At 41.9% G+C, this 72,089-nt stretch overlaps 2 long non-coding RNA genes across 2 annotated transcripts; both read right to left on the reverse strand.

The window, feature by feature from the left end:
- Positions 1-6,045: 6,045 nt before the first annotated feature.
- LOC143841774 (uncharacterized) lies at positions 6,046-54,338 on the reverse strand. Its single transcript, XR_013232817.1, has 4 exons — positions 54,219-54,338; positions 11,166-11,309; positions 8,667-8,934; positions 6,046-6,202 (listed from the first exon to the last, which is right to left on the reverse strand). It is a non-coding gene; the product is annotated as an uncharacterized LOC143841774 (long non-coding RNA).
- A 12,228-nt stretch (positions 54,339-66,566) lies between these two features.
- On the reverse strand, positions 66,567-68,482 carry LOC143841775 (uncharacterized). Its single transcript, XR_013232818.1, has 3 exons — positions 68,351-68,482; positions 67,283-67,715; positions 66,567-66,926 (listed from the first exon to the last, which is right to left on the reverse strand). It is a non-coding gene; the product is annotated as an uncharacterized LOC143841775 (long non-coding RNA).
- Positions 68,483-72,089: the final 3,607 nt, after the last annotated feature.

A 72,089-nucleotide genomic window follows, 5' to 3' on the forward strand; every position in this document is an offset into this window, starting at 1 on the left:
TTAAAACATGGAGAAAGGCAATTGGCTGCCTGGATAGATTGACAGGTGGAAGAGAGTTGCATGGCAAGCTCGTTGCTCCTGCTATTTCCAGCAGCCGATGTGGAGGGTGAGAAGCGCAAAAAGGCAGCAGACTAGAGCAAGACAGAAAAAAGCTGAGGCATGGTCAGGAGGTGTGATAATATTTAGCACTATGTCTTTCAGCTGCCGTAATGCTATTTTTACCGATGTGCAGAAATGCCCTGGTTATTCCCAATAAGTGACGAGGTTACATATAGGGATGGGCATAAACTGGGAAAATATGTTCTGATTTGTGGTTCTTTGCTGAACTACGAACCAAACCTGAAGGCTTGTACATGAACTGTACCAGTTTGTGGCCTTGCAAACTCTGCTGAAAGGGACCACAGTCCCTTTAAATGGGGTTTGCAGGGAGGGGGAAGCAGAAAGCCACTTAGCTAATTCAGGCTGTCTCGTGCAGTCCCTGTAAAGTTTAAAGGGACTTCAAAACAGTGCAAAAACAGCTGCACAGCAGGGAGGTGCTCCTGGTCATGCAGTTCTTTTGGACTGTCTCCTGCTGATTTCTTCAGACTGGACTGTTTATAAATCATAAGGGAAGCCAAGCTGTTTTTATTCTGGTCTGATGGCAATCAGAAGGTTGAAATAGAATCTTTATTCTACAGAATCAATCCACTGCCTTTGTTGGTTATTGTCTTGTACTTTATCCCCAGCTAGTGCATACTACTAAGAGCTAGCTGTGTTATGTTGTATGTCCAGTGTTAACTCTGGACAAATACAGTTGTTTACTCTGGCCTTCAAGCATTTGATGTAGCCAGACAAAACTCTAACAATGTCTTAATAAAACAGAATCCGTAAGTGAAAAGGTCATCGAACAGATATAACAATATTTCCTAATGTCCCTTGAGTGATCAAATGAGGAACATCAATGCAACTGCACCATGTCTGCTTTCCTGCCCTCCTTTTGATCTAATGAGGGATTTTTTTCCCTATCCCATCTGGATGCTCAGCTAAAATCAATGGAACTAATGATGGGCAGAAGGCTTGCGGGTTCCAAATAAGTAATTAGGAGGAATTTTTTTTGTCATTGTCATGAGATGAGAAGGGAGCTTAAAGCAACCAATGACCACACAAATTTAGACAGTAAACATGTGAGCAATGATCCACCACAGTGATAGATCAGAACCCCCTTCACATGCCCTATGTAGAGAACAGAAGGGCATAGTTAGTATTTATTGGCATATACAATGCTAGAAGACAAGCGAGTGAATGAGCCTGAGTTGATGTTGTTCAGTCTAGGTTCATGTGGCATCTGGGTTTACTACAAGCTCTGGTACTAGTGTCCCTGTTCAAATTAGATGCTGTATTACTGTGGGTGAGGAGTTGTTTGAGATTGGGGGGGGGATGTTTGTAGGGGGAAAAATCCCCCCCCCATTATTTGTGAAACAGAACTATCATTATTCAGTAGACCTTGTAAACCATTGATGAGGCATTGAACTGTTTTGAGTTGAGAGCCAGAGGTGACCACTAATGCTGTCATTGTCTCTTTGAGGCCTTGTCCTGCAACAGGTTTTCTCTGGGGACCATTCTGGCTTTGTTAGTCTGTTTCTTGACTTCATCAGGTGGGTACTTTAATTCCCAAAAGGGTTGTTGGAGATCCCTCAGGTGAGAATCTCTATACATAGGATTGGAGCAAATATGGTTGTAGCATAGAGCCCAGCTCTATACAACAGATTTTTTTTTTGTATGCTTAGGATAGTAGCTGGAGGCATGCAGGTATGCCTGTCGGTCAGTTGGTTTCTAGCATAAAGTGGTATCTAGGTGTCCATTGTGTATTTTTACAGAAATACTCACTTGGTGTAGCTCCCAACATGTCTTTCTGCCAATAAATAAATAACCTGAAGCATGGCTAAAATATCATCATCATGTGAGAAGAAATATGTGGTGGTAGCATCCAGATGAAAGGCTTTCAATCGGACGCATTTCTCCTTGAGGGTTTGTTTTGCAGAAAAAGTATGGTTCCCTTTGCTAGAAGGTATAGTTCAAAACACTGCATTTCTGTTCCTTAATGGCTTCTAGCCACCACTATTACCTTAGTTTCTCAACCTATGATTCTGCAAAATGATTTTAAAAACCCAAACATTGTATTTCTCCGTTACTAGGTCTATTTGATGGCCATTCCACACCCAATTTAAAAAGTGAAATACTCACCTTATGCAAATGCCATATTTTTGGCATTTTGCACAACATCGCCTGCATCCAGCATCCCAGCAGCAAACCGGCAGCTACATCCTCCATTTTAAAGTGATAGTTGGGGAATCCACAAAATTGGATTCCCCCAACTATGTAACACAAGTGGGAGGAGAGCAACCAGCAAGCCACATGCCAAGGAAATGTGCGTAACCAAAGTGGGCAAAGTTCTCTGTCTCCATTGCCCACCTCCCCCCCCTTCTACCCATAACGGGGCCTTTTGTTTTTGTTTCTGTTTTGTAGCAAACTGCCTAGGGCAATTAATATGCATTGCTTCATCCAGGCAGAAAAAAAAAAAGAATTCCCCCACCATTTGATGCACAAAGCATGCCTCCCAGCCCCTCCCCAAAAAATTGTGAAAAATTTTCTTGAGCTTCAAGGCTGTGGGTGGCATTAAAATAAGCATTATGCATCTATGATTAGGTGCATAGGCATCCCAATAGAGAAGGTTCACTTTAAAAAAATGCATGCATTGCTGTCCCTTTAAAACAGGAGAAAAGGTGATTGACTGCCTGCCTGCCTGCCTGCCATGAGTGACAGGCAGGGGGAGAGCCGTGTGTCTATTGCGTTCTCCTCCTCCGCCATTTCAGGCAGCTGTGCAGAGTGCCAGGAAGCACCAGAAAGCAGCAGAAGAAAGCAGGAGAGCAAGCAGGTTAGAAATGGCGGGGGGCGCGATTTTATATAGCATCACGCAATTTCACTGGCATGATGCTACTTTTTTTAGATGTGCAGAAAAGCCCTGAGTATTTTTGAACTTTTCTATTCATTTAGATTTTGTAGTTTCATAACTGACTGATGTCAAGATTGTAGTTTAAAAGCCACTATTTAACTTTAAAAAAAAATAAACAATAAATCAGCAATAAAACCATCTATAAATATTTATTTTTTCAAAGGTCAAGTAATAAAAATAGGCATATGCCTATTAATTATTTGCTTGGAAAGAAATGGTGTGTTTCTGTCATCATTTACGGCAACCTGATATATGCTGTTCACTTTCTACAAATAGGCTGCCGGATCTGAAAAAACGTTAGGTGCTAGAGTAGCTTGGGATAGGATTGGACCATAAAAGACATTCTGGAAGTATTGACCAGTCTCCATTACTGCTCACAACATTTGCTGCTCACAGATGTTGCTTGAAAGTTCTGTGCACATTGATGGTACTCTGTAAATGTTAAATAACAGCAGTCTGTCACATTTGTCCATGGTGTCTGTTTGCAGCATGCATCATATGAAACACACACACTAATAGTAAAGCCCGCTGTATGCTGTAATGCAACGGGCACTAGCTCATGGTTTGGTGTTGGTTTTGTGCCTCACTTAGAACCTGGCAACCATAAGAGAATGTCTCTGTTCAAGCACACCTAGGAAGTGTTGAATTCCAGAAAATGAACCCACACTTATCTGGCAACCTTACCTCCTCTCTGCAATGTTTTCTTGACCTGAAATACACTGGGAGCACTATGTGTTGGTTAGGTGGCTGCGGAGGCATTATACCCTTTTGAGGCCCCACTTCCAAACCTCAAGGAATATTTGCAACCCAGGGGTAGCCAACCTCCAGGTGCAGCCTGGAGATCTCCTGGAATTACTGCTCATCTCCAGACTATAAAGATCAGCTCCCCAGGCAGAAAGGGCTGCTTTGGAAGGTGGACTCTGAGGCACTGTACCCTTTTGAAGCCCCACTTTCAAACCTCACTTCCAATGGGCTTGGCCAGCACACTCTCTTGCTTGGCTGGTGATGTCTGCCCTTCTGAAGCATGAGGCCTGCTGCTGGCAACTGCAGTTCCTGTTGTTGTCAGCAAAGCAAAACTGTTGCCTAATAAAACTAGAAAACCTATTTCCTCCCAAAGTCTCACTGTCTACTTCCCTGTAAACCCTTTGTATGGAAACTCCCAAGCTAACTCCACTTGAAATTCAGGGACACATAGCTTTTATTTCATAGGACCTTCATGGCAAATACTGGTTTTTATTTTTCTGGCCAGACTTGAGCAAAGTCTCTTCAGGCCCTATGTCTCCCCAGCCAGTTGCTTGTTCACCATTTACAGTTACAGGGTCTAAATATTCCTTATTTAGATCTTCCTGCACTTTCCAGACTAACAGGAATCTTGCTGGTCTGTCTCTCTGTACCAACAAATGCAAACTGTTGCTGGTAAGGGCTTGTCAGAGTCTACAGCCCAGGTGGGACACACCTGTGCCCTCCACCCCAACCTCAGCCCGAAAGCCTCTACCATCACCTCTGCTATCCAGTTGGTCTGTCTGTCTGTTTGAGTCAAAAATACAAACTATGGCTGGTAAGTGACACCTCTACCATTGTCTCTACAACTGCTGCTCATCTCTAGATTATAAAGACCAACTCTGCAGGCAAAAATTGCTACTTTGGAGGATGGACTCTGAGGCATTGTACTGTTTTGAGGCCCGACCCCCAAGAACTGTGATGTAAGTCCTTTATGGATCACAGCTGGGAAGGTACGCTTTTGCAGGTTTAAGTGCATTTAAGTTGCTTTGAGTGGTTTGTGAAACATCCAGGAAGACAGAAAATAATGGTCAACAAAACTAGATTATGAAATGCCTTGATTCTGAAATTCATCATTACTTCTCTTAGGAAGCAAAAAGCCTCTGTCCATAGAAGTGTTAAGGAGTCAATTTGTACCCAGTATTGATGTACTTGACTAGATAATGAAAATCATTACAAATAAAATCATTCCTCTGCCTTGAACAATGCTTTCTGTGCCTCCTACTTGTCATCATTATAATTCATTTATTGAGTGAACCAACTAGCACTTAAAAGGCGTTTTCTAACAGGAAATCTCAGCCTTCTTTCTTTAAATACTTATTTTAGAAGGCGCTATTTTAAGGCACCTTGGTTTTCAATTAAAGGTATAATTCTTAGGTTGGATCTCAGGAGATCCTTCCACTAAGTAAATAGACTCTCTTCAGTCAAGAGCTTCCTCCAACCTCTTTTTTTGTAGGGAGGGAGGATGACTGCTTACTTAGTGGAAGGGAATTCTTGGATCCAGCCCAGATTCCTTCCTCTGGAGAAAATGGCTGTTTTGGAATATGGACTCTATGACATTGTACCCTACTGAGGTCCCTTCCATCCCCAAACCTTGCCTTCCCCACATTCCTCCCCTAAAATCTCCAGGTCTTTCCCAAACCAGCTGGGGCAAACCTAGTTCCCAAGATTCCCTTCCCCCTGCCATTTATCCACTTGGCTTTTATCTGTGCATTTTTGGCATGCATTTTTCACATTCAGAAGCAACTAGTTGCCCATAAATACTGTTCTGCTGCATAAGTATGATTAGATCATTCTTCCATTGTTCATGCTTCACTGGGCTAGTCAAGTATATTTGAAGATTGAGTGTGATGGTATCATGCTCTTAAAAGTACTCAAAGTTAATCCGTGCTTGCTCAGATACAGCATCAAGTTGCTCTGAAAACTGGACCAGGCTGAGCATCATAGAATATTAATTAGGGACACCGAAGGAATCACGTTACAGTATACTAGATATTATGTATGCAGTCTAGAAACGAAGTGTCTGTCATAAACTGATAAGGATTGCTGCACTCTTTTGTGCCTCAAGGGAAGGAAACCTCTGCAAGAAGCTCCTAGTTCTGCTGATTGGGCTTGTTATGAATGCTGTGGATATTAAGACAACATCAAAATGCCCTTAAGGAGAAATGTCGAGAAATCAAAATGAAATTATTTATACTTGGGATTGGGATTCATGTGAAAATCTACATGAGTTCATAAAAGACTACATCAACTTGGATCCCAAAAAAGACGATAGAAGCTTTTAATAAGCATTGATTGAGTTGAGTGCAGCTGGAGATCACAGTGGATGAAGGATTACAAAACAAGGCTATTTAAACTCTTCGAAGAAATCGTTCTGTGCTGCCCAGTGCTCCATTTGTTCTTCAAAGTTTGTTCGAATTCACGGTATTCCTTTTAAAGAATAAAAATGCCAGTGTTAAAGACAAGTAATATAGACCTTTGTATCTTTCCTTTGTATATTTGTGAGGCCATCCAGGAAGGGGGGGATTAGTTTCAAACAGCAAAAATAGTATGGAAAGAAAGAATTGAACTTCCACTCTGAATCAGCTGCTATTTACAGTTTTTAATCATGTCTAGTTTCGTCCTGAGGCAACACTGTTTAATGCACTAACTCCACTCAATGAAAGAAATTGCTTAAGAATCATGGACTCAGAGGCAAAGGAAAATGTCCTCTGTTGCCATCAATTAGTATTAATACAATTTAAAAAGTTGCTACTCCAGTTTCAAACCATGTAAACAGAGGAACTGGAACCAGTGTGACATTGTTCTGTCACTTTGGCTGGTATACAGTGGACTTCGACATCCCACAGGTGATTTGTAAAAGGCTTTAAGGTAATAAATTATCACAGAACAATTCATAGATAGGTGAAGGATAAACAAATGTGAGGAAAGTTCTGAAGATATAAGCATTTTCTCTCTTTTTTAAAGCAAATAGTCCATTTCTGAAATTATGGGGGGGGGGGGGTTGGGGGGAGGAAGGTAATGGTAGCATTTATTGATTGAACAAGACATATTTAGTTTCCTTTCATCACATTCACACCATGAAATTGATAGTGGGTTGGTGAGTTTAAGGAGAACTCATGCCATTGGTGAGGTAGCATGCATGTTTTTTTTCAGGGTTCCATGCCAGAAAATTGGCAAAATATTTGAGAACATGGTTACCCTGCTTTTCAGTGATCCAGCCCAGCTTTTTAAAATACACCCACACCATCTTCTGTTATATTGCCAGTCTTCTCACTGGCATTTCCTAGATCAACAAGAGTAAGGGCAGCTTGTGTCATGCGTAAATGCGAGCTTGCAAGTCAAACAAGATTAATCTGACCTGGGCCTCTTCTGCATGATGGAAAGGCTGATGAAAACTCACTAAATACAATGTGGTTTTTCTGATCTCTGCACTGGAGAGTAAATTTACTCCATAAAACTGATTTTGCTCTGCATGGTGAGCTGACTCTTTGGTGCTTTAAGCATCTTTTAAGTGTTGTTTCTGAAAGAGGCTTTTCACCAATTCATTTCTCTCCTGCCTGCCTCAGATGCTCTATTAGTCAAACAGAGAAGCTCCTTGGTTATGCAGATTAATGAAAGATCTATACTGTGCATCATTTAGTAGCATAAGAATACCCTACAAGGGGCATTGGATGAAAGGTATAGGTAGCATATGTAGATTAGGAACATCCTGACATTTTTTCCAGATAATCTCTTCCCATGTCCTGATTGGCTCAGCTGGAGACTTCCTGCTCCTTTGAGTACATTTCTTGCTGCTTTCCCTCCAGAACATTAGTCAGTTAGACTGTTAGGACTATCCACTCTTACTCACAAAGATTGTTTCTCTTCTCCATACAACTATTTAATTATTTTAATCAATCTGGTGCTTTACCCTGTTGCATATTTAAACTTTGCCAACATGAGCAAACCCCTTCCCTCCTGGTAACTGGAGAAGGGAAAGCTGGAGCATTATATGCCTGGATTCTGTCCCCATAGCAAAGGAATCTTACAGTCAATATAATTGGTTTCAAGTTGAAGTAGCAAAGGATGTCATAGAAAATACAGGTCTTGGCCTTGGTGAGAGCTGGTCTAAATATGGTGTTCATACATGTTGGGATATATTTTCCACTATACTAAGATTGCACTGAATCAAAGTCAGCTGAGTAATTTCCGTCATTCTGACAACAATAATATGTTTTACTTCTAGAATAGGAAAACAGAGAGCGAAGGGGAAGGGAAGGAAGATAACTGAGGAATCTCTCTGGCAGCTGTATAAGACTGTTATATGGACAAGAACTAAAGGGGAGGAAGAACTAAAGGCAAGAAAGGGAAGGAATCAAAAGGGGCCCTTTGCTCTTGGCGCTTGTGGCCCCAAATAAGCTGGCCTAGTGGATCCATCATCAGCCCACGGTGTCATTTGCAGTGTTTTTATCTTTGACTAAACAGTGTTTTTGTAAGCAGCTTTGAATCCTCCCTGGGGACAAAAGTGGGGCGCAAAAGCCTCAATAAATAAACTGACATTGGAGTGAATCTTCCAACAGTTTTCTGTTTCTTTCAAAAGCATTGTTAGGGTCTGTGGGAACAGGCCTGCATGATAACAATGATCCGAATTAATCCCTCATTCCCTTAGCAATTCCCTTCTTCTGTTGCTTGAAGAAAAACATTCAAGGAAACAGCGTAAATTCAACTCCCCTTCATCCTCACAAGACCAGAGGATAAGAAACTAAAGGGAACCTCAGATATTGGGTCTACAGGGATTGGGGGGGGGGGTATTTAGGTGAAGACAGTGTTCTCAGATCTAGCAAATCTGGAAGAACTGGTATAAGTGGACAGAAGATACGATACAATTTGGGGGAGGGGTAGACCATTTTACCTTCCTAATCTCTAGAGGAGATTCCTTGGTTGTCATCAGGCTCCTTATTAGCACAGTCGTGCTAGTGGATGTGCAGCAAACTAATATATCCAGAATCCCCTGAAGAATGATCAGCTGGCACATCGCTTAGCAACATTCCAGTTGTTCTTTTCTGTTTTGAATGGCAGGGCATCCAAAGGACAGCGTCAGCTTTAAGGAGCCCTCAGAAGGTTGCTTCCAGTTTCGGTTCACAGCACAAACTATGTGGTAGTCCCCGGTCCCAAAGGCCCTGAGCAACAGAGCAGGGAAATGAATCAAACAAATGCCATCTAGTGCCAGTCATAAGTGCCAGAAAGACAGATCTCTATTCTAAATGAAGTAAGGATGAAAAGGAAATGCGTCCCCATAAAACTTTTGCCAAGACAAACAGCAGGACTCTAAGAGTGCCATGCCAAGCTGAGCTACATCTTCTATGCCCATTGATGTTCTGCCTTGGACAGCACTGTGAGATGCTTGGGATAACCTTCCATTAGTTACATTAAATTGAACCAGGTGTGTATGATAAGCATATCTACATTATTTTGTCCTTTAAAAATGTCTGTGGCCCGTAGTTGGTTCCAGGTAGATTTTTATTCATGACTGATTTTAGGGTGAAAATTTCTTGTGTGACACCACAGATCCATCTATCCAATCATTCATCCAACTATTGTAGGGGTGCAAGGCCTATGCCTGGAAATCATGGGAGCATTTGAAGGTCAGGTATAGGGAAGGGGAACATCTTTGGTAAAGACCATAGAGATTGAGAGAATGACTAGAGCACTAGAGAAATGACATCACCATGTGTGCAGCATCAACCCCCCCCCCCCACACACACACACATTTTCTCTCACTGCAAGAATAGGCAGTGGGGGGGGGGAGAAACCATGGAGGCAGGAAGTTGCTCATCAAGGCAGGCAAACTGGAAAGCCTTATCTACTAGCCTGGGACCCTCATATCTTCAGGACCACCTCTCCCACTATGACCTTGCAAAAGCACTACAGCCTAGTAATGAGAATCTGCTTAGGGTCCTCGGCCATGAAGTAATAAAACTCGCCTCAACCAGGGCCAGGTCCTTTTTGGGTCTGGCCCCAGGCTAGTGGAACACTCTGTCAAATGAGAGCAGAATCCTGCAAGACCTCAAGCTGTTTCTCAAGACGTGCAAGACAGAGATGTTATACCAGGCCTATAGTTGAAGTGGGCAAGGCCCATCAAGAATTGCTGGCCTCCCTAGCCCTAACCTAAAACCTACCCAATTAGAACACCACTGAAATAATACACAGGATCCCTGGAATGAGGTATGCCCCTAATGGCTATGTTAGCGCTTAATTATTTTAATGTTTTTAAAAATTTTATGAATAATGATGTAGTTGTAAGGTTTTAATTTGTAAACGGCCCTGAGCCTTCAGGGATGAGTGGCATCATCATAATGTTATGCCACCTCTCCAGAAAGCCTGCTAGGGGCAGCTTACAAAGTAAAACATAATAAAACATGACACACCATAAAAGTTAACAATTTTGAGCTGGAGTTTTAAAACAACTAAAAATGTTGAACAGCTTAAAATGAGTATCATAACACAGTTCTGCTTCTATAGAAATGTTGAGATCAAAAGTATATCTTCTGAATATGCTCCAGAGATATTTTAATCTTACATCCTCATCAAATGTTCCTCCTTATGTGCCTTCAGCTTCTGTAAATGCCAGAAGCAGATTTTTGAAAATTAATTTTAAAAGTTAAGCATCATATCTATTTATTATTATTACTGTTGTTATTATTATTATTATTTGGATTTATTACCAGCTACTCTCGGCAAAGCCGGTTTGTGGCAGGTTACAAAGTAAAACAATACAATCCCCTAAAACCCCTATAACCCCCTAAAACCAACAATTACGATACAAACTACCAGAAAATCAATGTATGGGGGAAAACTCTACAGGGCAGAAAATATATGACCAACAGGCAAGTAGATCATACAGAGACAAGGAGAACATTCCTTAAGCTATTACACTTAGAACAATTAATATGAGTTGGGGCCTACACACATAACTATGTATGTAAATAGTTCATGTGACTATTTCAAATGTTACATTATTAATAAAACATTGGAAATCATTATGAATTCTACATATAAGCATGTAGTTTGTGTGTATGCACTGGACTAAAACAAAGAGATGAAGGAATCCAAAATCTATTTTGAGAACCATGAGCTAGTGGTATTTATTTAATAAAATCAAGTTTAGGTAATCTTATATCCAAGGCTAGGATCATAATAGAATATTTGTCATAGAAAGAGAGAGGCTGATGCTCACACTCCATATATGCCATTATGGGTCTTGAATTATGAATTTATTGTAGAATATAACAAAACATGATAGAAGGCAGAGACAATAAGGTTACAGACTACTTGATCACAGAAACCCAACTACATATCACTATGGCCATGCTCACACGAATAATAGCTTTCACAAAAAGAAAATACATACCTTATTGAACATGTCACATGGTTTGCATTTAGGCAACTCAAACCAGGATTTATTCATTATGCGAAGTAGCTCAGATCTTCAAGCACTCCTAGTCTTTCCTTCCTGTGTTTGCCTCCTGCCTTCCATCATTCGCCAGAAGTGTATCTATAGAAAATAATGCTTATGGCAAATATTGAAATGTTCACACCCTGATGACCCCAACTTGCCAACCTCACTTCTGGGTGACATCAGCATGTCGTTACTTCCCAGATTCCTTCCAACTTTGGGGAAAGCTAAGGTCAAGCTTGTTAATCTTTTAATTAACAAATTATGGCACTGCATGAAAATTATCACTGCATCTTCCTTGCTTTCACTGATGCAAGCTGGTCTATGATACGATCAAAGAAAAGAGTTTTTTTCTCTTTCTAGGTTGATAATCAAAGACAAATCATACATATAAAGAAAATAATTTTTTTCAGTATCCAAGGATGATTTTCCTGACTGTAATAGAAATCTCTCAGTGGTATCCTCCAACAAATGGTGCCCAGGGCAAATATCATATCTGCCATACTCTAGCCTAGATACACCATTGTCATTCACAGACCTATGGCAGAAGACTCCCTAGTTTACAGAATCTTCTAATTCCAGTTTATTAAGAAATCTGTATCCAGACACCTTAACAGTGGATTGGGTTTGTTTTTCTTTCCCAATAACCAGGAGTCTAAATTATGGCATAATCTTGGTTTAGAACCTCTAATTTAAATGTCACAACAAATTGGAGCTTAATCATTTTTTTTAATTGAGGAAGTTTTATGTTGTGGCAGCCTTACACTGGGGCTGCATGTGCAAGGAGAAAAGAGAAGTATTGAGTATATTTTTGAATAAACCAGGTTTGAGTTCATTACAAGCCAATTTATGTTTCCTTGTGATGTCTGAACACAACTTGATGGTCATTTATTATATTTTATATACCAAAAGTCTTCTGTGATGGAACTTTTCATTGCAATTTTTAATGGTGCAGTGGTCTTGTAAATTAGTACTCTCAACCCAACTTGATAGAGTTACTTTTGATCATACCGAGGAAAGTGAGTGTTTTGTGTTAAAAGGGCAGTATTTTAAATATTACCTGAAGGATAGATAGACCTGATGATTAGAGACTTGCAAAATGCCTTCCTAATATCAGTCACCACCACTGAATTAAATTCGGAGGAAGGTGAAGTTTCTGAAAGGCTTATTGCATTAACCTTCTTGAATTCTGACCAGTGTATTCCAGATTATCCTTTGCTATACCCACAATAATTGCAAGGAGTTTATCATTCACTGCTAGCATGTATAACTTGACAAAACATGCCTGACAAATGACATGTTTCAGTTCTGTTGAAAGCATCTTGCTCTCTCCAAGCAGTGAGATGCTAATGAAAGGACCAGCACGGGCAATTTTTAAAAACTCCTATCTCCGTCTCGCTGTCATTTGCTTGGGAAGCAAACCTGCTGAGTATAACAGCATTTTAAAGAGAATGTTTAGAATGAAGTTCAGTTTGAGGTCAACATAAGTAGTGGTGTTCTTTACTGAAGATAGTCTTAAAGGAAAAGACTTAATAGGGAGGCTACTGTACCATTTCTTTTTAAAACAGTCAATTTCTAACAATAGATTATAAAAAGAGTGGAAACTATTGATAAAATACGTGCTAAAATATGTTTCAGTTTAGGAACCGGAGATATTTCCTGGAATATGACCTTGACGCCACATGATTTTTAAAGAATGAACTGTTTCATCCTCTGAATTTATTTCAGTCTATTAATATTTAGGATATTGTTCACTGGTTCTCTGAGATGGTAACATCGTTGCATGGTTAGTACTCATAATGAGTGTTGAAATGCATTTGAGTGACTGACTATTCCAGATAGATAACTGGTTGGTTTGTCCTTTTCACTTAGCTTCTGAGCATGAGAGTGTATGCTGCAGGAGGTGCTTACATAAAGAATAAAAGACAAAAAAGGAAGAGACATCAACATTTGGCCTGTTGTTGATTAACCTCAAAGCACTGACTATATGAAAAAGAAGAGTTGGTTTTCTATACCCTGCTTTTCACTATCCAAAGCAGTCTCAAAGTGGCTTCCCTTCCTCTCCTCACAACAGACACACTGTGAGGTAGGTGAGGCTGAGAGAACTTCTGACAGGACTGCTTGGTCAGGACTGGCACTATCAGGGCCATGGTGAGCCCAAGGTCATGGAGCTGGCTGCATGTGGAGGAGCAGGGAATCAAACCCAGCTCACCAGATTAGAAGCTGCCACTCCTAACCACTACACTTCGCTGGCTCTCATGTATTGCACAATCATCAAATTGCACAATCACTCAGCATTAGATGTATAAAACACTAAAAAAAAAGATTTCTAGCATTTAATAATCCTATCAATAGAAAGATACATTTTTGAAGAATAGAAAATATGTGAACAATCAAGCAATCTGAATTTTATTCCCAGCACAGATACTAAGAATTTTATTACAAATGTTTTCACAGCAGTGTTTTAAATAAGGAGAAAAGAAGCAGAGGCAATCCATCCAGGAATACAGTCAGAAACCATGTATAACCTGCTACCTCAGTTTCCCATTTATACTAGCAAATTCCCTCAGCCTGCTTGACTCTACTGTATATTTGATGCATCTTTTTCCCGCCCCCTCCCCCGTGCATCTGTCCGATTTATGTATCAAGTGGAGAATCTTTCTTTCACAGCAAATGGGAGATATAACCTGAAACCTCCTCTTGTATATTGTTCCAAGCATTTTTCTTCATTCCTAGTATTGGAGCCAGGATGAGAGAACAGTATTTGGGATATAAAAGACTGAGGAGAGGTACGTCAAGCAGCATTCTCTGATGTACAGTTGTTATTGTTTACCTTTCACCGAGCTTACCCATTATAGGTAAAAGGTGCTAATACATGAATGACACTGCTATCACATCTAGTTAGGGCCTTATAAGGGTCAGTTCACAAATGGGTGTTTGTTGGTCATGCTACATCACTTGAGGAGCTGGTCATACTGAAAAATGCCATGCCTGAGGTGTTTGGTCAGTTATGCAACTTTACTTAAAAATAAACCGGACTACACACAGTGGGGCTTACTCCAAAGCAGAAGTGTTGCTTTTGAGCTAAGCTGAGCACATGGGCAATTATATCACTGAACTTACTGAAACTGGAAAACTTCCTATAAACTCTTTTATAGAAAGAAAAATTGAGGTGGCTTCTGCTGAAATAAGTCCTCACTGCTCCCATGAATCAAAATATTCCAAACTGCTGTGTATATATATTTCCTTTACAAACAGGAGAGTCCAGGGGGGTTCAGTCCCTAACATCTCCACCTAAAGGAGCTTTGACTTGCAGGCGTGGAGTACCAGGCAAAGGATGACGTTCACACCAACTTTCAGTTGGCAAACAGGCCACAACTTTTATTTTAACTATTTTAACAACAACAACGGGGTGTTGGCTAACATGGGGAGAAGGGGTCTAATTATTCTTGGGGTCATCTGACCCTTAATCCCCATATAGCACCCTGCCAAGCCACGGGATCCCTTGCTGCAGGGTATGCCATACTAGGTAAGGCTGAAATGCTTCAGGAGGCATGGACCTCCTTCCGCCCACTCCAGCTTACCTGTTTCTACTTCTTTGGGACTACCCAGCCGGGTTGGCCCCTTTTTAAGTTGATGCCTCTAACTGAAGCATCCCCTTTAAGGAAGTCAACTCCTTCCCTTTTTGTTTTCCATCCTTATTTAGCCTCCATCCCCTTGTCCCTGCCAGCTGCGACAATTACTTATATAAACATTCTCAGAAACTATCAACGTCATGTGCTGTCTGTCTCACGGAAGCGGAACCCTGTTTCCCTTGAGGTGGGAGGGTGGGAGCTGTGTGCTGTGCTGGCCGGGAGAGAAGAGGCTGAGAGCAAGCTCCCCCTCCCTTCACTGACCCAGTACGCCTGTGCCACACATGCCCAGCCTGCACTCGGCTCAGAGCGCCACCCTGCCTAGCCCAGCCATGCCACCTCTTCAATGGCGGCTGTGTTCCTTCCCGGGCCACTGTTTGGTGCCAGGTGTTGAGCAAGACCTCACCTTTCCTTTCAATCAATCACCTTTCCTGAACTCTAGAGCTATTATCAGAGATGACAAACAACATGAACCCAGGTGTGACTCAGTATCAAGGAGTGTCATCTGCTCTATGTTTTTAATCCACAAATCCCTCTCTGGCCCCAGAGCACCTAGTTTCAGTGATCCATGCAATGGTCATCTCCAGGATTGATTTCTGTAACTCGCTTTATACAGGCCTGCCCTTGTCATTGACCCAGAAATTATAGCTGGTACAGAATGCAGCTGTTGGTCCTCACTGTACACCTTGGAAGACCCATATACAGCCGGTGCTGAGATAGCTCATTGGTTGCCAGTTGCATTCCAGATCAGGTTCAAGGTTTTGGTGTTAACCTTTAAGGCCATTCATGGTCTGGTCCCCACATATCTGAGGGACTGCCTGTTGCCTTAAGCCCCCTGCAGGGCCTTGCGCTTTGCATGTGCTAATCTGTTGGTAGTCCCTAGCACATGAGAGGTGCACTTGGCCTTGACCAGAGCTAGGGCCTTCTTGGTTCTTGCCCTGACCTGGCAGAATGAGGTACTGGAAGAGCTGAGGGCCCTGATGGAGCTTTTACAGTTCTGCAGGGCCTGCAAGACAAAGCTTTTCCTGGCATTTGGTTGAGACCAGGGTAAAAGAGATCAGAGGCCCTGCCCCAGCTTGGCAGTGTCATCTGGCTCCCATAGACAGATGACAGCTCCCATAGACACTGCTCCCATAGACACTGCTCCCATAGACACTGCTCCCTGAGGTACTTGGGGAGGTTGTTGAGAAGGGGGGATGAGGACTGCATTTTCATGTTTGAATGGGTATGTTTTTATATTTTATTGTGGGATTTACTACTGTAACTCGCCACAAACCAGCTTGTTGGGAGCAGTGAGTAATAAATCAAATTATTAAAATAACAAATACTTTTAAAAGACTCCTGAAGGTTATTTAACTGGGTTTTGTCTTTCTTTTCAGAAGCAGTGCTAATAAACAGAAAACAGATTATAGCATTTGAAAGCACTTTCAATGCATTCAACAATAGTACTGTATGTGCCAGTGGACTGATCCAGGGAGAAGTTGCAGCTTGTCTGTGTAACATGGATTCCTACTTCCTGTGGAAATATTTAGATTGGCAGTGTACCCAAAATGGAAGGTCAAAGTTTAATTTAAACTGTAAACAGTTCTTCAGTACCAACTGTGGAAACCGATCTGCAGAAACAATAATAATATTAGTTCTGGAAGCAAATTTAATGTTCATGGTTTGAGAAGCTGGGCAGTGGTATCTGAAGACCTGTACTATCTGTTTATCTAAGGATGAGATCCTGTTCTAGTAAAATCAATGAGAATTTTAAAATAGACTCTGCAGGATGTGGACTTATCCACAGAACCACTTCCCATAATATGACTGATTCAAGGAGTGGTTCTGTACCGGGAATCTTGGCTATCATATCATTAGAACAATTGCATTCTTCAGCTGAGCCATGTGAACATTTGTTCAGGTTTTTAAATCTAAAAGTTTAAACTGTTCCATATAGAAGTTCACATTAAACCAGTTTCAACCAACTGCTATGAGCAACTATGGCACAGTATTTGGGACTCTTATTCCTGGATGATCACTGGTTGCTCACCAATGGGACATGTGATTTAGGGATGTAAATCCAGTTTTGACAATTCCTTAAATTGCGAGTTAAAAAAGGCCAAAACTTGACCCTGCTATTGGACAACCTCGGGATGCAGAAGACATCATGTGGAGGGGGCTCTAAAAGCTGCCAACATTCACTAGGCTGCCCAGGAACATATTCCTCATGAGGAAATTGTCACACACTAGATCTTAGCCAAAAGGCCAAGAAGTGATAATGGAATCTATTATCTAAACTACCTTTAACCACAAGAGAGGGGTGTATAAAAACGTAATAAATAAGTAAAATAAATCTAAAAGTGAGAAATCAGGCTATGACCACATAGCTATGAAAATCCTTTAGGAATTGATCAGAAAAAAATAATGACTTAGGGGGGAAATCTAGGAGTAATTTTATTTTTAAAATTAAAAAGTTTGAACTTTCTTCCCGGTTTTCACCAGTACATTTAATGGAATAAAATCAAACATCAGCAAATAGATTTTGCCAGCTTTAAGTGCAAAGACATTATTTGTTTCTTCAATGAATTCTTTTCTCGTTTATGTTCAATGCAGTGATCCTTTCAAACTTAGCTTGGAATAAGATCCATAGAATGCTGTGCTGCTGACTTCCAAATATACAGATTCTTAAACTATCAGAGTTCATTCAAAGGTGCATATGGATTGGGAATTGATAACTATGTAAGTAAAAGTTTGCCAAATTAAAATCAGTTCCTAATGTAATTTCTCAAATACAAATGGGCCCTTGATATTATATAAAAGTATTTTATTTATACCCTGATATACTACTTAAGCTATTAGAGATTCTAATGAATATGTAGCATTGGCAAAAATATGTCATGTGGAATAAGTAGTAGTGATTAAACTAGTGTTGTAGTAAAAAAAAGATTAATTATGAAGTTTGAAATATAAAACTTAAATGATGAATACAATTGTACCCCAAGATAAATAACTATTGTATTTCATAGATAATACCTTAAAATTTGAGAAGGAAGGACTCCCTGGAGAAGAGCCTAATGCTGGGAGAGATCGAGGGCAAAAGAAGAAGGGGACGACAGAGAATGAGATGGATGGATGGAGTCACTGAAGCAGTAGGTGCAAACTTAAATGGACTCCGGGGAATGGTAGAGGACAGGAAGGCCTGGAGGATCATTGTCCATGGGGTCGCGATGGGTCGGACACGACTTCGCACATAACAACAACAACAACCTTAAAATTATAATATTGTATATATTTTGTATTACATTATTGTCATCCACAAAAGCAATAATGTTGTGTAACCCTTTCCTCCCTTTTTTTGTACCCCCACTGTTTTCCAACTACTTCAGAATATCAGAATATCTTAGTTCATATCTGATGTATTTACTGATGAGGATGGGCACTCTTCATGTTCCATCTTGACTATCAAATGTATTTAATACAGCACTACAGCTAGATAAAACAGATAGCAAAAAACACTGGGGGCCATCTTGACTAGTAGATTTCTGACTTCCTTATTACCTGTGAGGCCCTTTGCCATCTTCTCAGGCCTCTTCTAAATCCTTTCCGCAGTGACTGAATTCATTCAATAGAAATTCTGAGTTATCATTGCATTACAGCAGTTATTTGCAAAGTGGATTGCCTTTTCCACACAGGAAAATCCATGCATGAGCATTGCTCTAGAGCAAAGCATGCTTTCTCAGAGAAAAGGCATAGACTATATATTCAATTATCCAATGAAGTGTGGGTACAGGCTTAGACTAACAATTTCTGTCAATGATATGAATGTGTACATTTTGAATGTTTAACTTTTATTTTTTGACAAGCTCTAGCAATGGTAAAATGCACCAGAGCAGCTATCTAGTCTGTGGAGTATGCTGGAGAATTAAAAAGACAAGTACAGGATTTTGATCTTTTACAGTCAATAACCTTTAGTCTGCCATTTTCAGTGACTGTATTCATTGGGATGGATGAGGAACCCCATACTGGTTCTTTGTAATTTTATCCCAGGGCAGCAGTATTATGCCATTTGTAGACTTTCATTTATAATTCCTGGTTCCCCATAAAAAGGCACCACCGAGAAAAAAACAACGACTTCAAAGTGTACAGCTGAGCAGGTCCATTAGGTCCCTAGACTGATTTTCATTCTAGCACAGGTGTTAAAATTGGCTTCTGTAAGCAGTGACTCTTGGGTAAAATCAAAGGCAACACGTGCTTGTTCTTAATCCCCAAACTGACATCTTCTCTTTGGGAAGCTTTGATGTTCTGTAGGGTGTGAAACCTTGGTTAGGATACATATAGATTAGTCTCACTGGGAAGGGTCATTCTTCATTTGTTTTCGAGGGATGACCTGCTCACTCTTTTGACAGGGCCTGCACTGAAGCATACAGACTACTGTGCTGATTTATAGCTCCTAGATTTGCCCAAGTCAACAAGGAAATACAGAATATGCCATAAAAGAAAATGTTCTCTGCCCTGCACAAACATAAAGAACTGACAAAAGTGAGGCTTAGCAGTTTGCTGGAATTGTCCAGGACATTAAACAAGAAGGGGGGGGGGACTTGCAAAAACAAGAAGAAGAAGCTGAAGAATGACAGATCCCATTTAAATAGGTTTTATGCAGTATCCACTATGAAGTGCATGGCTAGAGATTTTTGATTAAAAATGTGAGAACTCTTTGTTTGGCCAAGGTATTTCTTCTTAATACAACATAAATCTGTGGCTCACAATTTTCGAGAGAGGGTATCATTAGTGGTGTCATAGTGCATATACCCCTTTTTAATTTTTGTGCATGTTAATGATGATATATTGATATCATGGCTAGATTATTTTTTTAAAGACACTAAAATATCGGTATATCAATATACCATTGTAATGATATGTTAACCAGTTTCTCCGAATTCCCAATACGGACTAAGTCAGTTTTGCCTCATATCTCTGCAAAGAAAGGGGGAAAGTTTTTTTTTCAAATTTAAAATATATCACTATTTTAGGGTTAGGGTGGGGAGAGGGACTGATTTTACTGATGACAACCCAATCCCAAGTAAATTGTCACCCACAGAGCATAAGGCCATTTTGTACCAGTCGGAGTCCCCAGATCAAGGACAAGAGCAGGCCCGCATAGAGCAAGTCACAGAAATCTATTCTGGAGGTCACATGGATCACTGTGGCCAGGTGTTCAGGAGACAGGTAGGGTGCTTGGTGAAGAAGGAAAAATGCCTTCTTGACCTGAGACTCCATAGAGAGAGGCATCAATGGTCACACCCAGATTCCTGGCCTGCGATGTGGTTGTGCGTTGCGTCCCTGCCATGAGTAATCATGCTTCCTGGCCCATCCCCCTACCTCCTAGCCATAGGACTTCAGTCTTGGAGGGGTTGATTTTCAGATGACTTTTCTCAGATCATTCAATCGCCGCTTCCAAACATCTGGCAAATGGTTCGGGGGGGGGGGGGGGTCCGGGAGGCTGTTCATGAGGAGATAAAGCTGGGTCTCATCTGCATATTGATGACAACTCAGCCCAAAACTCTGTACCAGCAGGGCCAGAGGGTAAATAAAGATGTTAAATAGCATGGGGGAGAGAATCACGTTCTGAAGGAACCCCACAAGAGTGTCTTTAGGGGTCTGTATATTGGCTCTTTCTAGTATTTATTTGTTTTATTTTTAATTTTTTTAACCAGTTATAAACCTCTTTGAAAGATTGTTCTGAGTAGAATGACAAAATTATCCAAATGCAGTAATGAAGTGTTTTATGATCAATTTTGTTGTCCCAAATAACAAATAGCCCAATACGCACAGCAACTAATTCAGCTGTTTAAAAAAAGTAGAAAGGAGGCTACCGAACATTGGTTTGCCAAAAAATTCAAGGAGGGGGGTTTGGCAGCTTACTTGGTGAATGCAGCCACTGAGAACTAAATCAGTCATAAATCAATGCAGTTTTTAAAACATGCTACCCTTCAGTTTTGTTTTAGTGCTTAGACTAAGTCGTTCTGACTTAATGGCTCCTAATCTGCTTGGATCAGCACTTTGTACATGTTCAGTTTTTGGGGGGATGCAAACTTGTTTGGCAAACATTCAAATCATACACTGTCATTTGATCAGACAGGTGATGGGCTGTCATCTGATCATCTAATTGGAACATGGCATGGGCCAAACTAGATGTGATGGCACTTTTGAGGCTGCCACAAGGACACCACCACCACCACCATTTTTAAATGCTGTGAAGGCCCAGTCCTGATTGGATCCACAGCATGGTGCTTTTGTCCCCCTGTCTCATCTTTTTTCGAGCACCAAAACAGTTGTGGAGGGATGCAGATGTTTCAGCACTTAATAAGGACAGGAGAGGATAAGAGCATCTCAGCCTGTCACACTGATACATATTGGGCACACCTTCACAGCATCTACAATGACTTTAACAGCAGCTCTGTAGATGGGCATTCAGATCCCCTTCTGCAAACACATATTCTTTGGTCCATAGGGAAGCAACCATATTTCTCAGATGCCTCCAAAGCTCCGTCAGCAGAGGGAACCTCCCACAAGGCCCAGTGAGAAAGGCAGGCTACAAATAAATGAGATATGGATAAGCCCTCCTGCTTTACCCTCAGCATGGGGTGAGTCTGCTTGCCCAGCCCCCAGCCTCCCTTCCTTGCTGGCAAACAGACACTGCCAGTGTTCCTGATTACCATTTCCTCCCTGCCACCTTTGTCTGCTTCCTCTGCACTCCACTACAGCTCAAGGGAGGAGGGTATGTATACTTCCCTCCTGCACTGAGCAAGGGATGCCCTGGCAGCAATGACAACCACCCCACACTGCCTGGAGTTTTGCCATTCCTCCCCCCCCCTCCCCCGGTGACTGACAGGTAAGTGTGGGGATGTGGATGCTGCCCCCACCCCAGACAACCATCACGGAACTTAGCTGCCATCCAAAACACATTGCAGACTAGCTTTAAGATTGGGGTATGAAAGATCTGTTTTCCATCAGACTCTATATAGATTTGTATTATCAACAAATGCTTACATTCTCAGCTTCCTAGCAGGAATTCTTTTTTTTTTTCATATTTGCTTGTAAGCCAACAGAGGCCATGTCACATTTAACGGGGTTGGTTCCCAAAACAAGACTTTTCTGATTCAACCATGTCAGCAAATTAAGTGCTGATTTCCTTACAAGCATGTAAAACTTTAATGGGTGATGAAAGATCCTCACCTTGTGCTCCAGATGCCCAGACAATCTTTTTAAAAATATCATAACAGCAATTAATTGGAACCCTTCACACTTCTTTGGCAATCAATTCTATGAGACATGTTTGAAAAGGCCATGTGTTCCAAGAGAACAGAAGTCAGTACGAAGATGTGGGAAGTATATTCCAGAGTAAATAGTGGAAAACCTAGTCCGGAGAACACATCTCGTGAAGCCAGTGCTGAGGAAAAACATATACAGTGTTTTCCCCATGAAAAATTATTCAAAGATCAAATATTATATATTAAATCAATGAAGGTTCCAATCTGGAAGAATATACATTAAAGGGCCCACGTGCTTGCAGAAAAGCTTTCTGCTCATTGGATAGTTAACACTAACAGTTTGGTCATTTGCCTGGAATAGATGGGAGACTTGAATCAAACCCTTTCTGGAGTAGCTCATTCTGCATTTTGGACTCTTTTTGGACTCTTTTTACCAACTCCTTGCTGATTTTGTTATGTTCTAGTTGTAAAAATAATAATAAATTATGTGGCAGCAAAACAGATATCTCTCTTATATCAGCCATTTCAAAGGTTTGAGACCCAGAGTACCTATGTTTACAGTTATAGCCATGACTCAGCTGGGCTGCTGGTTGATGCCAAGGAGGGTTGGCTGCAGAGGGACACTACAGTCTCAGGGGCCATCTTGTGTGGTGCACACTGCATGCCAGCAGCATGCGCATGTCAAGGCATGATGCAAGCCCACGGTGCCTATAAAAAGGACCATGTGTGTGGGCTCTGCCTCTTGGGCAACAGACACCGAAGGAACAGCTTCCCTCCCACCCACTCAGGAATTTGATTGTGTAATGGGGTTCTTCTTGTTGAGCCTGATGTTTCAGACATTGTAAACAATTTGTCACAGTTGCTGGTTTGCATGGGATTTAGCCTGCTAGCAGGGAGTCTGGTTGCTATTGGACTCCCTGGGGTTCAGGGGCTCCCTAAGAGGTGTTACATAAATAAGTGCTGTTGACCGGCAGGGAGGCCAGGGGCTCATTTGCCAGGTAGCTTAGAAGGCAGCCAAATGAGGTTCACATCCATTGGCCCCTCCCAATAGGTCCCTTAGTGGCAGAATCCAATAGGCACGGGGAACTGCTCTCCTGGCTGGGAATGGTGCAGGCCCCCAGGGCGCCTCTGGACTCAAGTGATTTCAGTGCAGTCCGCTGACTGTTAGGTCAGGCTCCCTCTCTCATGTGGTGCTAACCCTCCAGTGGGGAGATAATAAAGCTGTGGCCATGTTTAATGCCAACTAGTGGTGTCACATCTTATTCTAGCCAAAATGCCCTCCTGCCAGTCAATATTAAATGTACCCTCATATGCGCTTTATTCTGTTAAGCCACAAACTTCCTAAAACAAGCACACTTATCATCAACCAGGGCCAGGTCCTTTTCAGCCCTGGCCCCAACCTGGGTGCATTCTGCACAGGGCTTTTTACCCACTCCCAGCTCGAATGAATCCCTCCCATCTACACGGAATCGTTTTCCATTTTGATTTTGGGCACTTTAAATTTTCCCTCTGCAACATGCATGATCGATCCTGAGTGACCCTACCTTTCCCCTGCAATATCCAGAAGTGGATATAATCCTCAATATTTGAAAACCCAACATCAGTAAGTGTGCAGATTTTTCCTTTTTTCGAATTAACTCCCTTCTCTATGCCTGGCAGCAAAGCTGTCTTCCCTGATTGGCCAGGGCATCAGTCCAAAGACTTCCTGGTTCCCAGTTGCAAGGCTTGTCTTAAAGTGACTGCGCTCCAGAAGCCCTAACTTCTCTCAGCAGAGATTTGCCTCTTGGATTTATTCCCCCTTCCTCTGCTGTCTCCAATCCTCTTCCCCCCCTCCCCATTGTTCAAGAAAAGAAAGGAAGAGGCTCCTCCTACACTTGGCTCCCTGCCCCATTCTGAGCTTCCCTAATCAAGTACATAACACTTTCTGTTTCAATTGTGGAGGGGATAAAGGAAGACCCGAGTTCAAATTAATTTGAATTCAGCAGGATCCACAATGGGAAAAACAAAGTAAGTGCAGAATTAGCCCTGGTGGAACACTCTGTCAGCAGAGACCTGGGCCCTGTGACAATTTTTACCATTTTGCAGGGCCTATAAAACGGAGTTGTTCCACAAGGCTTATGGTTGATGATAGGCACCTTCCATTGTGTGCCTACTAGTCTACTACCACAACCCTTAAGCAATTTACCTATGGACTGTCAAGTTTGTCTTTTTAAATTAAGGTGTCATTAGTTTTTTATGTTATTATTTTTGTTTGTCTTTGTTGGCTGCCCTAAACCCCCTGTGGGATGGGTGGCCTATATATCAAATTTATAAATACAAATAAATTAATTAAAAGATAGTTGAGCAAAGGGTAGGAATTTTTTTTTAAGCTCATGTTAGATAAACTTAAACATTTACAATAATCACACTGATATATCAGAACAAACTGCTTCAAATGTCCTCCAGCAAACTTCTGAAAATCACTTCCACCATTAAGGCAGTGAATGCTTTCTTCATTCCCAAATGTCTGTCTACCAGAAGGCCTAAGGAGAAGCTTTACATTTCATACCATATTCTGTCATCCCCTGGTTTAAAACTGTGATGGTGATTCTGTGTTGTGTCAACCAGACAGCAAAACAACCAAGCAGTGGGAAAAACTGAGACATCAATGATGGTAACGAAAATTGTCCAGCAGCAAACACAGCAGTAACTGTTTTGCTTCCCTCCTAATCAACTTGCTGAAGCGCTTTGAATAAAATTGTGCACCCATTTTAGTTTTGCATCAAATTCTATTTCCTCCACCTATTACAGGCTGCATGGCTGGGGTGTAAAATTGGATTCCTATTTAGGAGGCTTGAGCCTTTTCAGCCGATGAAAATGTGGATGTTCCCCTTGAGAGAAGAGTGACAATGTCACTCAAGATAAGTCTATTGTGATAAAGAAAAAAAGATAATTTCCTAGTCTAATAGGATCCTTCACATATACATGCTGCTGATTTTATAATAAAATGCACTGAATCACTCTTATTAATGTAAGATCACTTGCTGCAATAAGTGAGACCCAGATGATGGCCGAATAATCAAGCATTGATGAGAGTACAACAATAGGTGTGTGCCTGTCATGAATAAACCCATCCCATGGGCATTTAAAGCATCATCTGCAGATGTGGCTCTCCAGTCAATCAGACGGGTGATTGCATCATGTAAATGGCCCCCTCTGGACTCTGCTTATTTGCTCTTATGAAATTCCTGTCAGTTTTTTGCATAAATAATTCAGGTAAATGGCTTTGGTCATTCCAAGCTGCCAATTATTACAATGCCACCATTCACTATTGCTCATTACTGTTGTGTCAGCTCTTCCATTATACACCCCAAGATTCCAGACTTAAGAAACCTATTATTCCATTTTAGCTCAAGGGCAGTTATTTTCTACCTTGTCTGTCAACCCTGGGAAAAAGTAGGTTTTAATTGCCCCCCCCCAAAAAAAAATCAGTGTGCTTGACTGGAATTTTACCTCAGAGGACTGGGTGTGATGTCCCCACTGGACTCAAAACATGTGGGAATCAAAAGCTATGTTGCATGATAATTTTGGACAAACTTACCTTAACTGTAATAATGAATGGAGGCGTCTATCTGTCGCTTTGCGGCAAGCATATCTCACCAGAAAACAAAGCTAGCCATTTAAAACCTGGCCAACAGCTTCAGGATGACCTTGGGTGTTGCAGTGCCCCCCCCCCCAACAAATGGAACTGGAATATCTTGGCCCATGTAATTTTTCAGATGCCTCCATGCTGTTTGCTGTAGAAGTTAAGACTGTCTGTTTGGGTAGGCATAACTCCTTAGAGAATAAGGCTAGGAAACTCAGCATTGGCCACCTGGTTCAGGATGTTAATGGGATTTGCACTGCCAAAAATGAAGGAATTGAAACATCCTGGCCCAGATTAGGTCCCTAACATCTGTCTTCTACTTGCACTGGAAGCACAGATTGGCAATTGAATGGAAGCACATATACATGGGCTGCCCTTGAATATTGCCTGGAAGTTATTGCTGATACAAAATGCTGCAGTACTGTGTTGATTAGAATAGGTTCCAAGAACCTTATCAATCCATGTACACAGGCCTCTAGATAATTACTGGCTCAATCCATGGTGCTGATATTGACCTTTAAAGCCTTGTACACCCAAACCCAACAAACCTTAAGGACCATCTCCTCCCTTATGAACCTACCATTCACTCTGAAGGTCCTGCTTTGTTTGCCCTTACCATCTGAGCCTAGATTGGTAGTAACCCAAGAAAAGGCTTTTGGGGTTATAGCATCAACACTTCAGGACTTCCTCCCCAGGAAAGTTCATCTGTCTCCCTCTACTGGTTTCTTGTTGAACTATTTTATAATTTTAATTGAAAATGTTAATTGCTCAAATCTTTTAACGTTTTATTTTCACCATCTTGGAGACACTGATTGAGTGGAAAGATGACATTAAAATGTTTTAAATAAATTGTTTATTCACAGGAAATCAGGAAAGTGGTGGCAGCACAGGATGGGAAATCTCTCCTCCATTATAGAAACAGGAAAATTAAGAACTAGAATCTTTATTAGTTATTTAATTAATCTGTCCACAAGATTTAAAAAAAATTGTTACTGACAAAAATTGTTGAATCTTTTGATGTTTGGTGTACTGGTTAGGAGTGCGGATTTCTAATCTGGCATGCCGGTTTTGGAAGGTGAAGCCCTCCAATACTCCATACCCCTGCTGAAATCTGTCCTCTCCCCAAACTCCTCCCTCCCCAAGTTCTGCCTTCAAACCTCCAGGAATTTTTCAACCTATGTTTGGCCAGCCTATTCCAAAGGCAGGCAGTGCCTTTGCCAGCAAGAAAATGTGACTCATGTCTGGGTTGGGCTATAAGAATGGATCGTTTTATTTTTTTAGTGGTATATGGAGTCATTCAAATAGGTACAGGTTTACAGATCAGTAGAAACGTGGCCTGTTTTCTAACACTCAGGTCTCCCTTGTATTTCCTGCATTGCACACTGGGACTACAATAATCACAAGCAGTTCTTTTAGGGAGCTTGGTTTTGATAAGCTTCTTTCTCATTGTGCAGCTCCTGTTGAAAACATTGAGCTTTATTGAGAAGTTGAATGAAAACGATTGGCTTTAATAACTCTTATTATATAGGAAGTATAATGGGAGTGTTTTTATCAAAGTATCTAGGCATAATAGAGCAGATCTATTATATTTTGTTTTGTACTTATTTGCCGAGGGTGTTGAGTTCCAGAGTATGAGTTTAGTTATTGACCTTTGTTCTGTAGCAAGAATTGCTATTCTGCTGCGATTAAATGATGCTTTTCGGACCACTCACTCCGAGCTGGTCAATAAGCTATTAGTGCCATCATCGCTCGTGTGTCACACTCAAGCCAGAAGAGTGTGATTAGTTCCATTATCAAAACCTTAGCAACCCCCTTGTCAAAGCACACTCTGCATTTCTGAAAGATTTATTTGTATGCTTATGTTTAAAAAGCTGACCATACATTGCAGAGTAATTTGAGACTAGATTTCACCTCTCTGTCAGGAGTGGCCTAGATTTCTGTTCTTCTAGAGTTTTAACCAGAAGATCCAAGGATTCTTTGCTTAGTTTACAAATAAAACAGATGTGTACAAATGTGTTTTTTGTTTGTTTTTACTTTTCTGGCTCACTTCTGTTTTTGATTTTGCAGTTTTTGTGAATTAGGGGATCAAGGCCTAGACCAGGGGTAGTCAAACTGCGGCCCTCCAGATGTCCATGGACTACAATTCCCAGGAGCCCCTGGCCTAGACTGTGGAGGGGAACTAATCGTGTTTTTAGTAAGGTTGTCAGCTCCAGGTTGGGAAATATCTCATTTCATGGGGTGGAGCCTGGAAGGGAACCTCAATGGAGTACAATGCCATAAAGTCCACTTTCTAACACAGCAATTTTCTAAAGGAACTGATCATTGTTGATCAGTAATCTAAAGGAACTGACCATTGTTGAGTTGTAATCCCAGAAGATCTCCAGCCACCATCTGAACTCTGGCAACCCTATTTTCTAACTTTTCTAAATTAGGCTTTAGAAAAAATTGATAAATGGCCAAGGGAAAAGTCTCAGGTACCAAGAAACAGGGATTAGAGAAGAAAAGATACAGAACAAACATTTTCTCTAATTGCTTTTTAAAAATTACTGTTCATTCACTCCAGTGATCTTGATCAGCTGCTGAGAGAGTTTAAGCAACTAATAAAAAGCTACCCACATAATGGAATTCCCCCAAGAAAATATTCTGAAGCGACTGCTTTATGCTTCAGAATATTTCCATGTTTCTTCAATGGTAGCCAACCTGTATGTAACTATATTGCTCATTAGCTCTCAACAGTTGGATAGAGTCCTTACTAAATCAGGTGGAAATCAGCTCTTGTCAAAGTTTTAAAAATTCAGTACAGCTTAAAAGTACATGGTCAATAGTTTCAATGTGCTTAGGGTTGGAATTGCATGTTCTCCCTGAATACAGAGTACCAGCATATCTGTCAGAACTACAGATAAGAGTGTTAAGACATGAGAACATAAAGGCTTCTCTATATTTAAGGATATGATAAATCACAAAAACACATTGGGATGTTAAATGGTAGGATAATGCAAACCGTGAAGGTAGAGCAAACTCTTCTAGACCATATTGTTGTACTTTCATAATCCAGATATTTCAAAAGAATTTCAATCAGATGTCTTAGTTTATCAACATTCACTCTCCCCATCAATTCTATTGAAATCCCTAAGCATATTAGCTTATCATTCACCAATTTATCCCAGTTGCTCTTATGATTGTCTCTAAATCAAATGTCATGATCTTTAACTTCAAATTAAATGCCCTCTTCCATTTCCTTGCTTTGTAACAGATTCCACTAACTTCTTATCTCTTAGGTCACACATTTGGGGACCCCAATAAACCACAAAGGAAGTTAATTAGCAATTAATCAATATCCTCAGAAACAGTCTCTATCCATACACCAGCTGTATATAAAGTTAATTACTCTGAGTACTGAAAGTACATATTGTACCCTGAAGTATAAGAATCTAGTCATTGCTTTCCTAATGCTGTTCACAGCTCTTATTACTGATGTCATGTGAGTTCTCCTTGAAAGATCAGCACTGAACAATACCCACTAGTATTTAAACTGAGTGGCCTTGTTGTATACGCAGACTAACCACAACCCTTAATTATGTTTTCCACTAAAAATAACAAACTTACACTTAACTATATTAATTATGAAACCTTCCCTACAGCAGTATTTAGAAAATCATCTGCATCAGGAAACAGGCAATTTCACAGATGTGAGATAAGGCAAGTGGCAATCTTCTTGTAATAAGAAAGAATTAAGATCATTAATATGAAATAACAGAGGGAAATATATATCCACTAGTAATCAAGCCCATTGCAGTTCTAAATGCAATGGGCGCTAGCAGTGAGTGTGGGTTTGGGGGGGGGACTACCTGCAGTCTTTGGACGGGGTTTGAAAGGGGAGAAGGGGGAAGGGTAAGGGACATGCTCTCAGCCACCCACCCACCCCCTCTCTCAGAACCCCCCCCCCCCCGAGAAGTGGCGCCGCGGTCCTCCCTCCCAAGGCCAGTCAGAACCCCAGGTCCACTTACCAACCTTGCGCTGGTCCTGGTTGCTCTCTGCTGGTCTTCGGCCATCGCAGTTCCCAGGAGAAGGTGGGCCGGCCCACCCCCCCCTCCCGAGGTTCTCTGGAGCCTTCCCCTGGCCGCCGGAGTGGCTTCTCAGCGTCTACGATGCTGCGAAGCTGCTCCAGTGGCCAGGAGAAGGCGGGCCAGGCCACCCCCCCACCCGAGGCTTTCTGGAGCCTTCCCCTGGCCGCTGGAGCGGCTTCGCAGCGTCTACGACGCTGCGAAGCCGCTCCGGCGGCCAGGAGAAGGCCAGCCCACCCCCTCCACCCGAGGCTCTCTGGAGCCTTCCCCTGGCCTGACGCGGCTTCAGGCCAGCGGCAAAGGAGCAACTGCGAGCCACGCTGCGCACGGCTCGCAGTCACTGGCGGCGGGAATCAGAGGGACCAATCGGCAGGCGCAAAGCACCTGCCGATTGGTCCCTCTGATTGTCTGTCATGAGGAAGGGTCCAATCTGGACCCTTCCTCATCCCGGATACATCCCGCCCCAGAACCTCTTACTGTCTTATTTAGTCCGTGGCGCCGCCCGCGGCGCCGCGGGCGGTTTACAGATGCTTAATACCTTTATATAGCAAAAGAGGATCTATTGGTTCTTCTGAAGGAGGGCACCTAACTTGAGATATTGAGTGGTCATAAAGCTATCCAATAAGAATTAAAAGATGTTCATTCACAGATATTTTTTCTCAATTTTGCCCATAGTTTATCTCTAGGTATAATAGTGAAAGGATTTCTATGAAGGTCACACTTAATGATCCCTTCTTATTACCAGTATATTAACAGATAATAAAACTATAGGATGTGGCAGTGATAAATTACACTGGTTCCTCTTCAGAAGCCAGATTGTTCTTTCCCCAAGGTTGTCTTTTTTTCTAACCAATTTACCAACTTTTAAAAATGTATTTATATTTGTATTTGTTAACCACCACTCGTGGACCCAGCCGGCTTTTATGAAAACCAAGCCGGTTTACATAAAAATCTAAAAACCCAACATAAAACAATACACACAATCCAAGATGACAGCAAAAATCTCAGTCTGCAAGATATCTCACCTTACTCCCACCCCCTGATCCCCATTCACAATAGCCACCAGCCTTCCAGGGGGCAACTTCAGGTGATGTCTGGCCCAACAGCCCTTAATTGGCCTATACAGAGAGGGAGCCACTCTTCCTAACCCGGCCTCAACCAATGTTGACAGTTCCATCAGGGCCCTCAGTTCTTCCAGGAGTTCATTCTGCCAGGTTGGAGCCAGGATTGCTTCCTGATCCTGACCCCTTCTACTCAACCACAGGATGATCATCTTGGAGGGGCTGAGTTTCAGGAAACTGTTCCTGAGTCATCCAGACCCAGCTTCCAAACATCTGGCAAATGTTTCTGGGGGAGGAGTCCATCCATCCATCCACCAGGGTGTCATCTGCATACTGATGACAACCCAGTCCAAAACCCTGGATCAGCTGTGCTAGAGGGTGCATATAGATGTCAAAAATCATGGGGGAGAGTATCACCCCTTGCAGCACCCCACAGGGGAGCACAAAGTTGCCAGACAATTCTTCCCCCACTGCAGCCCTCTGTGTCTGGTTTTGGAGAAAGGAGACCAGCCACTGCAAGGCTGTCCCCACAGTTACCATTCTGGTGAGATAGTGGGCTAACAACTCATGGCTGACAACATGAAACACTACTGACAGATCTAAAAGCATGAGGATAGCCAAACCACCTCATTCCAGCTGGTGCCAGTTATCATCTGTCAGGGTGTCCAGTGCAGTCTCCACCCCATGGACAGGATGAAAGCCCAACTGGTATGTTCTCCAGCAGCCCTCTCAACCACCTCTCCCAGAAACTAAAGAGTGAGACTAGGCAGAAGTTGGAAGGGTCCCGTGGATCGAGCGATGATTTTTTTCAGAAAGGGGTAGACCACTGCCTCCTTAAGCCCTTCAGGAAACTCTCCCAATATCAAGGGTCTTCTTATCCAACGGTCACCTGATTTGAGCAACCACAATGGACAGGGATCCAGGTGGCAAGTGGTCTTGCCATACAGAAGGGATGGATATCATTTCCCCACAACTGACAATCATAGACTTCAGGGAATTCTGATGTATACTACAGAAGAAAATATCTGGTAACAATATTACCTAAAATAGACCTGTCTCCTGAATATATGCTGGAAAAATTAGTGAATCTAGGATACATGTGAAGAAAGAGGATAACAAGAAAAATTCCTCTACATGTGTAAGGAGTATGCTAGCAAGAAATCTTGGGCAGAGCCAGACTTTGAAATTACCCCAAAAAGGACCAACGGGATGAAATTAATTAAAGATAAAATTAAAGACCCTAACACGCATTAACACTGTTTAAACTAAGCAAGTATACAAGAGTAAAGTAAAGGGTTGAAATGGTGCAAAAGAGGATTGCTATTTTTGGTTAGGAAAAAGAGCAATAGCCTTTTTTCTATAATATGAAGTCTATAAATAGAAACGCAGCAAGACAAACCAGTGTTCAAGCATGTTGCAGGTGCAGAAACAGCATACACAAGGCATGGTCTGGTGTGGTATTTAAATACCCAAATTCTTTTCCTAAATTCAAGTTGGGGGTTTAGCCCTTAAAACAATATGCTTGAAGTAACTGCCAGTATGAAATATATAAAGAGACACTCACTAATGGTTCTAGCAAGTTTTTGACAAAGTATCCTTGATTGAGTTAAAGGGAAACCTCCAGAGTGATGTAATGCAGTGAAAGGTTTTATCAACTAACTGCAATATTGCATTCTTACCTGAATAAATGTTTTGGAGCAATAATTCATGCGTTCATTCATTCCATAGATATTAGCCACAGCAAGGATACAGTTCCCTTTTTGCAAGGTAAACCATTCCTTCCTCCACTAGTATGCCAGTTTGCCTCACAATGTGAAGAAGTATTCATTTTTTACACACATGCAAGTGGAAGAACGGGGGATTTTCAAGACACTTGCCTGTATCTGCTCTCAGCAAGCCAGCAGTCTCTCTCTCACACACACATACATACACCTCTCTCAGAGCTGTTCTGGCTGGTCTGCCAATCCCCCCCCCCCCATTCTTGTAGCTCTCCTGGTAAGGCTGTAAGCAGGAGCCGAGACTGTTGAAGGTAAGTACATTGTCTGTGCATGCAGGAAAAGTTTAAACACCCCAATGTTTGTGTTTTTTAATTGACTGATATTTCTGCACATCTAGAGGGAACCCCAAGTTTGGTGGGATGTCTGTTTAGGGCAAGAGTACTTCTATCTGTGGATTTAGATATCTGCAGATAAGGGACACACTGGTGAATTGGCTGGGAACTCTCATGGAGATATCATTTATTCCCTGTAACCCACTCCCCAAATTTCTTCTTTCCCTTTTCCAGTAGCACCTTCAGCCTCCCCCTTTTCTTGCTTCCTCCTCTCCATCCACTAATCTACCTATATCTGCTTCCCCCAATTTTCAGTTTTCCTTTCCCCAATGGATCCTTGCCTTTCTTCCACCCAGCTAACTTTCTCTATTCTCTCCCCTTCAGTTCTATCTTCTCTTTTCATGGTTCCTTCCCTGTAATATTTTTTTATTTTTTAATCCCATTGCCACCACCTTTGACTGAAGATAATCAAAGCATAGAAGCCTCTATAATATTGCTTCTGTAATATGCCTCTTAAGCAATCTCTCAAAATTACCATTGATAGCTCTCAGCATAGTATTGTGAAATTTTGGTAGGAATTTATTTCTTGATCCACATTCTGGAGCCATTGTTCTGAATTAGATATATTAATAAGTTTTTTTGAAAAATTAATAGCTGTTCTGAAGATATTTGAAATTAGGACTACAATGTATTATGCCTAGAGCAAAGTACTTTGCCATGGGAAGCAATTTCACAGCTATGTTCCTGTGGCAAGTGTAAGACACCCCTTACAACTAGCCCATTTTATTTTATTTTTTCCTTTGCATCTCTGCTATCTGGCATGGGCATGACCATTTTATTAGCATTATACTTTCTATTCCTTTAATCTGTCATCAGCCCAGCTATTCAGATAAGCACTTACAGGGAGCTGTTCTGAAAGGTATTTGCATGACAAAAGAAGAAAATAGAGAAAACAGAAACATTTTAAACTGGTCTGAGAACTTTAAATTTGATTTGGTTCAGATTAGCTATATGGAATTCAAATAGATTTGTTCAGTGGAAACATTCAGGGAAGGTGGTTTTGTTTCGTTTGTTGCTGCCAGAGGTTGCTGGGAAGTGCTGACAGACAAAAGTATAAAAATCTGCAGGTTGTTTATATTCTTTTCACAGTATATCCAGCAGCACAAACTGGAACAAAAAACATGCCTGCAGTTTGAATAGCCCGAGCAAGACCTTCTGCAGGTACCACCCTACAAACAAATAAAAAATACTACTGTCCATTTGCGTGCATTGTCTGATCTCTCTCCTTCCAGTGCCTGCCCAGGACTGCTTCTGTATGGCCCATTAGGCTCAGATGACCATTTGTTTGCATCCATCTTTTTTTTCCCTTTTCCATGCAGAATTGGGCCCCCTCAGTAGTGGACCCAGGGCTGGGCTGACTTGCTCCCTCAGTTGGCCTGCATCAAGGGAATGCTCAGAAATCTGAGTTCCATTTTTGATGCAGGATCCAACAGGGTGTGTATCAGGGCTGGGCCATGCAGATGCAGGAAAACATGGCGCTTTTCTACCTTTGCTCCCACCCCCCACCCACAAGCATCACTTCCATAATCCTCCCTTGCAACTTTCCCCCATCTTTTTTTAGAAGAAGAAGAAGGAAAAGGAGGAGGAGGAGGAGGTGGAGGAGGCTGGTCATTTTACAATGTAATCCCAGGATAACAAGAATTTTTTAATGGAGCGACCAGTGGAGCCGGGGAACAGCAGCACACTGTGCAGACAAGCCACACCCCTTCCCTCCTGTTTTTTTAATTTTTTAAGACAGAGTTCTTGTGTTATAATGCTGAGGCATTTTAACAAGCAAGGACTTTTTTCTGGTCACTGGAGAAATGCAAACAAGAAAAGCCAGGCCACTGTGTATAATTTTTGTTTCAAAACCAAGTACAGCAAATCAATAACTACTTAATTCATACAAAAGGACAGGTACAATAGAGCAGATAATTACACTGTAAAGTTCTGTAAATGTAAAATTCTGCATTTAGGTAGGAAAAATCAAATACACCAATATAGGATAGGGGAGACTTGTCTTGGCAGTAGCAAGTGTGAAAAGGATCTAAGAGTCTTAGTAGACCACACATTGAACATGAGTCAGCAGTGTGACTTGGTGGCTAAAAAGGCAATGGGATTTTGAGCTGTATAGAATGGAGTATCGCGTCCAGATCATGGGAGGTGATGGTACCACTTTACTCTGCTCTGGTTCGGACTCACTGGGAGTACTGTGTTCAGTTTTGGGCACCCCAATTGAAGAGGGATGTAGACAAACTGGAGCATGTCCAGAGGAGGGCAACAAAGATGGTGAGGGGCTTGGAAACTAAGACATATAAAGAAAGGTTGGGGGAGCTTGGTCTATTTAGCCTGGAGGGGAGACTGAGAGGTGATCTGATAACCATCTTCAAGTATTTAAAAGGCTGCCATATTGAGGATGGAGCAGAGTTGTTCTCTCTTGCCCCGGAGAGACAGACCAGAACCAACGGGATGAAATTAATTCAAAAGAAATTCCGTCTCAACATCCAGAAGAAGTTCCTGACAGTTAGAGCAGTGGAACAGGCTTCCTCGGGAGGTGGTGGGTTCTCCATCTTTGGAAATTTTTAAACAGAGGTTGGATAGACATCTGACAGAGAGGCTGATTCTGTGAAGGCTCAATGGGGTGGCAGGTTACAGTGGATGAGCGATAGGGTTGTGAGTGTCCTGCATAGTGCAGGGGATTGGACTAGATGGCCCATGAGGTCCCTTCCAACTCTATGATTCTCTGATTCTATGATATACATTAAAAGCAGCAGCCATGCCGGAGTGCCGTTCTGGAAGCTGTGAGTGAGGTCCTGCAAGCTTAAAAGGGCAAGCCAGCAAAATTGTCGACAATTTTGCCAGCTGACCCTTTTGTTCTCTATTTAGCTTGCAAGACATAACTCACGGCTTCCGGATGGGCACTGAGGACTTTGGCGTGCCTTTACATTAAATAGCTATTGATTTGCTCTACTTGGTTTTGAAAAAATATATACACAATGGTTTGGCTTTTTTTGTTTTCAGACTCCCAGGGTCCCCCCAAAAAAGGTCCTTCCTTGTTAAAACACCAGTGTAACACAATAACCATGTCTAGTTTTTTGTTTGTTTGTTTTAAGATATCAGACTTGGAGGAGTGCTCAAATGTGAAAAATGGCACTGGAAGATTATTGAGAGTTTTGCCACGTGACAATGATTGATTAGTTTTAAAAAATGACATGAAGTTTTGACTTCCTGACCCTTAGCTATCACGTGTGGACACAAATCTGGGTGAAAACAGGGGGGAAGTGGGACAAAAGCTCTACCATGCAGATGTGGGAAAAGATTAAGAGAGTCATCCTGTGGCAAAAAAACAAAACAAAACAGGGAATAACGCGATGTAACAGCTGAGTGAGTCTTCCATGCCCTGCTATGCCAAACTTTTCCTTTCAGTCTGTGCTCTCCTTCTTTTCTGATGCTCTCAAAATCTTATTCCCTGCCTGAGGAAATCTACCTCTAGGTCCTCCTGCTGTCTACCTGGCCAGAAGCTTTAACCTCCTTGTGCTATTAAATTCCCTTGCCTTGTCAATTTGCCTCCTCATGCTACTGTTCTTCTAGCTAAGTGGCTGTAGTGTAGTATGTATTACTGTTAAGAATAGGATTGCCTGATTCCCCCCCCCCCAGTGGAGGTGGGGGTTCCCAGTGCAAGGCCCCACCTCTCTGCCACCAATCAGTAGGCCAGTGGGGGGAAGCTTACCCCACAAAGAGGAAAACTTCTCCCATATGCATCAATGTGCTTTCATAACTGGCCACATGACCAGGAGGGCAAAACCTCTATGGTAGATGCCAAATTTACTACAGGGTTTCTACCAAAATAACAGAGCATTGCCCTGGTATCCAAGAAGTGGTAGCATCACTTTCGGGTTGCATGGGCAATGACATAGACATGTCCCTGTAGTTGAAAGTCCCTTCCCCATCCCCCGCTAGTTGCCAGGAAGGACCTAGTTCAGAATCATTCCTATTAATTTTTCCATAGACTTTAATGTTAAACCTTAGTGCTTTCATTGTCTCAAAAAGCAGGGGAAGGGTATTATGGCTATCTACAATTTGTCTGTCCAGGTGTCATATGGGTATACTACATTTTCTTTGAGTTATGTCCAATCTGCATCAAATGCCATGAAGATACAGACCTGAGAGGGGATGTGCTCCATTGATACCAATGGACTGTAACAACAAAATAGGATTGGCAACTGAAAACAATAATGAAATAATAACAAAACCATAGGTAACGACCCAATAATTAAAAGTCCCTTTTGGCATTAGTAACAGAAATGAAACAAACTCCCATGCATGAATCTAGTATTAATAGGGTTTCTCTTAGGGTTTGTCTTAGGATGAATGATATCAGGGCAGGAAGATGGAAGCAAGAATAAGTGAACATTGAAAAGTAATATCTTTTTGTCCCCATAGATATTGTAGACAGGCATACCTACTGCAAGCAGTATTATCTTTCTGATTACTAGCAACAATAATAAAATGAATCATCTATTTGATGTAGAATTTTTCTTAAAAAAAAAAAAAGATGCTATATTTGTGGTCCTCAGAGAAATCTAAAACTAAGACAAGCCCCTTTTGGGATTACTTCAAAGTGTCTTTTGTCAGAATCTTCTCATTTGCCTTGTCAAAATGAAATACGAACTATGCTTGCAAATGCAGGCAGCTCCTTTCCATCCTGTTCTCTAGAAATCCCCATAGCTCTCGTCTACAATGAGCACATCATGTAAGGCAACTTTACAAGAAAACTGCTGAAAAAGGAAATATCTGAACAAAAAGAAAGACCTTTTTTTTTTACAGCTTTGAGATTCCTCAGACGTGCATAAGGAATCATTGTTTGGGTGGATATGTACCTCTTGAGGGATTCTGTTTGGCTATTGTTTCATGCACTGTTGTTTTCCTTCTTTTTGTACTATTGTTTTTATTTTACTCAGAGTCTGGTAACTGGAGCTGACAGTTTGTCAGAGCAGCTGTCAAAAATGGGCGAGGAGAAGACATTTGCCTAGAGAACCTTGATCAGCTACTTCTCAATATGTATGATTAAGAGTGAATTCTCACTGTGATGATGAACCAGTGCTGAGGCTGAAGGTGAAGGCTTGTGTCACTGAATGTTCCTTCAAGCAAATACACTTGCTTCCCTTGGAAACTTAGCTTGTCAAGGAGAAGACTACAGTGCTTCTCCCTTTATCATGTTTCCTGTGTAGAGGAGACTTTTATGTATGGAAGCACATTCAGCCATGCAAGTCCCCACCTGCCATTCTTAGTGGTACAACCTCAGCAAGAATTATGTTTAAATGTGCCTGCTAATATGGAATTAAAGACTGCAACCATTTTGCTACCGATTTCAGCTAATGACATAATGGTCCTCATAAGTGGTAATGGTCTGAGGTTATTTTTGTCAGTTTAAAATGACATAAATCATCAGTGCATCAACTCCTTAACAAATTCATACTTTTTCCTCCATTTATACTATTCAAATTTATAAGATCACAAGAAGATCAGACCATTGGTCCATCTCCTCTGGAGGTCCCAACAACAGTGTGTAGAGGTCAATGCTTTCTCCTGATGAAGCCTCCGAGCACTGGTACTCAGAAATTGACTGCTTCTGAACATACTGGTTCTCTTTATTTACCATGGCTGATAAGCACTGATAGGTTTATCCTACATGAATCTATCCAATCCCTTTTTAAAGTTATCTATGTTTGTGGCCATCACTACATTCTCTGGCAGCAAATTTTCCATTTTAGTCTCCCTCTGTGTTAAATATTTCCTTCTGTCCTGTATGTAGTGCCCAACAGCTTCACTGGGACAGGGAGAAAAAGTTGTCTTCGTCAGCTCTTTCCACCCTGTCCATAATTTTATAAACTTATGTCATGTAAAAATCTAATAAATAAATAAATGTGCCCCCTTTGTTATCCCTTTTCTAAACTGAAAAGTCCCAGACTCTTTAGCCTTTCTTCATAGGGAAGTTGCTCCAACCCCCTCAACACCTTGGTTATCCTCATCTGTACTTTGTAGTTCTTTTTTTGAGATGCGGTGACCAGAACTGTACACAGTATTACAAATGAGGGGAACACCATAGATCTATACAGGTGCATTATAATTTTAAGTATAAATCCCTTTCCTAATAATCCCCAACATATGTGTTAAAAACTTTGGGCTGATCCTGCGTTGAGCAGGGGGTTGGACTAGATGGCCTGTATGGCCCCTTCCAACTCTCGGATTCTGATTCTATGATTCTAAACGGTATGTGTGTGTTTGAATAAAACCAACATTGTGTGCATCTGTGCACACCAAAAAATAAATTCAGCCATCTATACAGATTAAAACAGTAAATCGGCCCTTACACACATGCACATACACACCAAGTCTTATCAATATTTCCAAAGTAATTGGGGTAATTTAGCATATTACCAACAGGAGGTACATTGTGGTACATTGGTTAAGAAGGTCAAACTAGTATCTGGAACACTCACATTAAAATCCCCATCCTGCCATGGAAGCTTGCTGGGTGACCTTGGGCCAGTCACATTCTCTCTGCCCAACATACCCCACAGGTTAGTTGTGAGGGGGGAAATAGAGGAAAGGAGAATGATGTCCCTTTAGGTCTCCATTGGGGAGAAAATTGGGTTATAAATAAAATGAAATGAAGCAAAATAAAGATGCAAATTTGTTTATTCTCTTTACATCTTACACTTCCTTCCAGGAGCTCAGGGTAGCATTTACGGTTCTCACTAAAATTTTCTCAGGTCAGGAGGAGAGAGAAAGGCATCTCTAAGATCACCCAGATCATGGCTGAATGCAAATCTGAACCAGGGTTCCACTTGCGTAATTCTGATATTGTTACCACTGAATCACACTTGCAAGCAGCATGGCACACACAATATATAAAGAATGGCTCCATACCAGGCTTTCTCAAGAGGGGTTTCATGAAACACTGGGGGTTTTGATAGCCCCAGAAGGGTTTTTTTATTTTAAAAATTTCCAGTGCTTGGGCACAATCATTTATATTATTTTTCAAGGTGCCATAAAACTCCTGTTTGTTCAAGCAAAGATAAGCAAAAAGTATCTGTAGTGCCCAAAGGGTATGGAAATTGTTATCAACAATGTATGTCTTTCTTCCTGTAGTTGATGTTCACTTGATAACTTCACTTCAGTGCTGAAGCAAGAGCTTCATTCAAGACACTCTGAACAATGCCACAAATAATCCGTCATCATACCACAGGGAGAAAAAAGAAACCCTTACTTCTGAAGAGCACTGCCCTTTCTCATGCAATCATGATTCTTTTCAACAAAAAGCTAAATGAATGAATCAGAGGCATTCTGAAACCACCTCCTTTGCATATATCCCAATGGATATGATGAAGATAAGCATACCATTTAATCATGTCAGAGACACTGATAATAAAACTTGATTTCTGCTGCACTTAACATTTCAGTTGTGAGCTTGGTGAAAATATCATTGTACTGTTTTTACTTGGCAATGCAATATTCCAGCAAGGTATTCTTGGTTGGACCACAAAGTTATTGGTCAGATGTGAGCCTGTCCAGCTACATCATGACCAGCTACATCTAATATTAGAATTACCTGTGTTTCCTTCCCTGACTGATCTGCTGTTGCAAGTGAACATTTCTGCTTCCAGATTATTTGAACTTTAGCTGGCTGCTCTGGTCATGGCTCACACAACACTTCCCACCTTTGAAATGCATGCTGTGTTCCAGCCAAGATTATTTCAGTTCTCACATCCCATGTTCTCTCCAATGTGACCTGAAATCATCCTCACAACTGGCACTGTCTCAGTTCGTTCCAGCAGCTTTCTTTTTAATTTAATTTCCAACCAGCAAAGGGTTTCTAAAGCCAAATCGTAAGAAAACTGATGTGCAATTTAGAGAACCATTCCCAGCATCATGTTTTACATTAATTTCCCCTGATGTAAACCGCAGCACTATAAAGGACTGAAGGGCTGTAACCAAAAGGGAGTTACCTCTTGTTTGACATACTGTAGGTGCTGCAATTTCAAAGATCTGATTAACAGATAAGCAAAAATAGTAAACATAAAATTCACCATGAATAATAATAATAGTTGGTTCTTATATGCCACTTTTCTCTACCCAAAGGAGTCTCAAAGTGGCTTACAGTCACCATCCCTTTCCTCTCCCCACAACAGACACCCTGTGAAGTAGGTGAGGCTGAGAGAGCCCTGATATTACTGCTCGGTCAGAACAGCTTTATCAATGTGTGGGGAGGAGCACGGAATCAAACCCGGCTCACAAGATTAGAAGTCAGAACTTCTAACCACTACACCAAGCTGGCTCTCTAGATCAGGCCACAAAGACTCAGGCACAGATTTGGGATGTAATCTTTCAACAGGTTTTCCTCAAAAAGTGCCATGACTCCTTCTTAATGATCTGTACTCTTTAAACCTTAAGCAACCTGATTAGCATCATCTCAGGGAACAACCTGTTGTCCCCAAGTACTTCCTTCACCTGTACCTTTAGATCAGCAGAATAGGCACTACTCTCAATTCTGTGTGTTGTTGTTAGGTGCGAAGTCGTGTCCGACCCATCACAACCCCATGGACAATGATCCTCCAGGCCTTCCTGTCCTCTACCATTCCCCGGAGTCCATTTAAGTTTGCACCTACTGCTTCAGTGACTCCATCCAGCCACCTCATTCTCTGTCGTCCCCTTCTTCTTTTGCCCTCAGTCGCTCCCAGCATTAGGCTCTTCTCCAGGGAGTCCTTCCTTCTCATGAGGTGGCCAAAGTATTTGAGTTTCATCTACAGGATCTGGCCTTCTATGGAGCAGGCAGGGCTGATCTCCTCTAGGACTGACCGGTGAATTTTAGCTGGGTAGCCAGAATAGTCTGCAGTAGCAAAATAAAATTTGAGTTCAGTAGTATCTTTGAGACCTGCTATGAAGACTTGTGGTAATGTTATTATCCAGAACAACTGAGGCCAACTTAAAGATGCTGCAAATTGTTCTAAGGCAGTCTTTCTCAACTTTTTACCATTGAGAAACCGCAAAAACATTCTTCAGGCTTCAAGAAACTCCAGAAGTGGTGTGATTGTGCAGAATATGGTTGGGAAGCATGGCTGTGCAGCCACCCACCCTGGGCCCCTCCCCTTCACAACTCCTCCAGGCCCATCATTGGCCATTTTGGGAGGAGGTGACAATATGTGGTCATATCACCTGATAAATGCTTATCTCATGCGCGCGCGCACACACACACACACACACACACACACACATATAATTAACTCCCACTCATTTGGGAAACCCCAGGGTTTCATGGAACCCAGGTTGAGAAAGCTTAAGTTATTGGTCAGATGTGAGCCTGTCCAGTTCATGCTGAATAGCTATGAATGTTGACCACACAGGCTTAGACTCCTATAACAGAACCATAGAGTTGGGTGCAGCCATCTAGTCCAACTCCCTGCTCAATGTGGGATCAACCTAAACTGCACACGTATAAAGTTGCTGCCAAAATAAACCAATCAACAGTCATTAGAATTATGGACTACTTATGCCAATACAAATGCTAGGATTTCATTACAATTATTTATTTATGTCTGACTTATAAATTTTGTGACTGATTTATTTATCTGTTTAAGCAATTACCAGTTCAGCATTTCGGTCACACGGCAGGAACAGTCAGTGACTGAGTGCTTCGATAATCTATAGGTTGAATTGATCATTAAAAAAACGCAGCTTCTTGTTCACAAAAATGACCTGAGGTGAACTGGATATGCAATAGTCTCTCAGCCAAATGCCAAAAAATCAACACATGTTTTTACCAAGCATTTGCAAGTATGTTGCTTGTGTTTTTCCTCTCGTGAGGCAAATAACAACTGAAGGGAGTGATGGGACTGAATTAAGATAAAGGGTGCAGGTGCAAAGGGTGCACCTTCTCTTCACCACAGGCCTGATCTAAATCAGGATAGCTCAATGGTTGCAAGTTACCATTAATTAGGAAGGCTCTCAGGAAATTAATCCATGGATCTCCCAGTAATGTGTCTAGTTTAGCCTGCCTGAAAAAATGGAAAACTTGATTACTTCAAAACGGCATTCAGGGACAGAGGCTGAGAGAGAATGAGAAACTACTCCAACTCTTTTACATTCACTAACATCCATTTTATTTAAGAGAAGACTAACCATGAACCACAAGATCCTAAACATGAAGTCGAATCACTGGCTGGGGACTAGTGGTGCCTGCTGCTTGTCTTCCATATACTCACACAGCACAACAATAAATCAATTAAGAAGGAAATGAACCAAGAAAATATTTTAGAACTATTCACCATTCTCCTAGTAACCCAAATCATACTGTCACACTAACTAATGTAACAATATTAACCCATAATCCAGAACCACAGTTTTAAAGCCCAAGTTGTCATTCTGATACAGTCTTTCCTAAAGTGTTATAATTTGAACACAGGTTTTATAGTACCATTCATTAATCCTATTAATGTCAGTTGTTTATCTTTTTAAGTAATCCCCAAGGACTGTTTGATAAGGAATATTTGAACAGCTGGATGTATTTAAAACAGGGCTTTTTGTCTGAGCCATGAGTTAAAAGTACAACGCCAGGAAGTAATTTGGATGGAAATCTGATTAGAGAATTATCTCAATTAAATAGGAAATTATAAGTCATGAAATACAGGGATACCCTGTTTGATAGAATCACACCTTCAAGGGTTACTGAACATTTCATTCCCTGCAGCTTCAGCATCTGTACTGCTTTGGTCGAAACTTTAATTGCTATATTTGCACGTATGTGAGTAGAATGGGCCATTTCGCACGGCTTCAAAATAGCACAATGGTTGCTAATTGAAAACGCTACTAATTTGGAATAACCCACGACGTCGTAGACAATCTGCAACACTCCTGAAACCGACCCGTAAAAAGCGCTTCGTTGTAGCGCTTTCAGGGGAATCCCAAAAAGTGGATTCACCCTCCGGAAAGCGATACACTCCTGCAACCAATCTGCAACAATAGCGATAAAGACCTGTGCGTTAACATTGTTGCGGTTTCTTCAAAGTCCCTCCTCCTGAGCCTGTCCTCCAAACTTCCGGCGAAGCGATCGCCATTTTTTTTTTCCCGAGCGAGTGGAGATCAACGCACCGGCGAGCCTCCGTTTAGCCAGTGAGGCTTCCCAGGCTGCAGTCCCTCCTCAGAGCTGTTTACAGCACAAGAAGCCCGCTGAAGCCCGTTTGCTGATGTATTTTCCCTTTATTTTTCACACTGTTTCGGCTGAAAATCGCGCCCGTGAGGGGGGGGAGGGGGGGATTTTTTTTTCCCACTCGGAGGCAGCGTGGCCATGATCAAATGACAGCTCAAACAGAGGCTTCCCCGGCTTCAGTCCCTCCCCTTCAGTCACTAAGCACACACATTTCACACATTCCATTCAGCCGAAAATCGGGCCCGTGAGAGGGGGGGGGGATTTTTTTTTTTCACTCGGAGATAGCGTGTTAACGATCAAACGATCAAATGACAGGTCAAACACCCCAGGCAGCTGGATGGGTCTCTCCATTGCAACGAATCTACCCAGATTCGTTACAATGGGTGTGTTTTTTTTAAAAAAAAAACCTTCCTTAAAGGGAAAGGGGCTGTTTGGGAGCATGCTAACGGCTGCCCATTGGCTGCTTGACGGCCAGGGGCGGGACGAGCTTGGCAATAGCGCTTCCTATCTAGCGATTTCTGCTGAGACCGGAAGCCTGTGGGAAACGCTAAAAAACGCAACTGATTCCACTACAAAGCCAGGTATGCAAAACGACGAATTCCACTATTTTAAATGGTGATTTTTCATTCAGTGACCAATTTGCAACAAAGATCCCCGTGCGAAAAGGCCCAATGTATTCCCTTGCTTGGCTTCTGCCTGACCTGTTATTCGTTTATTAAACCACATTCTCACTAAACTCCTAGCCCTGTATCCTCTTATGGTTGCTTTCAACAAGTACTAAAACTAACCATGCAACCAATGTTTTATAGCGCTTTGCTGTTAAAATAACAGTCTAAGGGGTGTGTGGGCAGAGACTGGGCCTGTCCAAGGCAGGGCCCAATCGGGATACTGCCTCAGACAGGCCATGTCCACTCATGATTTGGTCCAATCATCACCACCAGTTTGCCCGTGGCCGCTGACAGCAACACAGATAAGTGGGGCGGGGAGGCAGGAGGGGACGGCTTCATTCCCCCCACAGCCTTCCCTGTCACTTTAAAATGGCACCGTGACCAGGAGCCAGCTCCCGGCTGTGGCACCATTTTAGGTCCTTGGGGAGGTCAGGGGGAGGATGGAGGCTTCCCTCATCCCTCCTGCCAATAAAATGGGGGTGGAGGTGGCTGCAGATCCTGTAAAATGTGCATTTCCTTTGGGACTGTATCCCGTGGAGGGCAAGGTCCATCCCGAGGAAGCTTGCATGGGGGGCATGGGGTGGGGTTTCTGTGCCTGACCCTAAAAATGCAGTGGGTTGGGGTTGAAAGTATGCTCTTAGGCACCTTTAACTTGATATTATGCCCTGTTCAACCAGTTGAGGGTTGAGAACATGCACTGTTATGTGAAATGAGCTGTGCTTCGAAAGAGATTTATGTCAGTTCTCCTATCTAGGAGGAGTAAGTTCAGTTTGGTGTGTGTGTGTGTGTGTATGTGTGTGTGTGTGCGGGATCCCATGCAATGATATGAGCAAGGGTTAATCCCTGTGTGAATGTGATGGGTGGCTTTGCTTAAGACAGGAAAGGCCTTGAAACTGGGCTGCAGAGTTGGCAAGTCCCCACAGAAGAACAGGAAGGCCCTGTGGGAGTGTTTGGGGGCCAAGTGAAGGTAGGTCTGACAGGTGGAGAACCTGGGACTTAGTGGGCCTGGCCATGAATCTGGTATTTATCAGGTAGATTACAAAGAACTGTGACTTTGGACCTTTGGGAGGCGGGGGTGGGAAAGCGGCCGGAAAGCCTCTCCATGCCCCCTCAGCCCTGCCCCCCCCCAAAACTTCCTCCCGCAAGCACCCACTGCATTTTGGCATGCAGCAGGCTTTATGGCTAGTATATCATAAATCAATAACCCACAGTAAAACAATCAACATAAAAAACAAAGCAGATATCTACGTTATATTACCTGCAAAAGCAGAACTGAAAGTAAGAGCAGAATTGAAAGTAAGCTTTTTATCTTAGCGCAGCTCTCAAGGCAGAGTTCCTCATTTCTTATTTCTATCGTACTACTTCCATTACCGTTAAAATGGGGTGGGGTGGGGAGAACCCACCATTAATTATTCAGCTGACTTAAAGTACACCTTTAAATAGGAGGAGAAAGAACTATAAAACCCCAGATTAGCAACATTAGGATAAAATCTTGAGTTTTAGAATTTTGTGTTTTAGCAATCAGAGCAGTTTTCCTTTTACTCAGATTAATGTCTATGAAGCGGACACATAAGCCATATAGAAATATCATTACGGAGGAAAGGTTCTACACAGAGACATGTTGTATTGTTTACCTTTTCATAAAGAAAGGAAACAAATGGAAAAAATTTCATAATCCACTGGCCCTTTAAATGCCTTGTGAAACAATTTAATATGAAAAATGCCATATCCTCTCCCATCCTTACCTCTTGCTGTGTAATGTGTAGTTGGAAGCCATCTATACTACAAAATTAGCCCCGTTTCTATGGTTGCAACACAGCAATCACCTACAGTGGCTGGCTTGAGTTCTCCTTTCCTAACATCCATTTCATTAATTTGATTTCTGTTGCCTGACATTAATTGGATGGCATTGATTTTAGGGAAAATGACAATGTAGCATCAGAGGTCTTGCCAGATGATGATGTTAAAAATTTGGATGGGAGTTGGCATGTTAACAGTGATCCGGGGCTCATGAATGTCACTGCTGATAAAAGACTGGAGCCATTTTACAAGGTTTTACAAAGGGAGAATGATAAAACACCATTCCTGGGAATGATGCTGGTCATATCAAACTTTGATGTCAAGGGCAAAAAACCCAAGAAGGTACAGCAAAGAATTATTTAAAAGTTTGGGCTTGTGAAAAGAGAAGAAAGACCCTGTGCCTTTTGTCTGAGGTCCCTGGTTAGTGTATACAAAAATATTTATTGATTTCAAAATGTAATATATACAGCAATAACACAGGAATAAATGGAGAGGGAACCGTCACAGAACTCTCATTTTTCTTAAGTTGAAAAAACAGTATTAATAAAATGGTAACAAGATGTTTATGGCTGACGAATAAAAACACTTAACTAGCCCCTTAAAAAACCCTGAGGAAATGATAGTGACATCCTAGGCAAGTTACAGTCTTTTAAATCCACTGATTAATGGGCATAGAACACACCAAAACAACCAACAAAGATTTATTCAAGGCGTGAGATTAGTCTGAGGAAGAGTGCTTGCACTCGAAAGCTCACACCTTGAATAAATCTGGGTTGGTCTTAAAGGTGCCACTGGGCTCTGATTTTGTTTTGTTGTGCTGCTTCAGACCAACACGGCAACCCAATTGAATCTGGGCATAGAAATGTTTAGGAAGTAGCACAGGCAGAAGGATTAACCTATTCTTCTTCATTGCCACAGCCCTGATCCATACTGGTGCCCTCTACAGCTGCCTTTTATGTTTCATACTAGAAAATCCCATTTTATAAGAGAATAAAATGAGCGGTAGGCTATTGTGCGAGAAGCCTTCGCAGGGCAAAGGCTTCCCGGGGGGCTGGGCGCGACCTGGCGCGTTCTCCCGGAGCCGGGAGAAAGTTGCGTGCCCCCCACCCACCCAGGAGCACTCCTGGGCAGTCTCCAGGCCCCAGGAGCAGGCTGGCCATGTCAGCAACGCGGCAAGGCTGCTTTCGGAGGTGGGAGAAGGGTGCAGCCCCTTTGCGCGGCTCCCCATTGGCAGCTTGGCCCTGGATGGACACTCGGAGGGCCCAATCAGGAGCCGCTTCGCGGCTCCTAATTGGGCCCTCTGAGTTTTTATCCCGGACAGGGCCCGCCCTAACTCCTCCCCAACAGCCCTTACTCTTTTATTTAATCCGCTCCACAGGAGCGGTTAAAGATGTTAGGAGATCCAGTTACAGACCCTGAAGATAAAAAGCACCAAACTATGTATATTACTCTGTCCTTAATAAATGCATGGACTTCTATTTAAAGGTATGCCGCTCAATTGCAGCACCAATTCCAGGGCTTTATTTTTGCTTTTTGTTTGTTTTTTAAATACTAACATTAATACTTAAAAAAAACTTATATCTAATAGCGGTCCTACTATGTGGGTCAGAAAAGCTGCTTGAAAGAGCCCCCTGGATCAAAGGCACAGATTTCTTCAGACTTGCATAACCCCCCTGGTTTTTTGGAGGGTGGGATATGAAAAACAAAAAAATACAGGTTAACTCCTTTAAAATAAACAATGGCTGCACTTGCACATATGTTATGAAAATGGGCAACATCTAGGGTTGCCTAGCAACCCAAGATGCATGAAATAGCATGAAGGGAGGGTTTGGTGATCACTAGGATAAAAGGATTAGCCAGGAGACTGAGACGTGGAGGAGAACCAGGGCAAGTGGGTAGGTGGACAAGTAGAAGAAACAGGGCATTTGGGCAGACGCAGGAGAGAGAAGGAAATGAAAGGAAAATTGGGCAGATGAATGAATGGAGAATTGTATACTGAGGTAGATATATGAGTGGGTGGATACTGGCTGGGGAGGGAATGTGCATCTGACAGATTTAAGAGATCAGTTTCCCGGGAGAAAATGGGTGCTTTGGATGGTAGATTTGGCGGAATTGTACCTCACTGAGTTCCCCACTGAGACTCCTCAGGCTCAATCCCCAAATATCCAGTAGTGATAATATGAACCAAAGTGTTCTGTGAGTGTGTGAAAGGAAGGAAATGTTTTAGAGAAACAAACAGTTAACTGGACAAGACAAGAAAATCAATCCTTTTTGGATTGGTCTTATTTATTATTATCAGTTTGGTCTTATTTATTATTTTATTTATTACCCACCACTCCTAGGCTGGCTGGCTTATGGCAGGTTACAAGTATAAGACCCCCACAATAAAACATAAAATCCCCCAACCCTTAAGAAGAACACAGCAGCAACAGCTACAAATCCAATCCCCCTGCCCCCCTCCCACTATCTCAACAGACCCTCACTATATCCTGAACCTTGGGGATAAGTGGAGAGGTGGCTTGATGTTACAGCAATGGTGAGAAGGGCCCATTGAACTTAATCACCCTGGCCTCAGCCAAATACCTTGCAGAAGAGCTCTGTCTTGCAGGCCCTACAGGACTGAGAAAGCTCCTGCTACAGAGCCCTCAGCTCTTCCAGAAGCTCATTCCACCAGGTCAGGGCCAGGACTGAAAAGGCCATGGCCCTGGTTGAGGCCAGGCACACTTCCCTTGGGCCAGTTGCAGTAGAAATGCCTCAGTGATCTGTAAAGTTTGTTATCCCCTTTCAAACTATTTTTGCATCATTTTACAACATGAGCAGCACCAAATATGACCATCTCCATGAATGTCATTGTTTGATGGTGCAATAGCCTGAATAACACTGCATAGGATTTCACTCTGCTGGAGGGATAGCAGGATTTGATTGTCTCCAATTTTGCAGAACAAGAAATGGGGGAAACTGCATAATCATGAAATGGAGCGAACTAAAAAGACATATACAAAACAGTTTAAAGAGAATGCAGAAACAAATCCAAACTAAGGTTAGATGCTGATTGACTGTGGGTGTTTTAGCTTAAAAAAAATGGCAAAGAAAATCTTAAGATGAGAGAGAAGAATGAATATAGAAGTAAAAAGCAGTTTAGTAAACACATCAAATACTTAGAAATTGTCTCTTAAAACTTATTGAAGAAACAATACTAGAAATGATCTATAAAGAACTTATTGAAGAAACAATGCTACAGCTGGCCCATACAAAAGAAACCTGAAGAAGGGTGGTGGTTATGGAGAAATCAATAATGCTGCAGAAAACATTTCTTGTGTCTTGTATCTTTCAGTCAACAGACGCAGGAGTCAAGAGTGGGAAAGGCAGATGAAACAGATGGCAAGATTATTTTAAGCAGCTCTGTAATAAGGACACAAGAATGATTCAACAATTTACGGAGGAGTCATTCTGCAGCGGAGTATGCAACAATCATACTTGCAATGTATGCCTGAGTCCCTCCTGAGCACATTGCAGTGGGAAGCAGTCTGGTTGTAAGCAAATCCTTCTTAATAGCATGCACTCACAATGCTCCTCAAATGAGTTTGTGATCTCTGCAGCTTTCAGTAATGACCTTTCTTGTTGTCATAGACAAAGCAAAAAAAAGTTAAAATGACCTCTCTGGAATCCATTACCCAAAGCAAGTGGTTCACTTCATGGGCTGAATGAGCCCTGACCATTTTTGCCCCAATGAAGTACTGCCTGAACTGATTCTAAAAGGCCATTAATTCCGTAATTCTTGTCATTAACTTTAATTCTAAAGCTGGTAATTTGGCAGCAAGTGGGAGAAGGCTCAGTATTTCTTCATTCTTTGGTGTCGGAAGCTTTCTCATGTTTCCGGCTAGGAGTTCAGTAATGTGTTATTCAATGGCATGTTGAAACAGTGAGGCCTGAGTGAAATACACAACAGAGCTGCTTTCTGGTAACACACCACATTGATCACCAACTGTTCTTGAGCTTGGATAAGTGCATTTGTGATGCTTACTTGGGCTTATGTTTTGATTCAGATTCAGTTGTTCGACTCTGAAGAGCAAGACCCACTGTGGGAATAAGCACAGAAGGTTTAGGCCTCACTGCTAGCACTTTTACCAAACTTTGCAATAGGTTATAGCAAATTAACTGGCTCAGCTTGTTATCAGAAGGCTCACTTCAAACACTTTATCAGCAGATTGCTACTATAAGAGAGCACTATATCTAACTTGGTAACCTTCCCACATTGTGAGCAACACTAATACATTCTTTTTTTTTTAATCTCCTAAAACATGATAAGGACAATGTATTAGTATTTCCTTTTCAACAGGCAAAATGTTTTTTAACCTTGTTCCTCAGATAACAGCTGCTCCAGACAGGTCTTGCGGGAATTGCTGATATGATGGTGCCACTCTGCTTACATTGTCCATGCAGAGGTGTGACATGCAACACAATCATTGGACTTCTAGAAAGATCTAGGCAACAGGAGTGTAAAGGAAACTAAATCTGGCTTGCTCCGGTCCTGTAAGACAATCATTCTGACCAAGAGTATCATTAATTATTGTTAAAATTTCCATGTGAGCCTCTGTGGTGTAATAGCTTGTGAGGAGGACTAAGATCTGGGATAACAGGGTTCTGATGCCCCACTCTGCTATAGAAGCTTGCTAGGTGACCTCAGGCCAATCACATTGTTTTGGCCTAAACTACCTTATAAGATTGTTGCATGGATATAGTAAATCAGAGGACAGGAAAACAATGTAAATTGCTTTGTGTCTCCATTGGGATAAGAGTGAGATATAACTGAAGTAAGTAAGTGAATGAATGAATGAAAACATGAGGAAACACAAATTAAACATATAATTACTCACAGGAGGAAGACAGTGATTGACACCATCAGATCCAGCCTTCACAGAATCCATTTTCTCCAGAGGAGCTGATCTCTGTAGTCTGGAGAGGAGCTGTAATGCTGGGATATCCACAGGTATGACCTTGTGGCTGGTAACCCTAGCTCCTAAGCATTTGAAGTGTGTACTGTTGGTCTCACACACAAAAAAACAGAATTCGTTAAGTCTACCACAGTGTTGGTTAAATGTTGGAACACTTTTTTGAAAGACTCAAATATGAATGTAGGTCTCTTGCACCCAAACAGCAGCATACTGAAAGCAATGGCGTGAACTCCAGATTAAAGCTCACAAGGTAGTGGTAACATGATTTTTACCTTTTGAGAAATATATTTTATTTTTAGTCACTTTAAAAAAATGTTTAAAGGTTCCCAAAATGATTTGCCAACTTGCCAATGGGAAAGACATTTTAATATTATCTGAAATGACTAATATTAACAGCTGCCAGAGGCATACCAAGGGCAGGGCAGGAGGTGACTAAGGAAGGCCTTTCTTCATTCTTTGGTGTCCTTTCTTTGGGGATCCTTTCTAGGGCAGAGTCTGCACTTACTTTGTTTATTCCATTGTCAATCCTGTTGAATTCAGATCGCTTTGAACGCAAGTCTTCCTCTCCATTGAAACAGGAAAGTGTTCTGCACGTGGCTAGGGAGGCTCAGAAGAGGGGGGGAGGCAAATGGAGACTCTTTCTTTGTTTTCTTGAAAGGGGGGGAAGGATCCAAGAAGTCAGAGAAGGAAAAAATCCTTTCTTTTCTTGAAGGGGGGGGGGGAAGAGGATCGAAGAAGGCAGAAAAAAAAATCCAAGGCCGACAGAAGTTGAAAGAAATTAGGGGCTTCTCCTTTATGGCAGGGTTATCACATGACCACCTGTGGCTAATCATGGGTTCTCTACCACGGAGGAGAGCCCAGATTCAAAACAATGTGATTTTAAAATATATTCAGGATTAAAAGCACTCTAAGATAAAGCACAATAAAGGTAGGGTCACTCCGGATCAATCCTTCTTGCTGCAGAAGGAAAATTTAAATTGCCCCAAATCAAAATGGAAATCGAATTCTGTGTAGAGGGCAGGGACTGAATCGACCTGGGGTTGGAATAAAAGCTCTGTGCAGTTTACACCCTGGTCTCAAGACCTTCTCACTCCTATTATGCTTGGTGACAGAATATATTTAAGAGAAGAACAGTACCAAACCTTTGTTACTACTATGAACAGAAAGCACTGGGTTTACTGGGCATTGTACATTGCGCTGGTTCTGCTGAGCTTCCAACCCTAGACTTCTTGGGCTGTTATTCTGTGCTTGACATAAACTGGCATTACCACAATGGCACTGTACATTGCTTTGGTTCTGCTGGGCTTTCAAAAATGCCCCCTTACGTTTCTACTGCAGAGATTCTCTGGTTTGACTTCAGTTCTTTGTAAACAATGGAGGGTGGAGGGTAGAGGGTGGAGGGTGGGGTAGTGTGTTTCTTAACATCCAATCTGGTGAATCTTATGATCACTATTTTGTGATACAGTGGTTAGTGTTAGTTAATGAAAGTTAGTACAAAGGCAGACTCCTAGCTCTCAAAAGTGTTGTGTTGACATTTGGGATGGTCAGCTCTTGGGCTTCAAAATGGAGAACAGAAGCCCTCTCAAGTGTCAACTCAAACACAAGTGGTATTATGGGTTCTTTTTTTTTTTTTGCCATCAAATGACAGATGACTTATGATGACTGCATAGGGATTCCAAGGCAAGAGACATGTGGAAGTAGCTTGCCATTGCCTACCTCCACGTCAGCTCTGTTTAGCTTCTTAGATCTCATGAGTTCAGGCTTTCCTGGAGCTATCCTAGTCAAGACTAGGCTGAGAGTAATATGACTGGCCCAAGGTCACCCATTAAGCTTCCATGACACAAGTGGGAATTAGACCCTGGATTTCCCAGATCCTAGTCTGACATTGTAACCACTACACCATGTTGGCTCTCATAATAGAACAGCATGTTGAAATTTTAATTTGTGATGTGGTACAGATCTTCTTGCAGGCTCCTGGGAAATCGATATGGTCCCACCCCTGGGACCGTGCCAGAAGAGGCAGGGAGGCAGCTGGTAGAGTAGGCTGATGCTGTGGCCAAAGCAGTGGCCTCACTTCCAGAGGGGGCCAAAGTGGCACGGCCAAAGGGAGCTGAGCTGGTGGCCGGGGAGGCTGCAGAGGAGCTGGCCCAATGGACTCTGCAGAAGAGGGCAGCCCTCCTGCCACAAGAGGTAAGGTAGGAAAGGGGGGAAGGAGTCTGTGAGTATGTGTGTAACTATGTCTGTGTGTCTGAGAGAGAGGAAGGGGGAAGGACAGGGAGGAGGTTGTAGAAGCAAGAGGGAAGAAGGGAGAGGGGCAGGGCAAGTGGGGGTGTCTGTGTGTGCATGCATGTGAGTGTGTGTGTCTCTGTGAGAGGGAGGGGGCTGGGACAAAGGAGCCCTGGAGCAGGTATGTGTTCTACATACCTCTGAGAGTCAGACTGTCACTACTATTTTTACTGACATGATTATGATATCTTTCACTGTCTACATATCTTTTCTGGCCATTGAAACAAGTTTAAGTCCAGTGGCTTTGTTCTGCTGCTTCAGACCAACACAGCCACCCACCAGAATCTACTTTGGGGCATTGTTATTATTCATTTTATCTCATGATTATACTGAAAAGAATTTTGACATACAGAGGAGGGAACTTACCTAGATATCCCCAGTCTAGCCTGACCTTGTCAGATCTCAGAAGCGAAGCAAGGAGGATGCAGAGGCAAGCAATGGCAAACCACCTCTGAATATCCTTTCTCAGATGGAATGGCACTAAAGCATCTACAGGGCTCAGAAACCGCCACCAGTGCTGGCTTTTAATCATTTGGGGCGGGGATTTGTCTCCCAGCAACCCTATCATGTTTGAATCAAGGTGTGTTGAAAAATTTGCTCCTAATTTTAGTTGCAAGTTCTTTAGACATTACTAGGGAAAAAATGATAAAGACTGCCTGCTATATTGTTACATCTCTCTGTGAACTGTATGCAATGCTGCTGGCTTATTTACACTTAAAATGTTTTATTTCTAATCATGAGAAAAGCTCACGTTTCAGAAAGGCAAATGTGTTTATGTATAAATAATGGGGGTAGGACATTTCTTAGAAGGCTTAATTGCATCTTGGGCTGAGCTGATGATAAGTCTTCAAAAATAAGACAACAGCCTTAACAAAATTCAGAGAAAGACATGCCACTGACAAGCATGTGGAAAACTCAGGAAGCATTTGGAACTCATCATGGGGTTTCAGGCAAAGCAAATATTAAATAGCTCTCCTGTCAATTTTACTAAACAAAGAAAATATATATTTAAAAGGGGGATGAAACTATAAAGAACATCAGAACAGTGATCACGCAGACTTTCCAAACAGGGGCGTAGACTTCTCAATTTCCCGGGGGTGGCAGGATAGAGCTGAACCTGTTCTGGCTCTGGCTTACTAATCTCTATTAAATTATTTGAATATGAAATCATTTCTATTTCTAAACAACATATGCCAACAATCATTTATCATGTGGTTTTAAATCAGTCAAAGAAAAGAATTTGTGAGAGGAAAGATGTCTTGAATGTCTTCACTCAGACAACTGGAGTAAATAGTTCATTCATGTATGACTGGAAATACTTCCTTGCCCTCTCTATTCCTCACATCTTAGACTGAGTGTGTAGTTGGTCAGAAGTCATGTAATGTGCTTTGTGGGGATTTGAACTCTGGTCTCTCCAAACTTAGACCAACACTCTTAACAACTACACCATTTGCATACTAGATACACAATAAGAATCTCCAAATGAATTTCAGAATCCACAATAAATGCACAAGATTCTCAGATACCCTGACAGAAATTATAGAGCATTTGTTTGGTTTAAATAGGGTCCAGGATGTTAGAATCACCTTACTTTCTATATTTGGTGAACCATTTATTTCTCCCCGCCTCACATCCCCCTGTACAGATGCACAGAGGAAAACAAATGACTATTCCAACATCTTCCATTTATTTTTCTCTGAAGCTGCAAGTCTCAGGAAACCAAAATCATCTTCACTTCTAGCATTTAAGCCACAGGTCTCTTCTCCCCCTGCCACCTCCCAATACATATGGCTGAAGAAAGAAACAGTCCTGGATCCTCCATTTCTTCTTATCTAAAGATGCAAGACCCGGTAAAACAAAATCACTTTAACTTCCAGTACATTGCACATTTCAATGAAACACAAATTGAAAGTAGTGGTTTTAAGCAGAACTTCCAAAGGTCCCAAGGCAAAAAAAATAAATAATAAGGCAGCGGTGGGGCGCTCCTTTGCGGCAAGTAAACATACCAAAGTTCCAGAGAAAGAAAGTGGAGCTGCTAGCCTCTGTACAGATAGCAGCACAAGACTACACAGTTTAAGCCTAAGCGGCTTCATGATGCTATCTGGCTGCCCAGGAGGGGAGCACTGTCCCCCCCCCGAGGAAATCCTGGGAGGCTTGTACTCCCATGCCCCACTGTAGTTTATGCCCCTGTCTCCAAATATCCCTTTGCAGGAAAATATTGAGTAGCCAATAGTTGAACATCACACAATTATGATCATTAAATTGCTATTAAATATTATAAGCCCAAAACTGTTGATATATTATATATTGTTATATTCAAAGTGTTATAAGTCTAAGCAGTTATTGTGTCCTATGTACATTGAACTACGATCTATAAACTTTTACTGTAAACTACCCTCAGCCATAAGGGAAGGTGGTATAGAAATGTAACTAAATAACAGAAAAGTTAATCGCACAAAACTTTAGAATACTGAACCAGCAGATGACTAACCTTCCATGGTTATTCATAGCAGGGATATGGACTGTTATAAGGTATTGGGAAGGGAATGATCTCTTAATCCTGACATCCTGTGGCAAATCATTTCCAACATGAAATAATTTGGAAATTTTATTCAATATAATTAGAGTTGGACTATTTTAATTAGAAGAGCCTCTTGTGGTGCAGAGTGGTAAGGCAGCAGACATGCAGTCTGAAAGCTCTGCCCATGAGGCTGGGAGTTCAATCCCAGCAACCGGCTCAAGGATGACTCAGCCTTCCATCCTTCCGAGGTGGGTAAAATGAGTACCCAGCTTGCTGGGGGGTAAGCGGTAATGACTGGGGAAGGCACTGGCAAACCACCCCGTATTGAGTCTGCCATGAAAATGCTAGAGGGCGTCATCCCAAAGATCAGACATGACCCATGCTTGCACAGGGGATACCTTTACCTTTACCTTTACCTATTTTAATTAGACTAGGGAAGAGGGAGAAGCATCCTGGTATAGTAGTTATAGCAGACTAGATTCAGGTGGGTAGCTGTGTTGGTCTGAAGCAGTAGAGCAAAGTTTTACCTTTAATACCAACTAATTCAAGGTATAAACTTTTGTGTGCATACACAAGTCTTCAAATACCTTGAATAAAACTTAGTTGGTCTTAAAGGTGCCACTGGACTCAAACCTTGTTATGGCAGACTAGACATTCACAATTGCTGTAATTGGTGCTAACATATACTGCTTGGTTATGTTAAACAATTTAACACAGGTACTGAGTGTGTTTAAGCTTTGGTGAACACAATTAAAACCACTGATAATAAATTCTAATCCAATGGTCTCTCAAAGGAATCTCTGAGGAGTAGTCTATAACTCATAAAAGTTTATGTTTCAATAAATCTGACTTAAAGCCTGCAAGAATCTTTGTGTCCATAGAGATACTGAATCATATAAGAATAATAGTCTCAGAGGAGACTGCAGGGATCCAAAAGATGTGCTCTGGGGAAATTGTGAACGAATCTTCCACATATTCCAGCATGTGAATAGCAAAAGTGTGACAATTTGCATTGTGGCTGGGTGGAGGAAGGGGGACGTCTAACCCATTTTCCGCCTCCAGGTTTCCTGATACCAATCACTCCCCTCTTCCTTCATGGAACTGCTAGTTACCCTGCAGAAGTAACGTGCAAACATCACATGGGTAACTGCTATGAATAGCAGCTCTATAAGGATGAGTGATATTTTTAAAATAGTGTGTGGAGGAGGAGGTTTAAATCCCCCTGCGCTCAAATACAGGCTAAATGACACATCTGAACTTGGGAGATGTCTTCTTGGATCACTCAGTGTTGCATCTAATTTGACCTTAAGGGTAGATTGAAAGCACATTGGCAGGGCTCTAACAGAGGTTACTACACTAAACAAAAATGCAGCACTTTTCTATAGTTATCAGCATGAAATTGATGAACACCATGAGTGAACCCAGCATGGAAAGTGGCAAACAGTATGAAGGCACAAGTATGAAAAACAGTTATCTACATAAAGAATGATCTGTACTGTGCTAACTTTTTTCCTCTTGAGGCACTAAGGGTTTTTTTTTTTTTTTTGCCATTATGGGGAACTAGAGGCAAAGCCCGTTGCACCCAGGGAAACAATGGGCGCTATGATGCACACCTGCACTGTGGCCGTCCTTGGGGCAAAAGCTAAATGGCTAAATGGCAAAGGCTCCTGCCCACCCCTGGACTCTTGAGGCACCACCTCCAAACCTCAAGGAACATTCCTGACCCACGGCTACCTAATCCCCAGGTGTGGAATTGGAGCTCATCTGCAGACTATAAAAATGATCTCCCCAAGAGAAAATGGCTGTTTTGGATGGGGGACTTTGCAATCACAACTCATCTCCATATCTGGAGATGAAAGGGATTGCTTGGGAGGGGGAACTCTGGCAATGTGGCCCAGAGAGGTGGCAGGATGCCACTCTCCAGTTGGAACCTGGGGTTTTGCTGGAATTATAGGTCATTTCCAGGCATCAGAGATCAGACCCCCTGGGGGGGGGAATGGCTACTTGGGAGGGAGGAACTCTCTGATTTTGGATCCCATGAAGGTGCAGGGATGCCAGATCCAGGCGGGAAACAAAGATAAACAATAAACATCAAATAATTCACAAACTTGTCACAGTTTCTTCCTTTAATGAAAATATTTAATTGATAGCAAAATTTGCTAGAAGAACTGAAAACCTTGCAGTCTGTATGTTTGTCAGTTCAGTTCAATATATCAAAAACAGCTATATGTTATAATCAAAAATGAAAACATTGATTGGCAAGGAACTTAAAGAAGGTTCCTCAATTACTGCTTCTAAGTCAACTGCTCTCAACTTTTTTAACCATTGAGAAACCTCTGAAATATTCTTCAGGCTTTGAAAAACCCCAGAAGTGGGATCTCCAGGTCCCAGCTGTAGGCTAGCATCCCTGCCACTGTTCAGGAATACCAGCCTCCAGGTGGGACCTGGACAACCCCCATAATGAATGCTCCTCTCCCAACTGCAGAGATCAGTTCTCTTGGAGGTAAGGGCTATTTGGGATGGGAATGGGGGACTGTGTAGCACTCCCCTCTAGACAGAGTGGGGGGGGGGGAGAGAACACAAAACACAAATCATTCCTCCCTTCTGAAATTGCAAACCTTATAAGCACACAATCACCTCTGCATGTAGGAAATATCTTAGTGTCTCCCTCCTTGGATTGTTTTGAGAAGCCATTGGCCAGAAGGTCCAAAGGGAAAGAATCCAATATCAGTCAGTGAGCAAGTCAAAAAAGATTTACACCACCCTCCTGCAACAGCTTCTGCCTGGGCTCTAGCCACATCTCTTTAAGGCCATAGCAATTTGTACAGCTTGGTGTAGCGGTTAAGAGCAGCTCCTTCTAATGTGGCAAGCTGGATTTGACTCCCTGCTTCTCCACATGCTGGGTGACCTTGGGCCAGCTGGTGACCTTGGGTTAATCACAGTCCTGATAGAAACTGTTCAAAGCAGTTTCTCTCACTCTCAGCCTCCCCTATCTAACAGGGTGTCTGTTGTGGGGAGAGGAAGGTAAGGTCATTATAAGTCACTCTGAGAGTCCTTTGGGCAATGAAAAGCAAGGTATAAAAACCAACTCTTCTTCTACTGGGAAGGTGCTACTAGGAAATAGTATCTACCCCCTCCACATTTCCCCATGGCCTCATGGTGTTTCTGTGCCCATCAACAGTTTCCCCATCTTCCATGCCATTGGCCTCAAATTTGCTTTGTTTTCATGGTCTTTAAAAGATTGCAGCAAGTTCAAGGTGGTATCCACATGGAAAGGAGAAGTCTACATCTTCCCAGTCCCACCCACATCAGGATCACTTTCCCTGCTGCAATTGCCTGTGATGGTTACACACAAAGCATTTCAAACTTCTCAGATTGCAAATTGCAAACTTCCTGGTTGAGGGCTCCCTCCTGATTGGGGCCAAATTACCAGGCTGGGATATTCCTGGCTGAGGGCCATTTCCTATTCAGGAAATATTCTCAAGGGAGGCCAATCAGGTAGGGAGTGCAATTTGAGCTGACTGGCCCTCATTGGCAAAGTGTTCTATCTATTGGCATCACACCCTCAGGGAGTGCCAATCAGGTAGGGAGTTAGCTGTCAACTGAAGCTTTATTATATTTTGTGATGTTTTATATGGGGAGCATACTTACCTGCAGTCTGAGGTGATACATGTCTACAGTTTGTGGATGGGCATACTTCATGCTACTGCATGTCTAGGCCAAGGCAGTTAAAGGGTCTATGGCGGGGGTCATCACCCCTCGGTCTGCAGCCCAGTAATGGGCCATGAAGACCTCGGTACCGGGCCACCGCTGGCCACGCCTGCCTCTCCCCCCCCCCACAGCGAGAAGCTTGCCAGGCCACAAGCAAAGCAGCCGCCAAAGCAAGCCGGCGGACGCAAACACATATGTGCATTTGTGCCCCCTTAGTGCAAACGCGCATGTGCAGCAACTCTGCACATGCGCGTTTGCATGCAACTACCGCATGTGCGCGGCGCCCAGGCCACCGGCTCTCCCCCACCCCCGGAAGCAGTCCTCAACCGCAGAAAGGTTGGGGACCGCTGATCTATGGTATCCTTTGTTCAAAACAGATTTTCCTAGAAAATTTCATACTCTTTGAGATTAGTCTTAGAGCCAGAATCTGTGTTATTTTTATTAAGGAGGAAGGGTTTGGCTTAGAATTCACACAGTCCTATTTAAGCAATGGCACGCATGCATTGTTAGCATTTTCCCTGTATTTCATAATGAAGGATTGCTGCAGCTGCAAGGGATGTTCTCTTGAGAACCATAAGACTATAGTCCAGAAGATACACAGCTGGCCAACTAAGGCTTGGTTGTCTATGTCCTATCAAATTCTGGAACATGGAAATCTAGCAAACACACTCACCATGCATGCAGATATATATATCAAAACTCCTGAGCCCTTCTGAGATTTATGCCACTTTCACTATGCTTATCGTGCAAAAGTTCACAGAGAAGCTGGGGGGGGGGGGTCGGGGAGAGGAAGGATGGTGTTTCCTGGCATTGTCTCCTACACCTGCCCTTACCTTCTGATCTGAGCTATGCTTTAAACCTTTACTAACTTAGTATCCCTAATGGACTGTGCATGAGAGAATCCATTCACAGGCAGGAAAACTGCCTCTGGTTTTAGTGGATTTAGTTTCTAACATCTAGCTTTTAGGTATGTAAGAGAATTTAATAGCATCTGTTTAATTAATGACAGTCTGTACCTGCCACTTAAGACTTCTGTCCTCACCTGCAAATCCTATTTAAATCAAGACATGGGGCAAGTCTGCTGTATTGTATCTTTATGAGACTTTATATTCAGGTACATTTTTGTTAATTGCAGCAGTGACTGAAAGGTATGTCATTTCAGCAAACTTTGTCAAAGGTTTTTTAAAGAATCAAAAAACACCTCTTGTTGTTAACATAAAGATTATGACTTCAAGCTTGTTAAAGCAAGGTGAGTTACAAAGAAAGCTAATCAATATATACCTGAAGAACAAAGGTGGAAAGTATGCAAGATACAGCTGAAGGTTACATACCCCATACATAAATGTCAGCACAATCCTTAACATTGTAATGTTCTTCTAAGTCCCTTGAAGTGAAGGGGCTATCATTCTGTTTAGGACTGCATGTGCTTCTTGTGGCAGCTGCGCCTACTGTGTCCCTGCAAAGGAATGGCTCAATGTGCTTTGCCAAGGTATTTCTGAGAGTTGTCATTTCTGACTTTGCAGATCCAGGTTTCTTAACATCTGGTCTTAAGCCCATTGATTTATGCAGCAAGGTTCTTTGTTTTCATTTGGAAGAAAGCTACAAAACTGTGTAGGAAGACTGTTTATATTCTAATTATACCACATGATGCTGTTATGCCAGGAAACTTCATATCCACCCGAAGAAGTCACGGCTTACAATTAAAAAAACATGAAAATTCATATCATTGGTTAGTTCCCACAGTCCTCATTTTCCAGGAACGGGAACATGCTGCAGGCTTGCACACTCCCTTACCCCCTGATTTGCTGTGACATCTGAATCAGGCAAACTATGGCTGGTATCTCCAAGCCATGGTTCAAAAACCCACTTCAAATTGTGGTTTGGTGGCTATAGTGTTAATTACCATTTATATCTTATGTTGTGCTGAGATGAAATCAGGAAATGAAGAAGGAATATAACTGGAAGTAATAGGAACAGAATCTGGGACCTTCTGCAAGCAAAGCAGACTTTCCACCACTGAACCACATTTTTCTGCCACTATTAGAATTTTATTACATGATTAGAGATTTTAAAGTTGAGGTTTATTATTGTAATAATTGTAATAATTGTGTGGGTTTTATTGGTTTGATTGCGTGTTAGAATTGTATTTTCAAGAACTGTTGTAAATTTTAAATACATAAAACATCTCATAATTCTATTGATTTCCAAAAAGTGACTGTGTTTACTGTGACTTAGAATTCCTACTAGATCCAGAAATGATGAAATGACAGGCCAAACTGGATTTTACATATGCCAGCATTATTATATTTCAGAATCCCTACTTACTTATAATGGTCCCCACATATGTTTAGCCCAAATTCATTGCAGAACTGATTGAGTTACAGAATTTTACATAAGGAGAGCAGAGTCTAATAACTGTATATACTATCTCTGAATTTAATAAATAATTTAACCTTTTTGGAACCAAATCATCAGTATTTTTATCATTCAGGACTAGGCTTCAGAATGGATTAAAATGTGTAAGTGGTCCTAAATTTTTCAGTAACATATGACAATTATTGTCCTGTGGCATAAGGCATGAAAAACAGAGATTTCTGCAAAATGAAAATGGAACATATTTATAATAATATGAATATATAAAATATCACATTTTGACAAATGAGACGTATTTGCTGAGATCTCCATCTTTTGTCCTAATTATAATTTTGGGTTATGTGATGATTTGCTCTTATGGCAAGGTATACCTAGACAAGATTTATATGAGGGGGTATAATTGGGATCCTCAGGAGTTCTTGCATGAATTCATACTCACTCGGAGTTCCCCAAAGGTACTTATGACACAGCCGTGGATCTCTTTCCCTATTCTCTTGCCAGCAGCATTAATGATATATAGCTAGTCATGCAAATGGGATAACAACTCCCAGTCACCTATTATATTGCCCTTTATTTCCAGGTACTCATTTTGTAGAATGGGAGCTCTTTCCTGAAGAGAGACCATTAGGCAGGCTAGTTACAGTTAATATAGCTGTCAAACATTTTGGCTGAACAAGCATATGTCTGAAATCTATATAGTACATTTTATCCAACTCTTACTGCAATAATAATAATACTTTGATATTGTTTCCTCAATGTTATCTTACAACAACTCTATGAGGTATACTTGGCTGAGAGAGAGAGAGACTAGGCCAAAATCACACAGGCCTTTTATGCACTGATGTTTTCCTATGCTTTTGCTGTGTTTATCCTTCAGGTTTCCTTTTCCATTTTGCATTGTCACACACTTTCACTGTGCACATCCATTGGGCTTTATTTTATCAATTTGCATTGATTTTCTACCCTTCTGCTCTCAGTTCACTTTCTGCTTCCCCCAATTTTTTTGAGAGTGGTTTCATGGCAGTTTTCTTCCTTGCTTCACTCCCAAGCTGAAGGTGCATAATGATTCCATACTTGCTGGGGGATTTTGCACTCAGTGTATCCAGAAGCTCTTCCCCTGAGGTTGCCAAACCTCCCCGCAGCATGACATCCAGCTGCAAGTCAGGGAAAGTGCTTGGCAATGGTGGTGACTGGTCTTAGCCAACCTCCACATTCCTTTCCCCAGTTCGTAGGTGGACACTGTACCTTGGGGAGGCTCAGCAACCTCAGAAGCTTCTGGACATGCTGACTGCCCAAATCCCTCCCTCCACTTCCCTGGGGCTTCATGCAAGATTGGCTTAAGGTAAGGAGAAGTGAGTCATTCTGCCCTTCCAAGCCCTACTGAACCTGGTCCCTGCACTGGTTCTCTCTCTCATTCTCATTTGTTCACTTTGGCCCAAAGGAGAGTTATGAACTTCCAAGCTTCCCTACTCAAAGAAAGAGGCATGTCCTAGCTAGACAGGGCATCTCCTCCAGAGAGTATGCATATTTTAAAACTTTAAACAGCACACACACATTCTTTTTAAAACTTTCCCTATCACTAAATTTCCCCCCAGTGATCTAAAATTTGTATTTCTAGACTTATTCTGCTTCTTAAAAAAAAAACAACAGAAATTGACAAGATGAAAAAATTAAGGAATTGTGGGGGGGGGGGGGGCACTAACATTCTACTAATAAGAAAGTAAATGCAACATGAAGAATCTCTTTTAAAAACCCACACCCAGCATGATTCTAACTAATAAGGAAAGACTAAGCATACCTCCCACACATTCAGTGCTGCAACACTATCCAGCTTTTCTCACTGGCATGCAGAACATATACCATGTGATTCCCAAGACAAAAATCAGAGGGGCGGAAAGGTGTAGAGTTCAGGCCCAAGATTCCAAGTAAAGCCCTACTGCATCAGTGAAAATTAGAAGCTATAAATGTATAAAAGGCCACTGTAAGCTTTCCATGGTTGAGTGGGAATTTGAACCCAGGACCCTACCATCCGAGTTCTAACTAACCACTACAACATTCTGGCAGACTAATTCACCCTTCCACCACAGCTCAAAATCAATGTAGTTGGGGGGGGGGAGAATGAGAGGTCTGATACTCCTCCAAGAGAGGCAGTGTTGAGTGAACACTTTGATTAAACTCAACAAGTGACCTGGCCTTACTCCAACAAACATTAAAAATACCCACTTCTGTCTTAACAACCATGTCTGCATCCCACAGTCCCATGTGGCACTTTCATGTCATGTTGGAAATAGGTTTTTGAACAGAAAATAATTCCATTCTGCATCTCCACAGGAGCATAGTGGCCACACTACTAGACTACCAACAGCAGGCTCGCCCAAAATAATCCACCATGACCCACTGAGACTTCCTCCTAAGAAAAAGAGCATCATTTTGAGCATTTTTGGTTTTGAACTACAATGCAGAAGAAAGTTTTATGGTGCCGACAATTCACATCATTTGAAATGTAATTCTTTTCAGTACAGCTGCTAGTTGTCAAGAGTACAATAATTGAATGTAACGAAACCAATATGTGGACCAAAAACTTCCAGAAGTACAGGCAGGATTTCAAAGAGGCAGAGGAACTAGAGATCAAATTGCCAATATACGCTGGATCATGGAGAAAGCTAGGGAGTTCCAGAAGAACATCTACTTCTGCTTCATTGACTATGCTAAAGCCTTTGATTGTGGCAAGTTCTTAAGGACATGGGAATACCAGAGCATCTTATCTGTCTCTTGAGAAACCTATATGCAGGTCAAGAAGCAACAGTGAGAACCAGGCATGGAATCACTGATTGGTTCAAAATTGAGAAAGGAGTTCGGCAAGGCTGTATACTGTCGCCTTGCCTATTTAATTTGTATGTGGAGCACATCATGAGAAAGGCGAGGTTAGATGAGTCACAAATTGGGATCAAGTTTGCAGGGATAAATATCAACAACCTCAGATATGCAGATGATACCACTCTAATGGCAGAAAGCGAAGAGGAACTAAAGAGCCTGTTGATGCGGGTGAAGGAGGAGAGTGCAAAAGTTGGCTTGAAACTCAACATCAAGAAAACGAAGATCCAGCCCTCTCAATTCCTGGCAAATAGATAGGGAAGAAATGGAGGTAGTGACAGATTTTATTTTCCTGAGCACCAAGATCACTGCAGATGGGGACTGCAGCAAAGAAATTAAAAGATGCTTGCTTCTGGGGAGGGAAGCTATGGCAAATCTAGACAGCATCCTGAAAAGCAGAGACATCACCCTGCCAACAAAAGTGCATCTCATCAAGGCTATGGTCTTCCATATGTATGGCTGTTGCAATGTATGGCTGTGAAAGTTAGACCATAAGGAAGGTCGAACATCAAAGAATTGAGGCTTTTGAACTCTGGTGCTGGAGAAGACTCTTGCGAGTCCCTTGGACTGCAAGGCGAACAAACCGGTCAGTCCTAGAGGAGATCAGCCCCCCTGACTGCTCTTTAGAAGGCCAGATCCTGAAGATGAAACTTAAATACGTTGGCCACCTCATGAGAAGGAAGGACTCCCTTGAGAAGAGCCTAATGCTGGGAGCGATTGAGGGCAAAAGAAGAAAGGGATGACAGAGAACGAGGTGGCTGAATGGAATCACTGAAGCAGTCGGTGCAAACTTAAATGGACTTCAAGGAATGGTAGAGCATAGGAAGGGCTGGAGGATCATTGTCCATGGAGTCACGATGGGTTGGACATGACTTCACACCTAACAACAACAACAACAAATGAAACCAAACGATGTTTATGTGACCCAGACCCTAGACTACTTGGCTATGGTCTAAGGGAATGAAAGACATGCAGGCCAAAACCAAAGGCACTTCATGGGAAGCTGAATGCTGGGCTAGGAGCTGGGCTCAGATGAATATTATTGGGCAATCTTGGAACAGCAGGGGCTCTCCGTTTAACCTACCACACCTGATAAAAGGAGCAGAGCAGATGGGGCCATTGATGTTACTGGGAATTTGTTGGAAGAAAGCTGGGTAGAAATAAAAAGGACCTGTCTATAGCACTGTTGATGGTTCTAAGTATAAAAGCCAGACCCAAACCTTGGATGAGCATTCTTGTTTTATATTGTCTTTCACCATGAGCAACACAGGATGAAGTCTTCTTACTTTCAAAAACCCTGTTTATGGAACATGATGTGCTGCCAAAATCCATTTTAAAAGCAACTCTTCAGAGTGTATTCCATGGTGGATGTTTACTTATTAATGAACATAGCCATCTGATGGGCCTCTGATAATGCCAGTCTTTCAGCAGAGTCAATATGAATGGTCTAAACAAATTCTTTTTCCTTGGGCTTCCTGGAGGAGGCAGCATCTATGCTGAGCTTCACTAATGCTGTGTGGCTTCCACAGGTTTGTCCTCAGTGCTCTCAAGATAAGCCTCAGTTTTTGAATGCTCACACAGAAGCAGACTGGAAGCTGTGGAAGAAAAGGAATACACCTCAGAACTCTGGCAGGTAGACAATATGCATATTCACACCAAACACGCAATAATAGGACACCACTGTGGGTAATATAAAGTGAAAGGGTAATCCTGAATATGTCTACTTGGAAGTAAGTCAAATTGTATTCAGCAGGGTTTACTTCCGGAATAGTTTTTCTATAACTAGAACCTAAGATTCCCATTTCTGAGCGGTAGGAAAATTATGACAATACGGATAGGATTTGTTTCCTCCAAAAGAAACTGGAGATGTTATGATATCTGTGCAACAATCTGAGCAAGCGTTACAAAGGTACAAAAGCAGCTCACAGGCTAAGGCAGAGTCTGCACTTACTTTCTTTATTCCATTGTCAATCCTGTTGAATTCAGATCGCTTTGAACTCGGGTCTTCCTCTCCCCCCTCCTCCCCATTGAAACAGGAAAGTCTTCTGCACGTGGTTAGGGAGGCTCAGAAGGTGGGGGGGGGGTCCTTCTGTTCTTGAAGCCTCTTTCTTTCTTTTCTTGAAGGGGGGGGGGAGAAGCCAAGCAGGGAGCCTCTTTCTTGGAGGGGAGGGGGAGAGGATCGAAAAAGGCAGAGGAGGGAGGAAAAATCCAGGACCGACAGAAGTTGAGAGAAGTTAGGGGCTTCTCCTTTAAGGCTAGCATGTCACATGACCAGGTGTAGCCTATCAGAGGTTCTCTACCACGGAGCTTTCTTTATTCAGGATTAACAGCAGTCTCAGATATCGCACAATAAAGGTAGGGTCACTCCGGATCAATCCTTCTTGCTGCAGAAGGAAAATTAAAATTGCTCAAAATCCAAACTGAAATTGAATTCTGTGTAGAGGGCAGGAACTGAATCGATCTGGGGTCAGAATAAAAGCTCCATGCAGTTTACACCTAACAGTACTAACCCTAAAGCGGTATATTACTTTTTGCCATGAAATTATGGCTTATGGTGACCCCATAGGTTTTTAAAGGTAAAGACATTCAGAAGTGATTTGCCATTGCTTGCCTCAATTTAGCAACCCTGGACTTCCTGGATGGTCTCTTCTCAAAGTATTGACCACAACTGACCCTGATTAGCTGATCCCTCAGGTCAGCCTGGCCTATCCAGTCTTACTGGTTCAGAAACTGCTTTGTGCAGCCAAAATCACCTTTCTTGTTCTTCCTACCCTGGGCAGTGTATAGAATGGAAGATACACTGAAGTACAGCAGACAACTATCTGTTAATGTCCATTTCTTCCCCATCAGTGACCAGAACATATCTAAAAAAAGGACTGCTTGGCATGATATGTAACCATGATTACTATTCCTATAGCATGTATTCTTTTTCTAGGAAAGATATATAGGATGTGTTAATAATCATTTATATTTTTAGAGTCAATGTAATTATTGGTTGCTTCTATACTATACAACATACCAGTTTTCTTATTCCTCTGTTCCCCTTCAAAGAACTATGGGTTAATGGCTATCACATATTTCTTTCCTTGGAAGAGAGAAAAATTGATTTTTTTTTAAAGTAGGAAGACAAAAGTATATTTAGAACTTCTCTCTTTTAGGTGTCACACAGAAAGTATAGTAACATGAAAAGCATTCTTGAAACTTGTAAAATCAAAAGTGGCCCACAGTTCACCAATGCAAGAAAATTCAGCCATGATTTCTTTTTTCCTGTTTTGCCTTGCAAAAAAACCAACCAAACAAACAAACCAGTGAGTAGAATAAGATTAGAGTGCCTCTTAGCTCTTTTTTCCTAAACATGCACTCTGGAATGATCAATGGCATACAGATTTTCAAACATGCCCATCATAAAATCAGGGTCAGAAAATTGTTAAACTGATTTAACAGAAGGTAGCAAAAAGAACATCCATGTGTTTGAACTCTGTTTGACAGGTGCATGTCTGGTCCAAGTAACATATAATATGCTGCTGGTGTTTTCTCTCCCAAGGGAACTAATCAAAGTACACTCTGTCTGAATCAGACAACAGTTACCTCTGTGGTTTGCTAGGAGTTAGTCACAAGTATCCATATCTGTTTCTTATGGTTGCATAAACTCACCTGCCAGCAGTTTTAAACTACTGATTTTAATTAACGGTTTCTTTGTATTGTATGTAATTTATGTAATGTAATCAAGGTGGAGCCACCTTGAGCTCCAATAAGGTTGAAAAGTGGCTAATAAATATTTTCAATAAATATATGCATGTACATTTTTACAGCTCTGCCTTTATCTACTGCCATCTACAAATTATTTAATACTCCAAAAAGCACCATAGCATACATCTGCTTTCCCAGTTAAATTCAAGATTACAGATTGTATGACCTGGATAATTTATCTGTTTTTTCTTTCATTATCTATCTACTACATGACCAGAAAGAAACAAGATATAGAGGAAGATTTGAGTAGATTGAGTAGAGTAGATTGAGTTGAGTAGAATTTTTACTTTGTTTTGGAAACAGTTAGAACAATTGGATGCAGGTAGTCAGACTATGAGACTTCTTATTCAAGTCAGCTTCAGGAGAGGTGGAATTTCCATTTTCTAAATAAATAAATAAAAGAGGGCACAACATAGAATGAACCATCATAGATACCACAGCAGCCCCAAAGCCCCACAGCAGCCCCAAAGAAATAAAGCAGTCAAGGGAATCATAATAGTTTAGACATTCTACATTACCCATATATTGAAGACAATCTCCTCGATTAAAAAAATATTTTATAGCTAACTACCAAAGTGTCTATGGTAGATCTTACCAGGCAATAAGGTAGATGTTTACAACTAGTCTATGACAAAAGACAATTCTTCAAAGCAAAAGAATCAGAAAGCTACTGTTTGGTTTTGTTGTGAATCCTGGTTTAGTTGAAGAACCTCTGAAGTTTGAAAGGTTGCTAGCAATTTCAACAGCTTCTTGAGTCAATAAAGTATATCATGTCTTGTGCCTAACAGAGAACTCTATAGCTTTATGTCATATATGCTTTTTGTAAACCTACTGTTTTTCTCCTTGATCAAATATAACAAAATATAACCAAAAAATACCTCTACAGCAACAACAAAAACCCTCCACCTTCTCCCCCAAAGAAACGTCTAACTTACATGTTCAGCTGGAGAGAGCTCTGCCTGTAATCCTGAAAGCTGCCAAAACTTCCATTTGGCATGGCATTGCTGCTTGTTATTTTATGAAGACTTCCCATTTGGAAAAGGATTAAAGGGTGATTTTGTCTTTGACGAGGCCAATCAATGCTCAAAACCTGAAAGATTCATCCTCTCATGCAGAAACTCTTCATCCTCAAGGGATACATTAATATGCTTTCTGCACCAAAATGATCCAGACACTTTTCAGTTCATAAATGTCCATGTGCTTTACAATTCCTATTAAGAGATTATTCAAAATGGAAAATCTTCAAAGAAACTCATCTAAGTAGTTGCAAGTGGGAATTTCAGGGATCCCTCCCCCCCCTTTTCAGCAGCATACTCAGCAAAAGATAGCACCAGTGACAAATTCCAAGAGAAACATTTTAATTTCTTGGATAACCTTCACTTCATCATTGAACCAAGTGGCAATGTAAACACGTAGGATTGTAAGAGTGTTTCACAGTCGAAATTATGTTTATTGTTGATGTTATATAATGAGTTCAGCCTTAAACTGTTCTTTATCACTCTGATAAGAAAAGACTTTGGATAGGCCATAGCAAACAACACTATATCAAATACAAATACTGTATTTGCTGGTGTATAAGACTACTTTTTTCCTCTGAAAAACTTGCCTTCAGGTGGGGGGGTCGTCCTACATGCCGGGTGCACTTCAGTTGGGATAGACATAGCTGCCCATAGTGGCCTCCCGATGCCCGCCCACCTCATTCTACATACGATCCAGTATTGTGCAGTATCCAGCGTGGCTGCGGCGGGTCATCAGCGTGGCTGCGGTGAGCATCAGCAATAGGACAGGCAGCAGCCTTTTCAGCGTGACCGGCCTGCTCTGCTCAGCGGGAAGCAGTGGCACTCCAGCCTGCCCCTTGTCTACGCAGAGCTTGCACATGCACGCTTGTACACAGGGAAGTACAGGGGCGGGCCGGGTATATAACAAACTCTATATTTTGAGTGGAAATGTTGGGGTGTTGTCTTATACGCCCAGTCGTCTTATACGCCGGCAAATGCGGTATATACTAAAATGGTAAATATTTTTTAAAAATGCAAAAACAAAAACACTGAAGTAAGATCAATCTAACCCCATAGCTAACATTTACATCTTCACTCTCTTAATATAACCTCTCTTGATATAACCTCAATGTTAAGTACAACTTTTGCACTGATACGATAAATAAATGTACTGATCCAGAATATTAGGCACTCAGTGAGAGCCAGTTTGGTGTAGTGGTTAGGAGTGCGGACTTCTAATCTGGCATGCCGGGTTCGATCCTGCACTCCCCCACATGCAACCAGCTGGGTGACCTTGGGCTCGCCATGGCACTGATAAAGCTGTTCTGACCGAGCAGTGATATCAGGGCTCTCTCAGCCTCACCCACCCCACAGGGTGTCTGTTGTGGGGAGAGGAATTGGAAGGCGACTGTAAGCCGCTTTGAGCCTCCTTCGGGTAGGGAAAAGCGGCATATAAGAACCAACTCTTCTTCTTCTTCTTCTTCTTCAGTGTCTGAACAGATAGCTGTAGCTTTGTTTTTATAACTGCAGGGATATACTTTTTCCTTGGGTATGTTATAGCAATTTCTACCTGTCCCCTAGTAATATTTATTATCCTTTCTTGATCTTATCTTTGTAAGAGATTAGATAGAATAACCCAAGAAACTTCTTACTCTCTAACACAGGGGTCCCCAACGTGAGGCCCATGGGCCACATGAGACTCCTGACCTCTTCCTGTGCGGCCCTCCAACCTGCTTGTCTGCTGCCATCACCCTCAGGGCATTTTCCCTCAGACCCATACTGTTCTTCCTGCCTCAGGAGACACCATCTACGGCTGTTCATCGAAAAAAGACAATAGCAACATTGTTTGTTTTGGTCTCCATGGTTCCATCTGTCAGCCCCCTCTTGTTCTTATCCTCCCTAATAATTGATTGGGCATTCTAGGTGCTTTGCTAACCAGGCACCCACACCACTCAGCTTTTTAACTCCCCTTCTCCATGAATTACCATGTTGAAGCTATGTATGTGTATA

Source organism: Paroedura picta, chromosome 7 (genome assembly GCF_049243985.1).
Source record: "Paroedura picta isolate Pp20150507F chromosome 7, Ppicta_v3.0, whole genome shotgun sequence".
Taxonomy (NCBI): domain Eukaryota; kingdom Metazoa; phylum Chordata; class Lepidosauria; order Squamata; family Gekkonidae; genus Paroedura; species Paroedura picta.